This window comes from Mesoplodon bidens, assembly GCF_964165515.1.
Source record: "Mesoplodon bidens genome assembly, chromosome: 6".
In the NCBI taxonomy this organism is placed as follows: Eukaryota; Metazoa; Chordata; class Mammalia; order Artiodactyla; family Ziphiidae; genus Mesoplodon; species Mesoplodon bidens.
This window is the reverse complement of record NC_138162.1, coordinates 107,311,184-107,383,272: the sequence shown is the minus strand read 5'-3', so window position 1 is coordinate 107,383,272 and position 72,089 is coordinate 107,311,184. Positions and strand designations below refer to the sequence as shown.

Genomic DNA, 72,089 nt, shown 5'->3' with positions numbered 1-72,089 from the left:
CTGAAGCAGCAGAACAGCTAGGACCCAGGGTTTACAATTCATAGAGGGCAGGAGAAAGCAGGGCTCGGTCAATTCCTTCTCAGCTTCCCATCAGAGAGAGAGGCAACAAAGCCCACAGCTAGGGATTCTCACCTATTTTTATAACCCTCAAACATTTGTACAGCCCCTCCGAGCCAGGCACCGGGCAAGGCACTGTGGGCCATGCAAAGAATAAACTCCAGGGGCTTCCCTGGTGGTCCAGTGGTTAAGAATCCACGCTGCCACTGCAAGGGGCACAGGTTCGACCCTTGGTCAGGGAACTAAGATCCCTTATGCTGTGCAGGATATGTTAATTAGCTTGATTGTGGTGATTATTTCACAGTGCATAGGTATTTCAAAACATCCAGGGAATTCCCTGGAGGTTCAGTGGTTGGGACTCCGCGCCCTCACTACCAACGTCTCGGGTTCAATCTCTGGTCGGGGAACTATGATCCCACAAGCCACGTAGCACAGCCAAAATTTTTTAAAAAAGAATAAACTCCAGGCTCTGCCCTTCAAGAACTCATGGACCAGAAAGGGGATAAGGTCAGCACCTGAGGCTGGAACAGACAGAGAAAGAGAGTCAGAAAAGGCCTCATGGGGGAGCAAGGAGACCCACCCCAAACCAGCAACCACCTACTGCTGGTTGGACCACACTGCGCTGGAACAAACCACCACCCTCAGGAATTCGGCCTAGGCAGGGGAGCAAAGGAAGGAATGCACCCAAACACTTCCCCGCCAATGCTGTAGGTACAGTACCTACAGCACGTACGGTGCACAGAAATAGCACAGCGGAGCACTTGAGCTGGGTTTTTTAAACACAGGAAGGATTTCAACAGCGCAGAGAGGAGAGAACATCAGTGTTCTTGCCAGAGGGGGCAGTGGATGCCGAGGCAAAGGGGCAAGGATGCTCAGGGTACATCCAGCTGAGCTCAGCAGAAAGAGCAGCTATGGGAGGGCCTTGAAAACCAGGGTGCAGAGGATAGATGTAGTCAATTGATCCATCAGTCATTTTTTTAAAAATTGTGGTGAAAAGCACATAAAATTTATCATTGTAACCATCTTTAAGGGTACAGTTCAGTAGCGTTAAGTATATTCACATTGTTATGACATGGGTCTCCAGAATGTTTTCAGCCTGCAAACCTGAAACTCTGCACCCATTAAGCAACTCCCCTATTCTCCCCCCATTTCCACCCCGGGTAACTCCCATTCTACTTTCTGCCTCTATGAATTTGACTATTCTAGGTACCTTATACAAGTGGAATTATACAGTATTTGTCATTTTGTGACAGGCTTATTTCACTTAACAGTATCTTCAAGGTTCATCCATGTTATAACCTGTGACAGGATTTTCTTCTTTTTTAAGGCTGAATAATTCCATTGTGTGTATATACCACATTTGTTTATCCACTCATCTATCAATGGATAAAGGCAGGTTGCTTCCACCTTTTGGATCTTGAGAATATGGGTGTACAAATATCTCTTTGAGTCTTTGCTTTCAATCCTTTTGGATATATACCAAGAAGTGGGATTGCTGGATGATACGGTAGTTCTATTTTTATTTTTATTTATTTATTTATTTTTGCAGTACGCGGGCCTCTCACTGCTGTGGGCTCTCCCGTTGCGGAGCACAGGCTCTGGACACACAGGCTCAGTGGCCATGGCTCACGGGCCCAGCCGCTCCGCAGCATGTGGGATCTTCCCGGACTGGGGCACAAACCCGCGTCCCCTGCATTGGCAGGTGGACTCTCAACCACTGCGCCACCAGGGAAGCCCCCGTGGCCTCTTTTCTTGAGATAAGACTTGTTCAGGAGCATGGAGGGCTCAATCAGTGGGAGACACATTCATTCATTTGACAAATATTCTTTAAGTGACTGGCAGTGTTCTAGGTGTTGGAGATTTACTAGTTATTAAAATCAAACAGACATGATCCTCCCATCATGAAGCCTATATTCTTGTAGATGACAGAGTAAATGAGTTGGCCTTCTGACAATTTTCCTAGAAGCCCAAAGAATTCCTCAGGAGAAGTGTCCCAAGGCGAATTTGTGCCTCCAAAATGGAAGCTGCTCTGCCGAGTCTGTCGTGTTAACTCAAGATGGACCACGTGCAGACTTAACGAACCGTATTCAAGACAACAGCAAAGGAGGGCATTGCCTAGAATGAGTCCTTAAAATATCTAGGCACAAAAGGTACTTCTGGTTGACTTGCAGGGAAAACATTATTCTTTTCTCTCGATTCTCTTTTTCTTTTACTCAAAACTCATCAGCAAAAGTCTGTCTTCTTCGCTCAATACCAGTAATCCATGTCTACAGAGGAGGTTGCCAGCATACCCACGTTCACAGCAGCATTATCCACAACAGTCAAAAGATGGGGCAATCTAAATATCCATCAACATGAATGGATAAACAAAATGCGATATATACTCACATTGGAATGCTATTCAGCCTTAAAAAGGAAGGAAATACTGACACATGCTACAACATGGATGAACCTTGAAGACATTATGCTAAGTGAAATAAGCCTGTCACAAAAAGACAAATATTGCATGATTCCACTTACATGAGGTACTTAGAGTAGCCACATTCAGAGAGACAGAAAGTAGAACACTAGTTACCAGGAGCTGGGAGAAGGGAAAATGAGAGTTATAAGAATGGGTACAGGGCTTCCCTGGTGGCGCAGTGGTTGAGAGTCCGCCTGCCGATGCAGGGGACGCGGGTTCGTGCCCCAGGCCGGGAAGATCCCACATGCCGCGGAGCGGCTGGGCCCGTGAGCCATGGCCGCTGAGCCTGCGCGTCCGGAGCCTGTGCTCCGCAACGGGAGAGGCCACAGCAGTGAGAGGCCCGCGTACCGAAGGAAAAAAAAAAAAAAAAACAGAATGGGTACAGAGTTTCAGTTGGGGAAGATGAAAAATTTCTGGAGATAAATGGTGTTGATGGATATTGTGAACGTATGTACTACCACTGAACCATATACCTAAAATGGCTAAAATGATACATCTTATGTTATGTATATTTTATCACTATTCATACATATTTTTTTTAAAGGTTTCAGGCTTCCCTGGTGGCACAGTGGTTAAGAATCTGCCTGCCAATGCAGGGGACACGGGTTCGAGCCCTGGTCCGGGAAGATCCCACATGCCACGGAGCAACTAAGCCCGTGTGCCACAACTACTGAGCTTGTGCTCTGGAGCCCGCGAGCCACAAATACTGAGCCTGCGTGTCACAACTACTGAAGCCCGTGCACCTAGAGCCCGTGTTCCACAACAAGAGAGACCACCATGATGAGAAGCCTGCGCACCGCAACGAAGAGTAGACCCCACTCGCTGCAACTAGAGAAAGCCTGAGCTCAGCAACGTAGACCCATCGCAGCCAAAAATAAATAAGTAAAATAAATTTTTTTTAAATAAAATAAAAAATTTAAAAAAGGTTTCCATGCTGCCAGTAGGAAAGCTAGCAAACAAACCTCTTCTCCATCTTGAGGGACTTAGTCTCATCATCTTTAATAAGCGGGGCTGACTAGAGGTTTCTGGGTCTGCAGTCTGATGTTTCCATGGCAACCACAACAAGCAGATGCCTGGCGAGCAGGATTTCACCATCAAAGCAACAGGGTTCACCTTACTGGTCTCCCTCCCATCCGCTCCATTCTCTAAGTTGCTACACAGAGAGCTAAAAATCTGTCCGATGTGCCTCTCTGCCTCTCACGCCGTCACTCAGGTGCTCTGAAGCTCAGTTATTCCAGCATGCCATGCTGGAGTTTATTCCCACACGCTCTTCTCTCCATTCTAGAACACCTTGTCCTTCTCATGCCCCACTCCTCCAGCATGTTCCATTACTAGCTCTTCCCTCTCTTTCCAATTCTTCAGGGCTCAGCGGCCATGCCCCTTCCTCCAGGAAGCCTCCCTCTCCTGACTGCCCGGATGACATTACATCCTCTGTTACATGTTCCCGTGGCACCCTGCCTCCTCCCAGGGGAAGACATTCATGGAACAAACCACAGTGAGGGTGAGAAAAGTAGGCAGTAGGAGAGAGGAGAGTCATCCCAGATGCCTTTTATTAAAATTAGAGAGAAGCCTGTGAGCACTGGGGACTTTGGACTCAGAACCCATCAGACCGGAAACCCCAGATCTCCTTCTCAGGAGTTGTGTGACCGTAACCAAGTTACTTAACTGCTCCAAGTCTGTTTCCTCTTCTGTAAAGCTGAGATAAAATTTCCTAACTCTCCGGGGTGTTGAAAAGTTAAAAGGAAGTGGCATATCCCAACAGCTCTAGTCTTGGGTCATTCCCCGCCGGTCAAATGTCCTCAGCCCTCCTTATCTAATACCTAATTCCTGCCTGCACTCTGCTTCCTCCCCAGCTCAATTCCCAGACTGCAGCCAGGGCATCTTTCTAAACTGCACAAGTGATAACCCTCTGCTTGCTTGTAGTCATTCTCCATTGACTCCAGGATAAAATCTACACTCATAGTTGGTCCCCTGCTGTGCTCTCTGGCCTCATATTTCTCTACTGCCCCCTAAGGCCTGTGTTCTAGCCACACGGAGTTTCAGCTCAGGCTCTCTCCTGCCTGTGGGTCATCGCACCCATTTCTTCCTCAATGTGAGACACCATCCACAATCCCACGCTTTGCCTGACAACACTTACTTGTCCTCAGGTCACTTCTGTGAAGCCCCACCTGACCTCTACCACTTGCATGCACAGCCCCATAGAACTCTTATGATTTTCATCTTCCTGCCCCTTATTGCATTTTTTCTGTGCATTACAATTTTTTTTAAACTGGCTTTACCAGTTTTATTAATGTATAATTGACATACAATAAACTGCACACATTTAAGTATATAATTTGATTAGCTCTGACATGTACACACCCGTGAAAGAATCACCACACTCAAGATAATAAATTTAGGGACTTCCCTGGTGGTCCAGTGGTAAAGAATCCGCCTTACAATGCAGGGGACGCGGGTTCAATCCCTGGTCAGGGAACTAAGATCCCACATGCCACGGGGCAACTAAGCCTGCATGCCACAACTACTCAGCTTGCGCACCTCAACTAGAGAGTTTGCTTGCCATGAACTACAGAGCCTACGTGCCCTGGAGCCTGTGCACCACAACTAGAGAAGAGAAAACTCGCACGCCACAACTAGAGAGAAGCGATGAAGAGCCTGCACGCCTCAGTGAAGATCCCGTGTGCTGCAACTAAGACCCAATGCAGACAAAAAATAAATAATCTTTTTAAAAATGATAATAAATTTATCTATCAGCCCCTCAGATTTCTTTGTTGTCCTCTGATAATCTCTTCCTCCTGCCCTCTCCAACCCTTCTCTCATTTTCAGGCAACCGCCGATTGGCTCTGTCACCATATATTAGTTAGCATTTTCTAGAATTTTATATAAATGTAATCATACAGTATATGCTCTCTTTTCCCTGGCTTTTTTTTACCCAGTGTAATTATTTTGAGATTCATCCATGTAACAGCAGTAGTACATCCCTTTTTTATTGTTGAGTAGTATTCTACTGTATGCATATAATACAGTCTGTTTATCCATTTATCTGTTGATGGACATTTGTGTTGTTTCCTGTCTGTATGAGTGTATGCTTTCATTTCTCCTGGGTAAATATGTAGAAGTGCAATGGCTGTATTATATGGCAGCATATGTTCAACTTTTTTAACAAACTGTCAAACTGTTTTCCAAAAGGGGTTGTACCATTTTACACTCTCACCCGTAAAGTATGAGAGTTCCAATTGCTCTACATTCTTGTCAATACTTGGTAGGGTCAATCTTTTTAATCCTAGCCATTGGAATAGGTGTATGATGGTATCTTATTGTGGTTTTAAGCTGCATTTTCCTAATGATTAATGATGCTGAGCATCTTTTCACGTGCTTATTTGCCATCCACACATCTTGTTTGGTGAAGTCTCCAAGAAATTTTAAAAGAAAACAAATTGTAAAAACTAAACCTGTTAGGGAAATCTTTTCATGAACGTAATTTCTATTCTTTACTCCACTCTTTAAAGTGGAATATCTATCATTTTTCACCTTTAAAAATTGTGGTAAAATATACACAACATAAAATTTACCACCTTAACTGTTTTTAAGTGCACAGTTCAGTGGCATTAAGTACATTCACGCTGTTGTGCGACCATCACCACCATCCGTCTCCAGAACTTTTTTCATCATCCCCAAATTGAACCTCCCGACCCATTAAAAACTAACTCCTTGTTTCTCCCCACTCCTCCCAGCCCCTGGCAACCAACATTCTGCTTTCTGTCTCTAGGAACTTGACTACCCTGGGCACCTCAAATGAATCAGACAACACTTGTCCTTTTGTGACTGACTGACTTCACTTGGCGTAATGTCTTCAAGCTCATCCATGTTGTAGACGTAACAGCATGTCCCCCTTTCTAAGGCTGAATCATCTTTTTTGTGTGTATATACCACATTTTGTTTATCCATTCACTCATCACTGACCACTTGGGTTGCTTCCACTTTTTGACTATTGTGCATAATGCTGCTATGAACATGGGGATATAGATGTCTGAGTCCCTTACTAATTGCATGTTTAATGTTTAAATATAATTTTAATTAATTGCATTTTAATGGTTGTTTACTACATTGCCTGCAACAGTGCCTGACACATAGCAAGCATTTAATACGTATATATGAAATTGACAGCTAGACGAGCGAATGCATGAGTGAATCCCAAATTGGACATCAACTCAGACGGAGCTGTATCATTTGTCCTGTGGGTGCCAGTCACAGTGTCCTAATGTCAGGATGCTGCATCAGTTAAGAAACTGATCTCTTTGGATCCCATCCAAGAAGTGAGGAAAACACTTCCCCTGCTTTAACTTGTCACCCTTGCTTCTGCTTGATGTCCCACGGGAGGCTCAGCTGCCTGAGGTCTCCGGGTTAGTCACAAGATACTCACTCGGGGGAGGCATAGCTGAGGCTAGTCTTTCCTCTGAGACATCTGAGGAACCACTCACTACATTCTGTCCCATGGAATAATAATAACATTAAAAGCTAACATTTTTGTGTGCTTACCCTGGGTCGGTGCTTTAGAAGCATTATCTCATTTAATTGTTAAATACCCCTGAATTAGGCACTGTAAGACTCCTCACTTCACAAAACAAAAAGCGAAAGCACAGAGAAGTTCATTAACTTGCCCACGGTCACCCAGCTAGTAAATGGCAGAGCCAGAGTTTGAATCCAGGCACTCTTGACTCCAGAACCTACCAGGCAGAAGAAAAAGGCACAACCAACCACTCAGGCTGAGAGCAGTTTTCATTTAGTTAGGCTGAAGTTAAGCAGAGGCCTTCTAAAATGTTTCTGTCTAAGTCTGAATAATATTTATTGAATACATTTTGGAAAACACATTAAAAAATGTTGTCAGGGCTTCCCTGGTTGGCGCAGTGGTTGAGAGTCCACCTGCCGATGCAGGGGACACGGGTTCGTGCCCTGGTCCGGGAAGATCCCACATGCCGCGGAGCGGCTGGGCCCGTGAGCCATGGCCGCTGAGCCTGCACGTCCGGAGCCTGTGCTCTGCAACGGGAGAGGCCGCAACAGAGAGAGGCCCGCGTACCGCAAAAAGATAACCACTCAACATATTGGATGTTCCCTCCCCGTTTCTTCTCCTTACTTACTCACTTGAACTTAGCTGATATAATGAGTGTCTTCATTCTTTTAAGAAAGAGGCAACAATCCCCCCGTCTTGATACCTCTGCCATTGGCACCCATTCCTCCTGCTTAATTCTCTTCTATAGGTCTCCACTGTATTCCTGCCAAATGATGCAAAAAAAATGGGAACGTTAATTTATAGTAATAATGATGGCCTCTGACACTGAGTGCTGGCAAGCCCTGTGCTGAGGAAGCACTTCTGTATGTTACCTCATGTAGTTCTCACCGTAACAGAGCTGTACTAGGTGGGCACCATTATTAAGCTCATTTTACTGATGAGGAATCTGAGACTAAAAATTTAGCATGTGCCTCTTCTTCTTACCTTTTCATTCCTGAATAACTTGGTCCTAAAGCCATTGGGCGAAGCCTAGAAAAACAGGTGTCCACATGAGGGTTGGAGGGGTTTAGACTGGGGCCCCCACCTCACCCCAAGCAGGTGGAAAGGACGTCTGCATGAGGCTAGAAGGGCAGCTAAGTTTGATACCGAGCAGGACCCTGTGGCGCTCCTGGGCACAAAAGCCTTTCTAGTCCCCCATTTCTTTGATTACAGGAAATAGGCTTCACTCAGCCTCCATGATTTTCCCTGAGTTCCAACAGGCAGGTTCAAACAGCTGTTGATCAGGGAAGGGAGGGGTTGGGAGACAAGGGAGGAACAGTCAAGAGAAACAATAGTGCAGCCTCGGGGCAGGGTCCTGGTTCCCCATCAAGGGATACACATAACAATGTCTTTGAGCTGTTTTGCAGATACTGAAACCCCAGCTAAGTGGGAGAAGTGAACGGTTGACAATGGTATGCTGCCCACAAGCATGTAGACCCCAGACCCGGTTGGAACCAGAAGGTTGATGATGCCGACTCCCACTTACCTCCCCACCAACCAGTCAGAAGATTGTCCATGAGCTGATCATGCCCTCTTTGAACCATTACTGTAAATCTCCTCACTACCCCCTCCAGGTCAGGACACATGGTTTTGAGGGCTGTGGCCCCCCTTTGCCTGACAAGCAATAAAGCTATTCTTTTCTACTTCACCCAAAACTCCGAGATTCAACTTGGTGTTGGGGTTCAGAGGCTGGATTTGGCTTCAGGTTCAGGGGGTGACAGAGTGAGGTCTCAGACACTGAGGAGGGTGAGGAGAACCCACGGGGGTATTGAGGAGTGCCCCAGTGTGGGATGTCAAAACCCAAGCATGTGGAGGACAGAGTCCAAGCAGGAAGGAGGGGGTGTGACACAGAGTATCAGACCCTGAAAAGGGTGAGGAAGGCGACTGTGTGTGAGTGAGGTGCTGGAGCTCAAGGGGGTGAGGATGGCATCCATAGAGGGAAGAGGTACCTGTGGCAGTGGGAATCAGTTACATAAAAAGGGGGTGATCAGTAAGTAGCCATATTACAGATAATGTAAGCCAGATTTCTCCCTGTTGGAGAAAAGAGTTACAAATAAAGAAAGGGAGGAAACTAGAATGAATCTTTTGATGCCAGATTGGAACTGGAGGTATTGGTGTGAGCTCCTTCTTTTCACCAGTACATTTCAATATAGAAATAAATATATATGTAAGGATGCAAATATACAAATGTATCCTCGTGTATATCCCTAGCTCTGTCCACTGAGAAAGCACGGGAGTTGCAACACTCCAACTGTAACAAGCACACCTACCACCCTAATCTTGGTTTCTAAATCATTCTCTGCTAAAAAGAATTGGTGCTGCTAGGACAAATGGCTCAGAGTACAAAATGTGCCTAGAATATTCTTATACTATTCTTACAATAAGTAAGGAAATGCTTAAAGGTTGATGGGAACATTTCCAAAGGACATAAATGCAGATATATCTGGTAGCATCTCTGCCACCAGGAAACTCACATTTCAGATAAGGAGTTAAGATTCAGAAACATAAAACAGTGGCAGGTACTCATGATCATATATAAACACGCGAAATGATTCTGAATGCTATTTGAGCTCACAGAACAAGGCTGGACCTGTCAGGGAAGGACTGGAGATGGAGGTGGGGCTGCACTAAACCCTGAGGATGAGAAGGATTGACTGCAGTGGGAGAGAATATTCTAGGTGTGTGCCTGGGGAGGCGGGTATCCTGAGAGCTGGTATAAAGATATAAATGAGCCTGCTGAAGAGAGGGGCAGAGGTAATGCTAAGAAGGACGGTGGGCAGGAGACAGTGGCCTGGCCACAATGAAGAGGGGCCTCACAAGCCACTACACTCACTCAGAGCTGCCGCTAGGTTTCACTGGGTATTTCAGTGACATCAAGGGCTGACTGCTCAGCCTCCCATTATGTAAATCTCTGCGGAAAAAGCTTACCTCCAAGAATGAGCCTGTCATCAAAGCAGAGCCCACCTGGAGAAGGAAACGAAGGCGGGAGCCAGGTTCAGGAGGGTTGGGTTGACTACTGCTGTAGGAGAGAGGAAAGAAGGTGCACACTTATTTGCATTTATGGCCACATTCTGTGGCTCAGCCCTGACTGTCCCATTACTCAAGCTACTTCCTAAATCACAGTCCCACAAGGGGAAGCTTCACCTGTCCTGGCCATTGTCCAGGGCATATTCACACAGCCCGCCCTGCCCCTGTCATGGGAGTGTCATGACATCTCTCCCTGCCAAGTCCGCCACACCTCTGTGCCTTCCTCCTCCCCTCACTCTGGGCTCTTCCACCCTCCCCACCAGGCTCTTCCATGCTGCTTCAGCCGTGCCAGAGCACTGATCTCACCGGGAGGCTGCACCCACTCTCATGCCACAAAAATGACCATCCCACCCACCACTGCCTTGTCGTGGGAGGAGCTATTTAAGATTGCACCTAACCTAAGGGAAGCTAAACAGCCAGTTTTCTCACTCCCAGGATACAGGTGGAGAAACTGAGTCATGGAAACTCCTTGCCAAGGCCTCCTCAACTCCTCCGCGACTCAGCGAGGTCCAAATTCCACAAAGCCCAACGCACAAGCTGTGTGACTTCAGGCCAGTCACCCTGCCCTGTGCTTTATCATAGACACCGGGCCTGGCTGGTGCCAGAAGTTTGGCCCAGGGCTCATCAGTGACAGCTCTGGGATCCTGCCTCTCAGACCTATTATGTTGAATCCTGAACCCAGCATAGACTTGCGAATCAAGGAATTCTGGCCGAAGATAATCTGGATGGTTCTATATCCCTTTGAGAGAGAGAAAGTCACCAGCTGTGTGTGTCTGTCCATTCTAATGCAATCAGTGCCAGTAAACTCCCTCTGTTGTGCTAGGTAAGGATCCCCAACAAAGCCTAAACAAGTTGAGACCATAGTCCTAAGGGGTGTGCATCTCAGAAGCAGATGGTGGGTCAGGCCAGGCGCCTATCCCTTTTGACTCTTAAGACATCTATTCTGTTGAACTCTATTTGGCTCTGAGCTGTGTTTGTAAAATGTCCAGCAAAGCCTCCCAAGTTCACTTTCTTCTCCTTCCAGGAGGGAAAAGGACTAAGTTTATTAAGCAGAGCCATGCTGGGAACTGCTCCAGTTTCACATACATTATAAATCTTCACAACAGTGAGTTACTGTCCCACCTACAGATGAGGACTTGAAGGCCCAGAAGGGAAGGGCTACCTCAGCGGGTCACTCTGCAGGCACTGGACGGGCCGGGACCTTTCCAGCTCGCCTCGGACTCTTCCAGCCCTCGACCCCAGCAGGCCTGTGCCCCCATCATCGCATTCTCTCGGCCTGGAGCACCCACATCTCCACTGGCCAGATCGCCCCCATCTTTCAAGGCTCACCCCTCCTCCGCCCTGACCCTCGCAAACCCCGAGGTCAGACCCCCTTCAAGGGGCGTCTGCCCCTTGAGAGGGGGACCCGTCTCCCGGGGTCCTCATGGTGACCTTGTGCTCCAGTTCCACAGCCCACAAACCCGCACCACGCCCACGGGAGGTCCCGCTGTGGGTCACTGAGAGACCCCACCTCTCCGCCCCGCCAACCAGCGCCGGGGACACGACCCCGACGTCCCTCGCCTCCCGCACGGGGCAGCAGCCAAGGGAGGGACGGGCGGCGGCTGTGAGAACAGCCGGTCCGGGAAGAAGCCACATGCCCAGAGATGTGGTGTGACCGGAAACCTCCCGGCGCAGCGACGCGAGGAGCCAAAGCTCTGCGGGCGGCTGCACACCCGCCCCCGGCCTGGCGCCCCCGAGGGCCCTTCCCTCTCCCGCGCCCCCTCCTCCTGCGGCTCAGGCTCTGCCTCTTCCCCTACTGGACCAGAGAGGATTCACCAGGGACACTGTCCTCAGCGGGACGCGGCGACCCAGCCCGGACCAGGTCTCCGCCCCGGCCGCAGGAAGGCGCCCCCCCTCCCCCATACTCCCCTCTCCATCCAGGCCCTCAGCCCTCTTCCCACCCCGCCCCTCCCCTCCTTCCCTCCAACCCTGTCCCTCTCTCCCCTCCTCTCCTCCTCCCCTCCCTACCCCGCCCTCTCCCCTCTTCCTTCCGCCCCTCTCCCCCTCCTCTCCATCCTGTCCCTGTCCCCCTCTTCCCCCCCCAACCCCGCCCCACGACCAGTCCGCTCCCTTTCCGCCCCGCCCTCTCCGCGGCCCCGGCGTCCCGCGCACCCGCGGCGCAGTCTCCCGGGCTCCGCGCGTCACCGCTCGTCCCACCTCCCGCCCAGCCAATCAGTCCTCTCCTCCGCACCAGGCCTGCCCTCCCCGGGAAAACCTGTGGCCGGAGATGCAGAATCGAGTACGTCGTGTGCAATAACCTGGCGAGAGGGCAATTCCAAGTGCAGAAGAAACAGGAAGACGGCTGGGGGAAGGGGGAGTCCAGACATCAATCATTTAGCCGCAATCCGCGAGCTGAAGTTAGTCCAGTGTGTTTAGCAGCCTGTCACTTACAAAATGCTTTTCTACAAATGCTCTCTCTCGGTCCCCAAACCAACCCGGTGAGGCGGATGTTATCTCCTTCTCACAGCGGAGGAAAGGACAGGGTGGCGAGACCAAGTAACTGCTCCAAGGTCCCAGGCTGGGCGGCGGAGCCCGGCTCGGTCAGACGCGGATCCAGGCCGGACTCCACGTCCTCCTGCTCAGAAACTGAGGGCCAGTGGAGGAACAGGTGATTCTCTCAGTCTGCCCCGTTTGAGATCCACTTGCCTGGACGACTCTTCTAAGAGTTTCGATGGTACAGGCGTGGAAAAACGGGAAGATAGCGGGGATGAGAGGAGGAACTTAGGGCGGGACGTCTAGGTAGAGGAAGCCGAGAGAAAAGGGTAAACTCGAAGGGTTGACTTGGTATTTCTCCCGTTACTAGCCTGGCTAGTGTAAGGGGAGGGGCGGGGCGGGGTTGCATTTTAAAGAGAAAGTCTTGGGAGCTCTGCTGGAGCGACAGAAACCCTGGGCAAGCAAGCTTTACTCGCCAGTGCCCCCGAGTTAGCACAGCGCACGGCGCTCCTAGCATCCCAGCGCCGGGAGATGTTGCAGCGCCGCCAGGGCACACCCAAGGCCGAGCGAGGATGAGTCGGCTTCTTCGGGAGCCTCCTGCACCTGCTCGCTCTGCCTTACAGTTTGCTGCAGCTTCTTCCTCCGGGTATCTGCGGAGCTCACGTCCTCTGTTCCAAGGCCCGCTTCCCAGCGAGGCCTCCCGACCCCTTTCACTGTCTCCTTTTTCTCCCTCGCATGTATCAGGGTGTAAGCAGTGCTTCTCCATCCGGAATGTGCCGGTGGATCCACCTGGGAAACTTGTTACAACACAGATGCACATTCAGTTGGTCCAAGGTGGGTTCCCACGTTTCTAACCCGTTCCCACCTTGTGCCTCCGGACCTGTGGGCGACCCTTTACATAGGAAGGACCTAAAACACTAGACCATAGTTTTCATATTTATCTCGCTTTACATTCTTTCTCCCTGTACTAGAATGTAAGTTCCAGGAGGGTAAAGATTTGGTTTATTTTGTTGCCTGCTCTACCTAAGCACCTGGAACCTGACACACAGTGGGGGAACATGGTTATTTATTTATTGAAGGAAGGAAGGAGTGAATGAAATATAAGCCAAAAGAGAAAGCCAAGATGATAAATCCAGTGTCATACAAAGTGGAATTCAAGGTGAAAACTGTAAACGGAACAAAGGAAATGGGGAAAAAATACATTTTTTTGTATTTATTTTAAAAATGGGAGGAAATAACAGTCACAGACCCTTAGGTCTCGAGTAGTATGATATACTTATTTAAAGTAAAAACCATCCAAAGAACAAGGAAAATCGCAAATATCACGTTGAGTTTAGAAATTTTAACTCCTGTCTTGGTCACATCTCATAGGAAAATGGTGACATAGAAGAACTGAAAAAAAACATTAACTTGATATCAGAGCTCTGTATTTACTTTTTTATTGTGGCAAAATATACATAACATAAAGTTGAGCATTTTAGCCATTTTTATATGTACGGTTCGATGACATTAAGTATGTTCACATTGCTGTGCAACCATCACCACGATCCAGCCACAGAAATTTTTCATCTTCTCCAACTGCAACTGTGTACCCACTAAACCATAACTCCCGTTTCCCCCTTCCCCCCAGCCCCAGGCAACCCATAACCTAATTTCTGCCTCTGAATCTGACTACTCTACCTACCTCACTTAAGTGGAATCTACAATATTTGTCCTTCTGTGTCTGGCTTATTTCACTTAGCATAATGTTCTCAAGGCTCATCCATGTTGTAGCACGTGTCAGAATGTCCTTCCTAGTTAAAATTGAATAATATTCTATTTTATGTATATATCACATTTTGTTTATCTATTCATTTGTGGATGGACACTTGGGTTGTTTCCACCTTTTGGCTACCATGATAATGATGTTATGAATGTGGGTGTACAAATATCTGCTCAAGTCCCTGCTTTCAGTTCTTCTAGGTATATACCCAGAAGTGGAATTGCTGAGTCATATGGACCATTCCTTGTTTAATTTTTTGAGGACCCACCATACTGTTTCCCACAGCAGCTGTATCATTGCCCACATGCAATGTACAAGGATTTCAATTTGTCTATATCCTTGTCTAAATTTGTTATTTTCTTTCTTTCTTTTTTTTTTTTTATAATAGCCATACTTTTGGGTGTGAAGTGGTGTCTCATTGTGGTTTTGATTTGCATTTTCCTAATGATTAGTGATGCTGAGCATTTTTTCACATGCTTATTGGCCATTTGTATATCTTCTGTGGAGAAATGTCTATTCAAGTCCTTTGCCCATTTTTGAATTGTATTGTTTGGTTTTTTTTGTTGAGCTGTAGGAGTCTGTTACATGTTCTAGATATTAATTCCTTATCAGATATATGATTTGCAAATATTTTCTCCCATTTTGTAGGTTGCCTTTTCATTTTGTTGATACTGTCCTTTGAGGCACAGAAGTGTGTAATGTTGATGAAGTCCGATTTATCTAATTTTCCTTCAGTTATCTGTGCTTTTGGTGTCATACCCAAGAAATCCTTGGCAAATCCCATGTCCTGAAGCTTTTTCCCTATGTTTTCTTCTCAAGAGTTTTATAGTTCATTATTTTTAGGCTCTAATCTAAAAGTTTTTTGTACCCACATTTTTATTGAAGTATAGTTGATTTACACTGTTTCAGGTGTATAGCAAAGTGATTCAGTTATAGATACATATATATTTATTCTTTTTCAGATTCTTTTCCATTATAACTTATTACAACATATTGAATACTGTTCCCTGTCCTGTACAGTAGTAGGTCCTTGTTGTTTATCTATCTTATATTTAGTAATGTGTGTCTGTTAATCCCAAATTCCAAATTTATCCCTCCCCCCTTCCCCTTTGGTACCATAAGTTTGTTTTCTATGTCGAGTTTAATAGTTTTAAGAGCTTTCTATTTACTTTTACAGAGAATATATATTCTTTTTAAAAAGCTTTATGCATTTCAAAAGTAGAAAAAAAAGTACAGGTCACAATATCTAACAGCAATGCCATAAAAACTAGTAGTTAATACACTAGTAATTGTATATTTGAAAGTTGCTCAGAGACTAGATCTTAAAAGTTCTCATCACAAGAAAAGATTTGTAACTATCTGAGGTGAAGAATGTTAGCTAAAGGTACTGCAGTAATCATTTCACAATACATACATATATCAAATCACATTATACACCTAAAACTAATACGATGTTATATGTCAATTATATCTCAATTAAAAAAAATGAAAACAAAAAGCCTTGGAAGCTGATGCAAGTAATCGAGACTTGATTCTCTATAAGAGTTGCCTTACCTGCCTCTGTGTTTCCTGTGGAGTTCAACATATGCCCTCACACAGCTGATGGCAATTAATGCAGGTCAACTAAACAAGTTTCTCCTAAATACACACACACACACTTACACAAATAACCTTCCTGCCCACCCCCATCCCACCATCAAAACACACAAACAAAAAAAACTAGTCATTAGTCAGGAAAGGTTAACCATTTGGAAATCTTAAGAGCCCTCTCTTTAATTCTTGGGTCAAAGAGAAACTCAAGCTGCAATGATAGATTCTTTAGAAAATAGCACTGAGAACATTTACATTTGAAAAAGAAACTTAAGGGAATCAAAAGGAAGAAATTAAGGATGAGAAGGCAAAAATTAATATTTCAAAAATTAAAAAGCAGTGAACAAATCAAAAAATAAAGGTGTTTTTTTTCTAATTAAGAAAAATGCCTATAGGAGATGGCCAGGAACAGGGGACAAATGCAGGTGATGCCAAGGAGAAGACAGAAAAGGAGCCATAGTCATATTCACCTCTTTCCCACTGCCTGCGTGGCCTGAGGCCACCCCCTCAGAGTTCAAGTCTGACAGTCCTTTCACACCCTAGGTTTGTGCACATGGACCTATTACTCAACCCCCCTCTGAACTTCAGTGTGTTCATCTGAATAGTAGAGATATATTACAGGACTAAATACAGGGCTTGGCACATGGGGATGCATATTATTATGATGATGATTATTTTGTTAATGATGATATTGTTCATGAGAATAGTCGTATTTTGTTTCACCCTATGGGAGGTCCTAAAGAGGAGAACATGAGTAGTATCAACCTTAAAAAAAAAAAAAATTGACAAATTAGAAAAAGCAAAATGAAGTTCATTCGGGAAGAACGGGAATTGCCATGAAGGACAAGGAAGCCATGGTGACCCACGGGCAAGTCAAAAAAGACAAAGGGAAGGTCAGCTTTTATTAAGGTTACAGGAGGAAACTGGGGAGGATTGTTTTAAGCAAAAGTTTATCGGAGGAGAACGAGAGTTGAAGGCTGTGGCAGTGTCTCATCAGCTGCCCGTGATGGCTGGAGCGCTGTTGCTGGAGCAGGGAGGGATCTTCCTTCTTATTCTTAAAAACAGGAGATAAAATCCCCGGGTGGAAAATGCCCTCCCTTGTCAGAATAATTCTCATCTTTTGTCCTCCCTGCTGGTGACCTAGGCTGAGTGTGTGAGACCTCCCCTTTCCGAGCTGCCCGATTCCATTTTAAAGGAGGTCTCGTTTATTTATCTTCATGGTGGAAAAGCAAGTGCCAAGGGGCGGGGCGAGGGGAGGAGGGCTGTTCACCTGGGACAAAGGGAAGACAGGCATCCAGGGGGGCCACGGGTCATCCCGGTCCAGGAGGCCCATGCTGGTCAAGGCACGGCAAGGCTTCCCTTCCTCCATCACCCCACAGGCGAACGAGGGTGAAAATGAACATCTCACCACCGTCCATACCGGAAGGGGCCTGGACTAGTTGTCCCTGAGGCTTTTCCTAGTTCTGTTGGCCTATGGTCAGGGAACTCTTAGGCTGAGCAACATAGAAGAAAAGCCAGCTGGAGGGAAGTACGGCAGTTTTCCAGCTCAGGTGCTGAGCGCGATGGCGGTGGTGGTAGCAGGATGTCTATGGAGCCATGACCCAGGTATGGACCTCAAGATGTTTTTAGCTTCTTGCTTGCCTGTGCTGAGAGAGGTAGGAGCCGGCCAGTTGGGAGCAGACTAGGTTCCCCACACCCCCAGGAGGCCTGTGAAGGGAGAACGTGATGGGTGGTGGGCAGTCCCAAAGGACATGATACAAGGAACAGTGCCCAGTGGCCAGCCACCTCCAGTGTCATGGCCCTAGAGGCACTGACAGCAGACAGCCTCTAGGTACTGAGCTCAGCTCATTCATGAGGCAACCTCTCCCACTGGCTCTTATCTCTTGTGGGCAGGTGAGGAAACGGGGACAAATGCCAGATTCCTGATCAGAATAAAGGCTGGACAGAGATGCGTCCATCAGAACCACGTGAACAGAAGTCAACAGATGCAATGACTATCCATCATGTGGGTTGCCCACAAAATCAAGATGGCCAGGAAGCAGCTGGTATTTACAGCTGGGGCTCTCCCCTTGCCCTCACTTGGGCAGAGGCAGAGAAAGAACATTGCCCAACAGCACTTTGGGGAATTCCCCCTCACACACACGTTCCATGATAATCCGCTTCAGTTGTTATGATTTGGGCAAGTTGCCTCCAAGGATGGGCGTGTGACCCATGACTCCTGTGGAAAGGTGGCCATGGATTTAGGGGGGAGATCTTTTTTCCGAGATTACCTTTGTAAATCTGGATGTGGTCAGGGTGGGTGGAGGGTAATCTTAGCCACCCACAGGAGAGATTCTTCTGGACAATGAAGCAACACTGAGGACGGCAGAGCCATGCCCTCGTGCTTCAAATTACGCAAGTAGGTCAAGTCCCTCTCTTCCCCTTAAGCCAGAGATTGTCTGAAACTTTCAGCTGAAGTAGGCGTAACACACCTGTGTGGATTGAAGTGTGTCTCCCAGAAGGACGTGTCCAAGTCCCAACCTCTGGTACCTATGAGTGTGGCCTTATTTGGAATTAGGGTCTTTGCAGATGTGATCAGGCTAAGATGAGGCCCCATTAGATTAGGCTGAGGACGAAGACACACACAGGAGGTAACACCGCGTAGCGATGGAGGTAGAGATTGGAGTGATGCATCTACAAGCCAAGGAATGCCAGGAGCCACCGGAAGCTCAGAGAGAGGCGTGGAAATTCCCTCAAATTCTCTCCAGAACCCTGGGAGAATAAATTTCTGTTGTTTTGAGCCATCCGGTTGGTGGTGCTTTGTTACAGCAGCTCTAGGAACCTAATACAACCCCTTGCTGGTGGTGTTAGCCATGGAATCACCTACCCTTTCCTTCTGAGAAACACATGCAAGAGACTTTTAGGAGGCGCTATCGGTGGTACCCCCTATTTGACCTAAAGATGCAGTTTGGGGAGTTGTTTGCATCAGATCCCTGGCTTTTTGGCTCTCCTGCTCAACTCTCTCCCCAGCACCTATGCTGAAAGACATCTTAGTGCAGGCCCTCACCATATCTTGCCTAACGTGCTAAACATTGTCTGCCATCTTTTTCTCTCTTGGTTCATACTCCATACTGCCACTTTCCCCCAAAACCAACCGATTCCATCATTCCTCTTGTTAAAAACCTCCATTGGTTACCCAGGCCCTACAGAAAGCTCTATACCATGTGATCGGAGAATCTGAAGAATCTCATGTCAACTTATCTCTGTCCTGTCTATGCTCATTCCCTTGCCATGTGCCCCATCCCTTTGTTTTTTTAATGAAATGACCTGCATGTATTTGTTTGTGTTTTTTTCTCCTTTTTTTTTTTGTCTGTTTGTTTGTTGTTTGTTTTTTGGCCACGCCATTCGTTATGTGGAATCTTAGCTCCCCGAACAGGCATCGAACCCATACCCCCTGCATTGGAAACACAGAGTCTTAACCACTGGACCGCCAGGGAAGTCCCTGTGCCCCATACTTTGATGACACTAAGTGTGCACTAAGGGACTCTCTCCAGGGTTGTCACTCAGCAAATAGTATCTCTGGGAGAGGGGGGAGGTGGGCGGGGCAGACAGCATAAGGAGCCGGTCTGAGAAGGCAGTACAGGCAGCGGGCTGTTGGGAAAAGAGCCTCATCCTCAAGTCAGGAGGCCTGAGTCCCAGCCCTGATTTTGTCACGCCTTCGACGCACACCACAAGCATGGCACCCACAAGGTCTGTCCACCTGCAGACCAGATGTTTTCCAACTTCCCTTCCTGCTGCCCGACTCTGATTTTTCACATCTGCAGACTGAACACCAGGCCAGGTGCACGGCGAGTTAGGAAAAGAGCAAATGGCCACTGGGAGTTGGTTCCCTAGCAGCCGCCACCTCCCCTGTCTTGCCAACCCCCTCCACGCTTCTGCCTGTGCTGATTTGGTAACTGCTGTGTGACGCACAGGAAGAAGAGGAGGAGGAGGGAAGTTATGGGGAAATGGTGTTGGATGCTGAGCAATCAAACCACATGCGTGAAGCGGAAGCTGTGATTCCCAAGCCGGAACCACCGCCGGCCAGAGCCCCCAGTGTCTGGAGAATGACCCTTTGCTGACACGGAGGGGAGTCCCTCAGGGCCACGAACTGAGTGGTACTGTGTACACAGCTGACCCCTTGCCTCAAGGTGGGTCAGCTCTGCAGTGCGGTTTATATTCTAGAACCTTCGCCCTGGGGATTAAGCCAAACCTACACTTGACTTGAGACTGCATCCTGGCTGGGCCCCAGCCTCTCCCCCTCTCCATCCCGCATCCCTCTCTCCCTTAGGTTTTTTTCTGGAGAGCATTCTCTTAATAAATCACTTTCATAAAAATCTCTCTCTCAGGTCCTGCTTCTGGGGACTTGATCTAAAACAGTGTGCTTTTAATAAATAAAAGTCAAATACCATTGATGGGTAAAACATGAATGGGGGCAAAACCTATATGGGAATGTGGGAAGGAAACTCCAGTTTCATTTTAAAAAGGAAAAAAGAAAAGGCTATGTGAGTCCATTTGTAGGGGAAGGAAGCAGAGCTTCCTGTTTGTCCCTGGAGGGCAGTAAACGGAGTGGTTTCCCTGGTATTGAGACGCTATTTTGCCTGGTTCATTTCCTACATCACAGGGCAGCTGACAGCTTTCAAAATAAGGATCGGTCCCATGTTCTTGAAAAGCAGCAGTGTTGACTCATGCAAGAAAGCCTATCCTCTTTTGAAGGTATAGTAAAGGGGCCAGAAACTCCTTTTAATGAAACGCCAATAGCAAATGCGGTCCTTTTCCTTTTAGAGAACAGACTGATCTGTTGAATCCAATTCAAAAAGTTCATAGAGGCCAAAACTGGCCAAACTCACACAGCCCGCGGCGGCCAGTCGAGTTCCAACTGAGATCAGGCCTCATGAAAAGTTTTCCTGGGGGCTTGAGAGTCTGCCTGCCGATGCAGGGGACGCCGGTTCGTGCCCCGGGCTGGGAAGATCCCACGTGCCGGAGAGCGGCTGGGCCCGTGAGCCATGGCCACTGAGCCTGCGCGTCCGGAGCCTGTGCTCCGCAAGGGGAGAGGCCACAACAGTGAGAGGCCTGCGTACTGCAAAAAAAAAAAAAAAAAAAGTTTACCTGGACCCATGCACTGCTCTCAGGCAAACCAGTCAGATCTTCTAGCACGGTGGCTAAGGGCACAAGGTCTGGAACCAGAATGCATGTGTTTGATTCCTGGCTCTGACCCTTAGTGGCCTGACCTTAGCACCCCCATTGGTCAAATTCAGGGCTCATGTGTTATTAAATGCATTAATACAGGAGATGAACAGAAAACGGTGTTCAGCCCTCCATGAGATTCAATATGTGTTAACTTGTTATTATCATAATAAGCAGTGGCTCATTCATTTGAGGGCACCTGGGTCTCCACCACTAAGTAGTTCTACATATCTGAGCAAAGCACTTAAGCACTTCAAGCTCTTAAACACTAGGCTCTTCAGAGGATGCCCTCTGAAGTCCTTTCGGGACCTAAAATTGAGCTCAGCCTGGTTCCCTTTCCAGGTCCTGAACTGTATTTGTAAACCAGCACATTTTTCTCGCTGATCCATGTGAGATTCGTGATGGATGATTTTGTGCGTCCACTTGATTGGGCCACAGGGTGCCCGGATATTTGGTTAAACGTGACTCTGAGTGTGTCTGTGATGATCTGATAAACAGTACCACTGGGATCCTTACAAGAGGATCTGAGACCCAGGAAGAGGGGTACCACACAGACCCAGCAGGCCTTGAAGCTGGAGTGTGCCTCCCAGGCTCCGCCCTCTCCAGGCTGGCTGGGATGTGTCCCCTGACATCCGGGGAGACCTGGATGACCCAGCTTCCCTGGACCATACAATAAACAAGTGGCTGGGGCACTTCTAAGTGTTGTCAGCTGTGTCCTGGCTCAAGTTTTGTCAACAAAACGGATGGATTTATAACTAAGGTTAAAAACTGCTGAGATCTAGTTAAACAATTCTGTCCGTTTTCCCGAGAAAAATGAGAGACACTTCAGCAGTATTTACGGTGGCAATTGGAGGGCCACATATGGGTCATGCAGGGGACGTGCCCAGAGGGTGGACTCTTGAGAACAGCTGTCCATAAAGTGATCAACTTTTTAAGGTGAATGTATTCACAAAGTAACAGTAAGTGCCATTCATTGGGCCCTACTCCATGGTCTTTATGTGCATCAGCTCAGCTAGGCCTCCCAGTAAACCTACCAGGCACATATTATTATCCTCCTTCCTTGTTTTTCCACTGCAGTAAAATAGACATAACAAATTTTACCATTTCAACCATTTTTATTTTTATTATTATTTTTTTAAAATTTTTTTTGCGGTACGTGGGCCTCTCACCGCTGTGGCCTCTCCCGTTGCGGAGCACAGGCTCCGGACACGCAGGCTCCGCGGCCATGGCTCACGGGCCCAGCCGCTCCGCGGCATGTGGGATCCTCCCGGACCGGGGCACGAACCCGTGTCCCCTGCATCGGCAGGCGGACTCTCAACCACTGCGCCACCAGGGAAGCCCTCAACCATTTTTAAATGTACATTTTAAAGTGTACACATCACCATTTTTGAGTGTACCCATGTGGCATGACGTTCACATTCTATACACATTCTGTTCCCATTAAACAACAAATTCCCTTTTCTCCTGCCCGCAGCCCCTGGCAACCACCATCTACTTTCTGTCTCCATGAGTCTGACTACTCTAGGCCGTCATATCAGTGGAATCATACGGTATTTGTCCTTTCGTGGCTGGTTTATCCCACTTAACATAATGTCGACAAGGTTCATCCATGTTGTACCCCATCTCAGAATTTCCTTTCTTTTCCAGGCTGAACGATATTTTGTTATATGTATATATCACATTTTTTAATTCATTCATCTTTTGATGAATGCTTGGTTGGCTTCTGCCTTTTGGCTATAGGGAATAATGCCGCTGTGAACATGAATGTACAAATATCTCTTTGAGTCCCTTCTTGCAATTCTTTAGGACATATAACCAGAAGTGGAATCGATTGATATTATTCCCTTTTAAAGAAGAATAAATCGGGTGCAGAAAGCTTACTTACCTTGCCTATGTCTACGCAGCTAAGTGTCAGAACAAGGATTCTCCCCAAGCAGCCTGACTCCGGTATCCAAGCTCTTGGCCGCCACACTGCACTGCCTCTCACCCATGACTCTTACATTCTGATACAACCACACCTAGAAGGTTACAAAGCCTGGCTGTACTGACCAGAGGAAAGATGCCTGGGGCCTCCCATGCCCCCCATATTCTCTGACTCCACACCCCTACTACCATAGGCTTCCAGAACCCCAGACTGACATGACAAAATCTCTTCCAGGGGCTGGACATTCCAGGTTCTTCTCTACCCGTATCTGAGTGTAAGTTAAACTATTTGCGTTGACTGGTTCTTGTGTGATTATGAGCGTTCCCCAGGCAGTCCTTCAAACAGGATAGATGTGTGTTGATGACAGTGGTCCATCTCTTTGACTGTTGGCTAAGTTTTGGAACATCTGAGGGTCCAAACCCGGGCCCCCTTCTCTTCTTAAGCCACATTCTCTAGGGAGGGCACCTCATCCAGAGCAACAGTTGTACGTACCATCTATCATAGATGACTCCCAGATTTACATCTCCAGACCTGTATTTTCAACCACTTGTTGACTTCTTCACTGGATGTCCAATGGACATTTCAAATTCCAAACAGTCCCAAAAGAACTTCACCCCAATGTTCACAGTATCATTGTGTACAGTTGCCAAGATATGGAAGCAACATAAGTATCCATCAGATGAATGGATAAAGAAGATGTGATATATATATACATATATATATACACAATGGAATACTACTCAGCCATAGAAATGAATGAAATAATGCCATTTGCAACAACGTGGATGGACTTAGAGGGTATCATGCTAAGTGAAATAAGTCAGACAGAGAAAGACAAATACTATATGATATCACTTATATGTGGAATTTTAAAAATACAACAAATTAGTGAATATAACAAAAAAAGAAACAGACTCACAGACATAGAGAACAAACCAGGGGGGAGAGGGAAGGGGGGAGGGGTAAGATAGGGGTAGGGGAGTAAGAGGTACAAACTATTATGTATAAAATGAGCTACAAGGATATATTGTACAACATGGGGAGTATAGCCAATATTTTGTAATAATTATAAATGGAGTATAACCTTTAAATATTGTGAATCACTATATTGTACACCTGTAACTTACATAATATACATGTACATAATATACAACACATATTATATTATATATAATGTACAACATCAACTATACTTATAAATACTCACAAGCAAATACTTATAAATAAACTAAATAAATATTAAGCAAAAAAGAACTTCTCTTCCCACAGCCGCCTTATTTGCTCTTTGCCCAGACTTCTCCCCCAGTAAATGGGACCACCATGCACTCCGGCTCAAGCTGGAAACCTAGAAGTTATCTTTGATCCCTCCTTCCACTCAACACGCATGTTAAACCCATCAGTATGTCTTGCTGGCTCTGTCTCTAAAGTGCATCCCAAATGACTCCATTCTCCATCTCTATCACTATCTCCTTCCAGGACGACTACAATAACCTCCTAACTCATCTTCCTGCTTCCCATCTTTCCCATGAGTGATGCATTCTTCCCACAGCAGCTAGGGTGATGGCCTTCAGACTTAAATCGGTTCATTCCCTCCCCAGCTAGAACCTGCCATTGGGTCCCATGGCTCTTACAATAGACATCACCCCCCAGGGCAGAGCAGACCTTCTCCCTTGTCTTCAATCAAGCCATAGTAGGCTGACTAACCACCACCCAAAGATACGAGATCCTAAGCCCTGGAACTTGTCAATGTTACCTACTAAAGGGTCTTTGCAGATGTGGTTAAGAATTTTGAGATGAGGCGCTTGTCTTGGATTATCCAGTGGGCCCTAGAGGCTACCATGAGTGTCCTGATAAGAGAGAATCAGTAATAACTATACTGATTAGGTGCACACATGGGGGAGAGGGCCTGTGAATGCCTGGAACTTCCAGAAACTGGAAGAGGTAAGGAGGGCTCCTCTCCTGCCGCTAATGGAGGGCACACAGCCCTGCCAGCAACGTGATTTCAGACTCCAGAACTGGGAGACAATACGTTTCTGTGGTTTTAAGCCTTTAAACCTGTGGTGAGTTGTTACATCAGCCACAGGAAACTAATGCGCAAGCCAAACTCATGGTGCCTCTGGGCCTTTGCACGGCATGTGCAGACCCTCTCCATCTGACCTTTGTGTGGCCAGCTCTTTCCCGACTTCAGGTCTCAGCACAGCTTAGGTCTTAGTTCCTCCGAGAGACCTTCTCCAACTCCTACAGCCTTTCCTGATAGGCCCTCATCACTTGCTATTACATCACCCTATTTATTTTCTTTGTAGCACTAAATGTTATTTATTTAGCTTATATGGCAGTTATAACAAGACACATATATAATAAAAGACGATATACAATAAATTATATATCTTATTTATTTCTTCCTGCTCTAATTCATAAGAGCAAGGACTTTGTCTTATTCAAATGCTTAAATGCCAGGGCCCAGAACATGGCTGTGTTAGTTTCCTAGGGCTACCACAACAAAATATGACAGACTGGGGGGCTTAAACAGTGGATATATATTTTCTCACAGTTCTGGAGGCTGGAAGCCCAAGATCAAGGTGTTGGCAGGGTTGGTTTCTTCTGAGGCCTCTTTTCTTTCCTTGTAGATACCACCTTCCCCAGAGTCCTCACATGATCTTCCCTTTGTGTGTGTCTGTGCTCCGGTCCCTTCTTCTTATAAGGATACCAGTGATGTTGGATTAGGGCCTATCCACATGACCTCATTTTACCTTAATTATTTCTTTAAAGGGCCTATCTTCAAATACAGTCCATTTCTGAGGTACTGGAGGCTTCAACATACAGATTTTAAGAGGACAAAATTCAGCCCGTAACATAGAGTAGGCATGCTGCAACAAATGCACTGTTGCGTGAATGATAAAACTATAAGAATAGCAATGAAAAACAAATGAAGGAGATAAATTGGAAAATCGAAAAGAAAAGCTCAAAGGGACAGTAAACACATAAAACTATGTCTGATCTCACTAGAATCAAAGAAACACAAATTAAGACAACAAGGAGATACTATCATTTGCCTATCAAGACAGCCAAGGTTAAAAAGAATGGACAATAGCAAAATGGCTAAGATTAAGAAGAATAGACAATGGCCACCTGTAGGTGTGTGGACACAGGGAACTCACCCTTTGATGTCTTGCTGGTGAGGGTGTACTTGGAACACAGCTTCTGCAAAGCAGCTTAGCATGACGTACTTTGCAGTGTTCTGAAGGATGTGCAGACTTCCTTAAAGAAGCGATCTGAAAGGTACGTCTTAGTCAAGTGAAGGGAGAGAAGGGAGCAAACGAGGCAGAGACAACAGTTTGTTGAAGGCCTAGAAGTCAGGAAACACGGTGCCTTCAAAGACCTGGAAGAGTAGGGAGGGGAGGTGCCCGATTACGTTGTCCCTCATAGACCAAGATCAACACCAATGTCATCTTCCTCCCCAAATCACACCACTACCAACATCTATGTTCACATCTAGTGCATGACTCTGTTTTATTTTCCTGTTGCGCTTATTGTTATGTAAAATGGCCTTTTTAATACAATTTATTTAAACATCTGTTTGTTTATTTTTAAAATTTATTTACTTTTTTATTTTTTGAATTTTTGAATTTTATTTTATTTATTTTTTTATACAACAGGTTCTTATTAGTCATCAATTTTATACACAGCAGTGTATACATGTCAATCCCAATCTCTCAATTCATCCCACCTCCCCCACCACCACCACTTTCCCCTCTTGGTGTCCATACGTTTGTTCTCTGCATCTGTGTCTCTATTTCTGCCCTGTAAACCGGTTCATCTGTACCATTTTTCTAGGTTCCACATATATGCGTTAACATACGATATTTGTTTTTCTCTTTCTGACTTACTTCACTCTGTCTGACAATCTCTAGGTCCATCCACCTCTCAACAAAGGACCCAATTTTGTTCCTTTCTATGGCTAATATTCCATTGTATATATGTACCACATCTTCTTTATCCATTTGTCTGTCGATGGGCATTTAGGTTGCTTCCATGACCTGGTTATTGTAAATAGTGCTGCAATGAACATTGGGGTGCATGCGTCTTTTTGAATTATGGTTTTCTCGGGGTATATGCCCAGGAGTGGGATTGCACGATCATATGGTAGTTCTATTTCTAGTTTTTTAAGGAACTTCCCTACTGTTCTCCGTAGTGGCTGTATCAATTTACATTCCCACCAACAGTGCAAGAGTGTTCCCTTTTCTCCACACCCTCTCCAGCATTTGTTGTTTGTAGATTTTCTGATGATGCCCATCCTAACTGGTGTGAGGTGATACCTCATTGTAGTTTTGATTTGCATTTCTCTAATAATTAGTGATGTTGAACATTCTTTCATGTGTTTGTTGGCCATCTGTATGTCTTCTTTGGAGAAATGTCTGTTTAGGTCTTCTGCCCATTTTTTAATTAATTAATTTATTTATTTATTTTGTGGTATGCGGGCCTCTCACTGTTGTGGCCTCTCCCGTTGCGGAGCACAAGCTCCAGACGCGCAGGCTCAGCGGCCATGGCTCACGGGCCCAGCCGCTCCGCGGCATGTGGGATCTTCCTGGACCGGGGCACGAACCTGTGTCCCCTGACTTGGCAGGCGGACTCTCAACCACTGCGCCACCAGGGAAGCCCACGATGTGTTGGATTTGAAGTACTAGGAGATCTCCGCATGGAGAAGTCCCAGGAGGCAGTACATATAAAGATACTATCTACATAAAGTCAAACTGGGAGCCAAAACTTATAGTTGGGATGAGATCACCCAGGTATGGGTGTGAAGACTACCCAGGACTCGGACTTCCCCAGTGTCCAGTGGGTAACACTCCGGGCTCCCAATGCAGGGGGCCCAGGTTCAATCCCTGGTCAGGGAACTAGATCTCGTGTGCATGCCGCAACTAAGAGTCCAAATGTCACGACTATAAGATCCCGTATGCCGCAATGAAGATCCCGCGTGCTGCAACTAAGACCCAGCGCAGCCTAAATAAATAAATAAATATTTTTAAAAAAATAAAAAAGAGTACCCAAGACCTGTCCACCCATCCCCAACCTCTAGGGTCCTCAAGCAAGAAAGCTAGTCAGGGTCAGGGCGCTGCCAGAACCTGGGGGATGTTACAGGTTGCATGATGGAGAAACACCATGGAAGTTGAGCACTGTCCCCGCAGAAGGCTGATTCTGAGAGAAGGGTTTCACAAAGATTTTGTGAACTACAAACTTTATCATACAGCGTCTTCCCTAATGGCCCTTCCCCAATCCTGGTTCCTCCCTTCTCCACACTGTATCCACTTACATGTAAATGGGAACAGGGGAGGGGGGCTGCCTTAGAAGAAGAGGCAATTTTTCTCTTTGTTGAACAGTCTTTTCCAGGTTTATCATTTATCTGCTGACTTTGTTTATGGTATTTTTAATACACAAGTTTACATGTTTTCGATAATCAACTTTAAGTCATCAAATATTTTCCTTAGGATTTTTGAGGTTAAGTCTGGGGCTCCAGAGGTTCAACAGAGCCTTTTTCCTTTGTTTTTTATGAGTCAGTTCTGAAGATTATAAAAAAACTAAGAGCTCACAAAGACAAGATCAGCAATATCTAAGGAAAGGGCTCTTCGACACAAGCCAGGCTATGGTTTGCTGGTTCATTGATTTTTTAAAAATTCAGTATTGTATTTATTCTGGAGATAACTGTTGAGTATGCAGGTATTGATAGGATGCTGTGTCCTTTTTTTAATACTTCTCAGGGGGGAAAAGTCTTTCAGGCATCTGTAATCAGAATTACACAATGGGCTTATTTTAATTTTTTGGACTGTGCATGATGTATTGGATTATGTTTCCCCCTTTACACTGGGTGCTAGGATGCTCAGATCCAATTTTTTTTTCAGACTTCCTTTAATAAAAAGTATATCTTCACAAAGCATGTGTTTGGGGAATTAATATTTGCTCTGACTTTAAATTTTTCTCCTTTCTTTTCTTTCTCTTCCTTCCAATTTATCTTTAAATTTTTTTAAATTAATTAACTAATTTATTTATTTTTGGCTGCGTTGGGTCTTCGTTGCTGTGCAGGGGCTTTCTCTAGTTGTGGCGAGCGGGGGCTACTCTTCGTTGTGGTGCCTGGGCTTCTCATTGTGGTGGCTTCTCTTGTTGCAGAGCACAGGCTCTAGGCACGCGGGCTTCAGTAGTTGTGGCACATGGGCTCAGTAGTTGTGGCTCGCAGGTTCTAGAGCACAGGTTCAGTAGTTGTGGCACACAGGCTTAGTTGCTCCGCAGCATGTGGGATCTTCCCAGACCAGGGCTCGAACCAGTGTTCCCTGCATTGGCAGGTGGATTCTTAACCACTGCGCCACCAGGGAAGTCCCATCTTTTAATCTTATACTCATCTTTGATATGGTATATAGAGTCCTTTTTGAAAGGGGGTGGGAAAGAAAAGAATGAAGAAGAGAAAGAAATGGAAGAGAGAGAGAGAGAGACAATTCTCCCAGAACATGTACTTAGCAATCACATTAATTATTTACATTACCAAATTACATTTAACTTCAACATGGGATTCCTTCATGTAGAGTTCTCTGAAAATATTTACATTTTCATTTGCTTTATTAAACAACAATTCCCGATAGGCACAGTATCTCTTCAACAAGTCTGCTGTGTAAAGTGAAGTTTTTTTTTTTTTGGCCGTGCGGCATGCAGGATACTTAGCTCCTCAAACAGAGATCAAACCCCTGCCCCCTACAGTGGGAGCACAGAGTCTTAACCACTGGACCACCAGGGAAGTCCCATGTATAAAGTGAATTTTATCTGTATTTCAAAATAGAGAAAACCATCCATTTCCAGCAATATCTATATTGTGAAGAACTCAGCTATGGGCTGCACTTGGCTGTTATCTAGCCCAGTTCCCTTTGGTTGTTTCCCTTTGTTTATTCTAGATGGCCTTGTTGTTAAGTGTTTGATATGTGTCAGCCCCTTTTCCTTTACACGTATATTTCTTTTAATCATCACTATGAAGAGACTGAGACCCAGAGAACTTACATGATCACTCACGAAACCCAAGTCCATGGCAAAAAGACAAGAATTCCTGTCTCCACTGCCTGGGCTTTGGCTACCACATGACACTGAATCCTTCCTTCTCAAACAATTCCAATTGTATTCTCTGTGCTAATTAGCAAAAATAGGCAGTTTATACCTATGCAGTCTCTCTCTCTCTCTGTCACACACACACACATACAAGTGACTGTTAACTATGTTGTATATCTAACTTAACGTAAATCATTTCCAGATAAAAATTGAAAACTTAAGTCATGATCACCTTACACCCATTTAGGACGGCCACTGTCAAACAACAACAACAATAAAAACAGTTTTCACTTGGCAGTGAAAGTGCGGAGTCCTAACCACCAGACTGCCAGGGAATTCCCCGAGATGGGTGTTTTTCAAGTGGGTCAGATTGGCCTTTTAATCGCCAAAGCCAGTGTGAAGTTACGGAACCTGCCCAAGATGCTGAGGAATGTGTGGCCCAGTGGAGAAAGAAGAGGCAACAGTGAAAAGAGTCATTTTACTCCCAACACAGTCCCGGGAACCCCTGATGAGAAGGTCAGGAGGTGGGAGCCAGCTTGTAGGACGCATGTCAAGAAGGTCAGTGTGTGTGGGCTGCAGTGAGCACATGGGAGGGGAGCATTGCATCAAGGGAGCAAGGTAGGACCTGAGAGGTCATGGTCAAGTCTTCTACATTTTATCCAGAAGGAAATAAGAAGTCACTGCTGGGAGGAGGAGGGGCAGTGAGCAGAGCAATGACTGGTTGGAGCCTTGGACTAAGGTGGTAGTGGTGGAAGTTAGATTTGGGATGTATTTTGAATGCAGAGGCTAAGATTAGCTGATGGGTTGAATATGGGGGTGTTACAGAGACACGGGCAGAGAAGGAGGAAGAGGTGACCTAAGCCACTGAATGGACCACGTTGCCATTTAATCAGATGGAGGAAAATGCAGGAGAAATGAGTGGTCTGTGTCTGTGTGTGGAGGGGAAATGTATTTTGGACACAATACATTTGATATGCCTGATAGCTGTCCAAGTGGAAGTGGGAAGCAGACAGATGTATGAACCTGGAGTCCAGGGGCCAGATCGCAGCTACAGACATAACTTGGGAGTCTTCAGTAACTAGATGCCATGAGATGCTGGGTGCTCATGTCCAGGGAGCACTCTGGGGTGCGTGCGCTGGAATTAGGAGGCAAGAGAGGAGGGGTGTCCAGCAAGGAAGCCTGAGAAGCTGCTCCCGGGATGTAGGAGAGGAAAACACAAGAAGGCAAGATCTTGGAAGCCGAGAGATGAAAGTGTGTGATCCATGGCATCAAGGGCTGATCGGATGTTACAGGGGACAAGGACTGAGCAGGAACTATTGAATCTGGCACCATGGAGGTCATAGGTGACCTTGACAAAGGATGTTTTGCTGGGGTGATGGAGAAGCCTGACCGAGAGAGTTTAAGAGCAAAAGAGAGGAAGTGAAAAACGGTTCCACTTTTCCAAGGATGTGTGCTGTAAAGAAAGGCTGAAAGGAGATGTGGAGCTCTCCCCGCCTTTAAATAAGAGATATTTGAGCATCACAAAGAAAGCTCTCTGATGCTTAGTGATGCATTGTGGTGAATATTATAGCAGCATCTTCCAAGTTAGTAATTCTCTCCTTAATTCTAGTTTATCATTCATCCCATGTCTTTTTTCAGTGACTGTGTAATTCATTCAAGGTGTTTTTCTCTCATATCCGTTTGATTTTGTTTCATTTCTGCATATTTTATTTTAGAATTTTTAATGGCTGTTATTCCTTCATTTATCTCCTTGGGGATCCTAAACATAAGTAATTCAAGGTAAACTAATAAATACTTACATGGCCCTGTGTACCAGGCATTGTTCTAAGCATTTTAAGTCTATATAAAATCTCATGTAATTACAACAACCCTCTAAAGAAGATACCGTTATCACCCTATTGTACAGGTGAGGGGACCCAGGCACAGGAAGAGAAGTTAAGTAAATCGACCAAAGTCCACAAATAACATGTATCAAACCCAAGCTGTCTGGCTCCAGTCTGGTTTGTAATCATTATGCTACGCTGCCGCTTTAAAAACAAACAAACAAACAAAACCCTGCCGTTTACAGAGATTTGTACACCCACGTTCATAGCAGTGTTATCCAAAGGCGAAAAGGTGGAAGCAACCCAAGTGTCCATCAACAAACAATGGAATACTATTCAGTCTTGAAAAGGAAGGAAATTGACACATGCTACGTCATGGATAAACCTAGAAAACATTATGCTAAGTGAAATATGACAAATATTATCAAATTAATAGAGATAGAAAGTAGAATAGTGGTTGGTAGGGGGAGGGACAGGGAGGTGAGAATGGGAAGTTAGTGTTTGATGGGTACAGAGTTTCAGTTTGGGAAGATGGAAAAGTTCTGGAGACGGATGGTGGTGATGGTTGCACAGCAATGTGAATGCATTTAATGCCACTGAAATGTGCACTTAAAATTAATGAAATGTGCACTTAAAATTAATGTATATTTAACCGCAGTTTTTAAAAAACTGTCTTTCATTTGCATTCCCTCTGGAACCCATCATCTGAGGGCTGCTTGTGTTGGCCGCAGCACAGGGGCCTCCACGCCAGCGTAGTATGCGGAGTCTCCTCCACTGTGACCTTGGCGGTGCCCGTTCGGCTCCCTCGGCTGCAGCTCGGCTAGGCTGTGAGGCTGGCTCCTCCTCCCTCGGCCTCAGCTTCCTACCAGCCGGGGCTGATGATGCAGTGTCCGCAGGGGCTGTCCTCTGCGTTCTCTGCCCCGCAGACACCAGCTTTCCAGAGCTGGCTGACCTTGGCCCTGCACGCACCCCCTGTGAGGGCTGCGACTCCCCATCTCCAGCTCCACTGCCTGCTTTTGAACTAGAGCCCAGAAGTCCCTGCAGTTTCCACCTCTGCATGGGTCTCTCTATATTATCCTGTTTTGAGAGTGGATATAGCTTTCCCTTCTTTAAAAAAAAAATTATCCATTTGATATGCTTAGAAGAGGTTGGAAAGAGCTCCTTATAATATCACTTAAGCCAATAAATATTGCTTGTAAAGTGATTTTTAAAGGCATGTTTGCAACTCCATTCAACACTTGCAATTACCCCAGTATAACTTTTAAATCCGTGTTAACTTTCTTTGCCTGTTCCCATCATTTTTGGGATATGCAATCAAAACTACCATTGACTGAGGGTGTTTCCAGTTTTCCAATAAGGATTTGTTCTTAACATGAGGATAATATGAATAGTATGAGGATAATATGAATAGTATGAGGATGTGGGAATTTGGGGGATGGGGGATGGAACTGTTGGGTATCTTGGTTATGGTGGGGGTTACATAACTCTGTGCATTTGTCAAAACTCGAAGAACCGTATACTAAAATGTTTTACTTTATGTAAATGAAGCCTAATTTTTTTAATGGAGAAAAACAAGTTATCCGGTAAGTAGAGCTTTCTCTGAATTACAATTTTGACCCAGTTGTGAAATACAACATCTCTTTGAGTGCCCCCCAAATAATCCACTTAGTCTCTGGAGCAAGCAGGGCAGACTTCACTGGAGATTTTGTTTGGGAAAAAGAGATTTACATTCCACAGTCCCTCTCAGCTAGAGAATATCCCTCCTCTTCCTCCACCCCCTAGGGATCTGACCTCTACACTCACACCAAATTCCTCTGCCTGGATTATGAAGACCAGTTTAGTTTTCTGCCTTGTGCTCTCAAACTTACATACCAGGTGTGATTGCAAGGTTGGATGTAGTTTCACACATGCCTTTAAAAAATCGCTTTAGGGACTTCCCTGGCGGTCCAGTGGTTAGAGCTCCGTGCCCACATGCTGCGAGGTGCGGCCTCCCCCCCCCCAAAATCGCTTTACAAGTAATATGTATTGGTTTAATGGTGTTGAAGGTAAGCGCATCACTGCGCTCAGGAAAAGCGCCCCACCCCGCAAGGTGCGGAACGCGTCGGCCTTATGCAATAGGGGCTTGGAGGAGAGGGTCTCAGGGAGACCTTCCGAGGCAGCTTCCTCCTTCTCAGGGCCATTGATCTTAATGGAGCAAAAAGAGACTAGAGCAAAACCCTGCCCATTTGTATCTCTCCTTCACCTTTTTTTTTTTTTTTTTATGGTTCTCGGGCCTCTCACTGTTGTGGCCTCTCCCGTTGCGGAGCACAGGCTCCGGACGCACAGGCTCAGCAGCCATGGCTCACGGGCCCAGCCGCTCTGCAGCATGTGGGACCCCCCCCCAACGGGGGCACGAACCCGTGTCCTCTACATCGGCAGGCAGACTCTCAACCACTGCGCCACCAGGGAAGCCCCCACCTTCAACTTCTTTTTCTACTCCATCCTTCTCTTACCATTTAAATATGCTCAAACCTGTTCAGCTTAAAAAAAAAAAACCTCCCTCAAGTCCCTCTCCTCCAGTCATCATCCCATCTCTTTCTTCTCCTCCGTGGCCACATGTCCCCTAAAGGGCCGTCCCCATTCCTCCTGCTGCTCTGCAAAGCTCTCTAGTCCAGCCCCCAACGCCAGCCATCTTCCAGTGGGGCTGTGGATCCAATCAATGTCTCCATGTTGATGAAACAAGCAAATGCTCTGCAGTCCCTCATGTAAACTGACCTTGAAACAACCTTTGGCATCGCGGCTCTATAAGTACGCTCCTCTCTCGGTTCCCACTCCTGGCTTTCCTCCTCCTCCCTGGCTCTTCCTTTTCAACCTCTTTTTTAGCTTCTCCTCTGTCCAAATCTTTGTGTTGCCATTTTCTGGGTCTCTTTCTAGACCTTCCTTCTTCTCTTTTATTCTATCCCTCTAGACCGTAGCACCTACTCCATGGCTTCATCTACCATCCTTTTGCTGTTTAAGACCAAACTCTGTGTCCGCAGCCCAGCTCTTTCCTCTGAGTTCCAGACTCATCTGTCCAGTGACCTGGTGCACATGTCTGCTGGGTTATCTGACAAGCCCTCAATCTCATTCTGAACCACTAGACTTGCTGTCCCCAAGGAAATGGAACCATCACCTGGTAGCAACCTAAGAGTAACCCTTTTCCTCTTTGGGTGACATAGCCCAGCATTCATTCCATCCTATTGATTTTACTTCCCGGATATTCCTCAAATCCATTTTTCCCCCATCTTCACAACCACAGATTTTGTTTTAAGCCACTATAGGGACTTCCCTGGCGGTCCAGTGGTTAAGACTCCGTGCTTCCACTACACGGGGCGCAGGATGAATCCCTGGTTGGGGAACTAGGATCCCGCATACCGTGGGGGCATGGCTGGAAAAAAAAAAAAGAAGAAAAAGAAAAATGTCTCTGCTGTACAACAGAAACTTATACAACATTGTAAATCAACTATACTCCAATAAAAATCTTAAAAAATAAAATAAATGACCATCAGTAAAAAGAAAAAAAAAGAAAAATGCAGTGCCTGGGGTTCAGCAGTTTCATTAGTTCAGAGGAGTGGCTCTCCAGCCCTCTCAATGATTCTGTCACTTGTAATGAACTTTTTAATAGACGCAATGTGCATCAGACTATACCAGCATCCACTAGTCAGAGGTGACTAATGAATGCAGCAGCTATTAATCTGGCGTCCCAGAACAGTCCCTGGCACGGAGCACGTACACCATGAATATTCTCTGGTTAAAAGAATGCATGAAACAAAAGGGCCATAGGTGCCTTTGTGGACTGAAGAGCCCTTATTCTTACAGAGAATGATTTTTTAAATTCACATTCACCTTACATTTAAATGGCAAAAATCACCAAGGTTAAACCAAAGTTTGGAAAACACTGCATTTGTTGATAATGGAAATTCCTTTACGACTGTGCTCACTGCATTAATACCTGATTTTCCCACTAGAAAAAAAAAATCACATCCACCAAAGGATAAAAAGTTGACTCAGCAATGGGGGAGTGTGCATTACGGGAAGGACAGTTCACCTGGAGCTAAGGGTCACCAGGCTAGAGACTAAAACCCAAAGGGTTTCAGAAGTTGTTCTATGAGCAAAAACATAGGTGAGATCTGGGTCATTTATTGAACCTCAATTTTCTCTTCTGTAAAATCACAAGAGCAACAACACGAGCTGTTGTGAGGATGAAAGAATGTAAGAGCTCAAGATCCCATTTCTGGCCCTTGCTAAGTGCTCCCCCAAAGTTTTCCTATTTCCTTCCAACCTCCTATCCTTCCCTTGCCCCTTACTACTCACCCCAGTGATTTCTGTATGAAATCACATAGCTAACACGGCAATATTTCAGAAGCCAGTGATACTGACAGTTTCTTTCTTTCTTTCTTTTGGAGTATAGCTGCTTTACAATGTTGTGTTAGTTTCTGCTATACAACGAAGTGAATCAGCTCTATGCATACATATATCCCCTCCTTCTTGGACCTCCCTCCCATTTCCCCCAGCCCACCCATCTTTCTTCACACTGTTCTCAGCCTGAATCACAACCCACCCAAAATATAGATTCTTTGGCAGGAACATTATAACATGGATAAAGGCACAGATGATATGAAAATTAACTTTCAGAAATGGTTGAAATGGGTATGGGTTTCCTTTTTCAGATTTATTCATGAAGCAGAACTTGGTGATGCCCAAATGGATGGCTTGAAGCTTAAAATCTATCTTTGCACAAGGATTGTTAGTGCTGCCAAATATAACAAAGTATGCCACTCACTCTGACAATACTGCCCTGGGTTTGATCTGATTCTGTTATTTCCTAGATCTACCATTAGAACAGTTGACAAGTATTTTCAAGAAAATTTAATTATTGCAGAAGTCTAATGTTTTGGTTAGAAGCTGTGATTTTCAGGATATAAATGGACACTTCAGAATTATTTCAGAAAAACTAAGAAACCCCAGATGCTTGATTTAAAAAGAGCCCTGAAAGTGATTTTGCTTTAAATTGGCATCTCAATGTTGTAATTTATTAATGGTGTGATATGGGCGAATTATCTAAGACCTCTGAGCCCTGGTTCCTTCATCTATAAAATCACCTATTATAGGACTCTATTAAGTAACAGCAACCACAATGCAAAATCCTTACCAGATGCAGTTTTCCTCAACAGGCAGTGGAGATAACTTGTTAGAAACACTGATTTTTTTTTTTTTTTTTTTTTTTTTTTGTGGTAGGCGGGCCTCTCACTGTTGTGGCCTCTCCCCTTGCGGAGCACAGGCTCCGGACGCACAGGCTCAGCGGCCATGGCTCACGGGCCTAGCCGCTCTGCGGCATGTGGGATCTTCCCAGACCGGGGCACGAACCCGTGTCCCCTGCATCGGCAGGCGGACTCTCAACCACTGCGCCACCAGGGAAGCCCAGAAACACTGATTTTTAAAAGTCTTGTGAGGGGCTTCCCTGGTGGCGCAGTGGTTGAGAGTCCACCTGCCGATGCAGGGGACACGGGTTCGTTCCCCAGTCCAGGAGGATCCCACATGCCGCAAAACGGCTGGGCCCGTGAGCCATGGCCGCTGAGCCTGTGCGTCCGGAGCCTGTGCTCCGCAGTGGGAGAGGCCACAACAGTGAGAGGCCCGTGTACCGCAAAAAAAACAAAACAAACAAACAAAAAAAGTCTTGTGAAATTTTGCCATCTGCAGCAACATGGATGGACTTGGAGGGCATTATGCTAAGTGAAATAAGTCAGACAGAGAGAGACAAATACTGTACGATATCACTCATATGTGGAATCTAAATAATACAACAAATTAGTGAATATAACAGAAAAGAAAGAGACTCAGAGAGAGAACAAACTAGTGCGTACCAGTGGCAGGGGAGGGGCAATACAGGGGTAGGGGAGGAAGAGGTACAAACTATTATGTACAAAATAAGCTACAAGGATATATTGTACAACACGGGGAATGTAGACAATATTTTATAATAACTATAAATGGAGTACAACCTTTACCAAAAAAAGTCTCAAACTTGACACACCGTTTTCTGTAGGCCGAATTTTAGTCCCAACACCTCCAATGGCCAGCCATCTCATTTCAAGCCATCTAATGCAATCCCAAGCCATAAACAATTTACAAGGTGAAAAGTAATCAGTCCCACGTTTAACATTATGCAAGCCAACCCTGTGGTAGCTCTAATCCCATTTTTAAAACCAGTGATGACACAGAGCTGCTTTTGCATGTGACAGTTCTAACACAGAACTCACAAGGCTCCCTAGCTAGGATACAAGAGAAGATTCTAGGTTTAACCAGATGTTTAAATAATCAGTTTGACCCATGTTGCTTCAGATTTCAGGTTTCCACAAGCTCTGTTCTTTCCCTTGTGTTTTTTAAAACATTTTCCTCTTCTCTCTCCAAAATGAAGTTTTTCAAAAATCTGCTGCCTTTCTATGCAATTTCCCTAGAGTTCAATCCTTCCGAATTCTTAACTTATCTCCAAATACTTGCTATTCCACTTCAGGTAAATTCAATAAAACTAGCCTGAAACTAGCTGTGTGTGTGTGTTGAAAACAAAATTCAGCAATTTTCACTATGTTTAGCATGCATGCGGTGACAAGCGCCGTCAGTTCTGGGACATGGTGGAAAACAAACCAGATATAGGACTTAACTTAGAGGGCCTCAAGGTCTATGAGGGCGGAAGACATGGAAAAAGACAATCATATTTCAGGGTGAACTGTGCCACAATGGAGGTAAATGCCAACTGTTCTGGGAGGTTACAGGCGAGGCACTCAGTCCACTTGGGTGTGGAGTGTGTGTGACAGGCGTCAAAGAAGATTTCTCAGAGGAAATGAATGCTGAGCTGCCCTGAAAAATGAAGAGTGAGAGGGAGGGGTGGGGAAAGGGCTATCCTGGCAGAGGAAACCATATTCACAAAGGCCAGGAGTTAGAAGAGCATGAAGATCTGTTCAGTCTGACCTGTGTTGGGGGAGGGAGTGGAGAACAGCCACGGAAGACGTGAGGCTGAGACGGGCAGAGCCTGATGAAGAAGGTCCTGGCAGCAACCTTAGAGAACTTTAACTTTGCCCTCAAGACAACGGGGAACCATTTAAGGGTGACACCGTGGTCTGATCGGATTTGTATTTTATTTTTTTTAATTTTTTTTTACAACTTTATTGGAGTATAATTGCTTCACAATGGTGTATTAGTTTCTGCTTTATAACAAAGTGAATCAGTTATACATATACATCTGTTCCCATATCCCCTCCCTCTTGCGTCTCCCTCCCTCCCACCCTCCCTATCCCACCCCTCCAGGCGGTCACAAAGCACCAAGCTGATCTCCCTGTGCTATGCGGCTGCTTCCCACTAGCTGTCTACCTTACGTTTGGTAGTGTATATATGTCCATGCCTCTCTCTCGCTTTCTCACAGCTTACCCTTCCCCCTCCCCATATCCTCAAGTCCATTCTCAAGTAGGTCTGTGTCTTTATTCCTGTTTTACCCTTATGTTCTTCATGACATGTTTTTTCCTTAAATTCCATATATATGTGTTAGCATACGGTATTTGTCTTTCTCTTTCTGACTTACTTCACTCTGTATGACAGACTCTAGGTCTATCCACCTCATTACAAATAGCTCAATTTCATTTCTTTTTATGGCTGAGTAACATTCCATTGTATATATGTGCCACATCTTCTTTATCCATTCATCGGATGATGGACACTTAGGTTGTTTCCATCTCTGGGCTATTGTAAATAGAGCTGCAATGAACATTTTGGTACATGACTCTTTTTGACTTATGGTTTTCTCAGGGTATATGCCCAGTAGTGGGATTGCAAATGGGACCTAATGAAACTTCAAAGCTTTTGCACAGCAAAGGAGACCATAAACAAGACCAAAAGACAACCCTCAGAATGAGAGAAAATATTTGCCAATGAAGCAACTGACAAAGGATTAATCTCCAAAATTTATAAGCAGCTCATGCAGCTCAATAGCAATAAAACAAACAACCCAATCCAAAAATGGGCAGAAGACCTAAATAGACATTTCTCCAAAGAAGATATACAGATTGCCAACAAACACATGAAAGAATGCTCAACATCATTAATCATTAGAGAAATGCAAATCAAAACTACAATGAGATATCACCTCACACCAGTCAGAATGGCTTTGTATTTTAGAACAATTACTCTGGCTGCCATGGAGACCAGTCAGGAAGCTCTTGCAGTGACCCAACAAAGGGGGTTGGGGGGCGGCCTGGATTAAGGTAGGGGAAGGTGGGGAGGAGTAGGTGGGGCCGTTTTGAAGGTGGAATTAACAGGCCGTGGTGAATGACTGGAGAAGTGGGGAAGGAAAATAATTGGCAAGTTTCTGGTTTGGGCAACTGCAGGGATACTTGTGTGATTCCCAGACAACATAAGAGATGGGTACACAGCAGGAAAGATGGGCAAGATGAGCTTAGGACGTAAGAAGTTTAAAATGCCCGTGGTAGCTGGATACATAGGCCTGAAGTCCAGTAGAGATCTGCTTTGATTGCAGCTGTGGGCATCCTTCCCATGTACCTGTGGGTCAGTGAGTCCACATCTTGGCTGTGCAGCAGAATCGCTTTTGGAGCTCTTTTTAAAAAAAACCTGTGGTTTCTTTCCTTATTCAATATATCCACAGTTTTTCCATATTCATGCTAGTAGTAAAAGCAGAGGACGGGACATTAAGTGGAAGTCAAATTCAACGAGGTTGAGGAAGTAAAGACGTTTTTGTTTGTTGAGCATTTCAAAAAATGCTAGGAACTGCAGGGGTGTATCTTTTACTAAGTGGTAAGCAAATGATTTCTGATGTGATTTGTAATCCTTCTCCCCTCACCCCAAATTTCCAGCCTCATTTCACTTAGGCAAACTTCAAATTTGCATTTCAAAGTCTAAGAATTGGTCAGCAGCTTCACCATCCATTAGCTCTTATTCAAAACCCTTGGAAACAGCTCAAAAGCTCTTTCCGGTTATTTATAGGACTTGTCATTGTCCACTGACTTTTTTAAAAATTTTATTTAATTTACTTATTTTTGGCTGTGCTGGATCTTTGTTGCTGCGCGCGGGCTTTCTCTAGTTGCAGCGAGTGGGCGTTACTCTTCGTTGTGGTGCCCCGGCTTCTCATCGCGGTGGCTTCTCTTGTTGCAGAGCACAGGCTCTAGGCACGCAGGCTTCAGTAGTTGTGGCTCGCGGACTCAGTAGCTGTGGCTCACAGGCTCTAGAGCGCAGGCTCAGTAGTTGTGATGCATAGGCTTAGTTGCTCCACAGCATGTGGGATCTTCCCAGACCAGGGCTCGAACCCTTGTCCCCTGCATTGGCAGGCAGATTCCTAACCACTGCGCCACCAGGGAAGCCCTGTCCATTGACTTATGACTGAGCGCTTTCTGTCTTAGCTGGAGAAATGAGGCCTTTGTCGGAAACTATTTTTCCCTTGATTTGAATTTATAAACTGGCTAATTTCATGACCTTTATATTTGTGTTTCTAAGTGAGAAATAATAATAAATGAAGTAGATGACATGGTAATCTTTACAAATTTTTCTCCCCACTCCAAAGATTTCATTAAATTTTATAATTAATCTAGAAAAGTGATTATGACTTTGAACTTCATACCCCTCGTAGAGCAGAGGTACTATAAATCATCCCAGGGCTAAAACATGTGAAAGTTTAAATGTCAGGAATGGGGCTTACTAACTGATTAAAGATTTAAATCATTTGTGATTTGGAATCCTCACTCATCTGCACCCAGAATTTATAGCTTTTCGTCTGCATTCTGGTTTGTTATCTTGTCCATTTACCAAGAGACATAAAGGAGACGCTCAGAAAAACACACTCTCTTGTTCCACTAACAAATATAAAGTAATACTTATAAGATGTTCCTAATGCCTATTCATCATTCAGCCATTCTCAATCCTGCTTTTTAGACTGAACTGTAATTTACTGACAGCAATTATAGGATTAAAAAGTCCCAAGAGATCGTTTCGTTTAATCCAAGACGGCTGAAATCTCAAAAGCACTGACTAGGCTGGAAGGTGGCGGAGCCCGGTCTGGGCTTCGAGCCCGCTCAACAGCAAGGTACACTGGGGAGAGATGCCAAGAGCCATTAAAAGGCTCCAAGCGTCTCGGCTTTAGTTCCGGCTCCTTTTAGGTCAGGAGATACTGACGGAAAACAGTTCCCTCCTCCTTCAGCCTCCACCACCATCCTCATCTTCAGAGACCTAGTGTTCACGGCGCAAACGGAGCCCGTCACATGTGGATTTCCTCAACTGACTGCTCCTTCACCTCTTCACAGATCTCCACCTCTTCTCACCTACCTCTTTATTTCCTATTCTAAGTATTTGGGTTTTGAGTGATTCCAAAAGTCCCTCTCCCCCTTTCCAAGGTCAATCTCCCCTCTGAGTCCTTAGTATATCCTGCCTACTCCCTCCAGGACTTCATCTGGTTATTTATCGGCTCCCCCGCATTTTCAATATTTCCCTTTGCAGAGGCATGGACATATATACACTACCAAAAGTAAGGTAGCTAGCTAGTGGGAAGCAGCCGCATAGCACAGGGAGATCAGCTCGGTGCTTTGTGACCGCCTGGAGGGGTGGGATAGGGAGGGTGGGTGGGAGACGCAAGAGGGAGGGGATATGGGAACATATGTATATGTATAACTGATTCATTTTGTTATAAAGCAGAAACTAACACACCATTGTTAAGCAATTATACTCCAATAAAGATGTAAAAAAAAAAAAATTTCCCTTTGCACTTCCTCCTTAGCCTACAAACTCGCTCCTCCTCTCTCTCTATCCCAACCTAAGCAAACAATCCTACCATCCGCTCTCCTCTGGGAAATCTCCCCCTTCACTTTCTTCATCTCCCAATTGACCAAGAAAAGTCAACACTTCTTAGTTGCTATTCATTCGTTGACCCAATTCAGTTTAACCTGGGACCCCTCTTTTGCTCCGACAGAAATGCTCTTGCGAAGACCAGCAGTGATGCAACTGCCCAGTTCAAAAGGTACCCTTCAATTCACCCTCTTTAACCACTGAATTGGACAGGACTGGTTACCACCTCTTTTTGGGGAGGAGGGGTTCTCCTACCGCACTATTTACATCACTCACCTTTTCGAGCTTCTCTCCTGCTCGATCTTCAAATGCTGCCCCTCCCCACTACTTTGCCGACTTCTCTCATCTGCCCTCAAGGCCAAATCTTCAAATACAACGTGTTTCCATCTCCACTCCAGACTTTTCTCCTGAGTTCTAGTTCTGTTTAAGAAGTGTCTGCTGGTTATGTTGAAACCAGGTCAAATGTATTCAAAGCTGAAATCATCTTTCTCTCCCCCTACCACTCCATTCCTCCTCTGATCCTCACCTTCTCAGTTAATGGCATCGTCACATTAATGTCACACGCCTTCTTCCTTTCTCAACCATCTCCTTACCACTGACTCGGCTTTGTCTCCCGAATCTACCCCGGTCCACCTTTCCCATCCCTAGGGTTACAGCTGAGGGAAGGCTCCTATTCCTTCCTCAGAGAACTCACGGGTCTCCTGGCCTCTGGTTCTCTTTGCTTCCCTGTTTCATAACCATCTACAACTTAAGTCTTCAAGCGTTTCCCTGCTTTAAATAAACCCCTCAAAAGTAACCCAATGACTATCCAAATAAGTTCAACCACCGAGGGCATGTAAACTTCAGTTTGGTTCAACACTTCACTACATTTTCGGTGTCCTCTCTACCCACCGTGTTTTCCAGCCACAGTGAGCTTCGTTATTTCTGGAATGTATTTTCACGTGTGTCAGCCACAGGCATGCTTGTAATTCCCTTTTGCGTTTGCTGAACACTTAACTCATCCTACAACAGACCCCCTCCTCTGTGAGCCCTGACGCCCTCTGGCAGAACAAATGCTCTGACGGTCATGGCCCCACTGTGCCTCATACATGATAAATAATTACATCGCGTGGTGGCTGTCTCCTGAGTGTGGCAGCCTCAGGAGGGCAGGAATATCATCCACTCCTATGTGACTGGCGCACTGGCAGTCCCTCTAGGATTGGAGGAACTCAACTATGGAAAACGTGTGTGCAGACAGGTGAGGTCTCCTTTCCCCTTAACTCCCAGGCAACACACGGGACGTAAAATAACGTACTGACAGAAAGAGTTCTGTGAGAGCTTTAATGGCACAAAATGTTTGTAGCTACAAGTTATACATGGATTGTAAACTGTATATAATGATACAAAGTGCTAACTAAATAGATGAAGAATGCACAATCACTTTGGCTCAGTTAATTCCGATAATTTCAACAACTGGTTCACTTGAAAATTCATCTAAGTCTTCAGTTTTCATTTTTTAGAACAGTAGATGTTTTTACTGCCATCAAAGTAACTTGCTGCACTTTTCCATGTGCAAGTTTGTGCAGTTTTGCTCTTGATTATATTTACAAATATCTTAAGCCAGTTTTCATCAAACGTAAGAAAAATGAAGACTGCCTTTTCGTCCTCAAATTGTAAACAGGTGTAAAGCTTTCTAAACATTAATCTTAAAAATGTCAACTGTTAACTGTCGAATTCTCCTTTTCAATCACACAATCTGTTTCCATTCAACACAGATCTGGGTAGGAGCATAAACATTTACCCCAGATGTTAGGGTTATCAATAAATACTGCACGATTTCATCTTATGATTAAGTTCTACTGTGATCATGTATTCATGTTTTAAGTAATAGTCCAAAATTTCAGAGCTATTTTAAGAAAAAGGGCAGGACTAAATTTATTTTCAATGTTGGAAAAAAACCACAAATGTACCCCAATTCAGCCACACACCTGACAAGATCACTACTGAATTTCAAAAGAGAGTAATGTGTTGCCTGTAAAAAGCTGCTTTTCTTTAAGTATAATTTTACTTTTTCCTCCCATGATACCAACTGTAATACAAATTGTATATTAGAACGGTTTAGCTCTTCAGTTCTCCTAACTTTACCGGCCTTTCCAATTTTATTCAGACTTTTCAAAGTCAGCGGGCCAGCAGATTTACTTTCTTCCCAAAGAAATATGAAGACTTGAAATAAATAGGTTACAGAAGGCAAGTCAAGTGTTATCAGATTTGTGAATAAGATAGAAACAAGGAATAATTTTAAAATGTCCAAAATTATTTAGACAGCAAAATCTAGAAAGAAAAACAAAGTCAAAGAATTCAGAAGACTACTTGGATATCTCATCTTTCTTAAAGACAGCCAGCTACATTCTTGAAAAAAGACAGTCAGCAATTAATTTTTTTGTTTAATCTGTGTGTTATTTTCCACTATAACATATCAACTTTACAAAACTTCATGTGAGAGAGAAAAGACTCAGGTAGTTTCTGCAAACTAGCAAACCTGGTGGTCAGAGTGCTTTTATTCAAGTCAACCTGATGCTCCTTGTTTACTGAATAGATTGCTAGCCTTCAAATTAACAATGGTTCTCTAAATATTCAATGCCTATACCATAAACAGTAATTATTTATATATAAAACATATAATAGTATCCTTCAGAATCATGCTGTGTGTTCAGAAAGTCAATAAACCTACTTGAAATGACTGGTAAATCTGTTGCTTTCTAACAATTTGGTCCTAAAGCTTCACATGTGAGAAATGAACCAAAACGTGTATCATTAGAGGAAGCTGTTGAGTGTTCTGGAACTTCAGGAGTTGAACATAACTGAAAAGATGGCTACAGGAGAAGGAAATGGCTAGCGCCTGCACAATCACAGGAATCGCCTTGGGCAGGTTGTACAGTAAACATAAGAAAGGGAGAGAGCAGAAGAAAACCAATGGCATCTCTTCAGAACTCTGTCAACTGTTCCCACAACCCAAGTCTGGTTTTCAAAGTTGCCCAAGTGCTTGAAATAACTCTGAAACAGTTATCTTCAGAGTTTAAAGGCTTCAGAGTGTAAGTGATGCTTCCTAAAACAAGAAGCCTGTATTTATACCACAAATTGGAACTCATTCCAAAGCCTCTTAGGAAAAAAGAAAAAAAGAAAAAAAACCCCTCAAAGTCATGAAAAATTCACATGCAGCTAATAAACATAAAAATACCAAACACACACACAGAAGTCCCCAAAGCAATTTCATAGATTTCTAGGCCTGAGACATTCCTTACCAGAAATAAAGATTCTACACCATAGAAAAGACAGCATTATAACATACTAGTATTAAAATCTGCTGATGTATTCTAGTTCTTCTATTTTATACCTATCATTTATATAGCTTGCCTCCTACAAATTAAAAGGCGCCATTAAGAGGCTTAGACAAAAAGTGGCTCCAAAGCTGGTTTAAAATAATTTTTTATTGCCCAGGATATTTTTTTTCTGGTGTCCTATTTTGTTTGTTTTTATTTTTTAATAACTATAAATTCAAGCTTAGGGAAGCTTGCCTTTGTCTTGAAAAAAAAAACAACAACAAAGCTTTTATATCATTTGCTAACCTGGTCTTGCTGTAAGAGAAAGATGGGAGTTATTTTGCAAGAGTAAAATTTATACCATGAATGATGCAGGTCTACGTCTGGTGGTACTAAAAGGAGACAACAGTATTGTTGACAAAATTATAATCTGCTGGTGGCATTTGCAGAAAACAAGCCCTTGCAAATTTCTAAACAACAGTAAACTCTGTTAGGAAATTCTAAAGTGTTTTACAGGCCAAAAAGGGAATGAGGTTAGTAAAATGCCTCAACAGAGTTTGAATAAAATATTGGATTTGAGAGTTACTGGAACTTGGATATGTAAAAATAGGGTGTAGGTTGGGTCATGCTTACAATGGTCTCAAGTTCAAATAAACTACTGTGACAATACACCACTTCACAAGTCACACGCTTTCCCAGGGGCTCTTCTTTTCCCTCAGTAGGTGCTGGCAGAAGGTGTGCTGAGTCGTTTTCCAATGTAGATGCTGAAAGGAAACACAGTATATCATGCTGCATCTGTTTCAACAGCTCTATACCAACTTGCCCACAGGTTGAACTGTACTTACAAATGAAAATTTTCAGCCATTGTATAAGGCTCTAAAGGTCCATGTGTACAGTTCCCTAACACCCTGTAATCATCACTGACTTACTTAACGCTAGTCATCAGCCAGCTAAACTGGTTTTATATGATTATGTTTACTCATTGGGCAGGACTGGACATCACTGGGGCGATGATTAGACAAAACAAAGCCAGAGAGAACAGAGCCCTTCAAAGAGTAAAGCAGGGCCAACCTCCTGTGAGACGGTCTGCTGTGGTGGACAAAAAACTCTACTGGTATTTCAGACACAAAATACATTAATATACCAAATTACAAAGCTGCCAGTGCTTTAAAATGCTCTTACTAACAGTTTAACTCTTAAGGATTAGGGCCTTATATTACTTTCCCATGCCAAGCAAGTGTCTGACCCTTATATAACAGAAGCAGAAGGGAAGTTAAGGAAAAGATGGAACTAGCCCCATATCCCAATGTAATAAAACCAACTTTACTTTTTAGAATCCTTTTGTTTTCTACATTCATCTATAATAACAGTTACACTTACACCAGCAAGAGAAACAGTCTGAAGATTCATAAAAGGAAGAGATCCTCCAAGGTACAAAAGCCGACCAACCTCTTGAGGGCAAATCAACTACTGTGCAGTCAATGCTGCAGGGGAATGTGAACGCCTACCCCACGCAGCATTCTCACATACTCCCTGTTTTGCTGCGTGCCATCACTGTCCTCACCCTCACAAAAGCAGATCAGGCGCCCAGAAGACAGGAGGTGTGTGTGGGAAAGTCACGTATGTTTCCGAGTTCATTACCGTGAACATCTCTCCCATATGCTGAGCTCCTTAAAGGAAAGATAAGAGATGCTGTACTTCTTCTGCTCATTATATACAGAAAAGGACCCACTGGGCATGCTCAAAGAAAACAGCAGCTATGTCTTAAAAATATTTAACCACAAGTGTTTAACTCCTAAAATATTTCAAAAGTATATTTCCTCAATTGTTCAAATCAAGAAAAAAAGAAGAATTTAAAAGACATCCCTGGAGGAGTCAAGATGGCGGTGTGGGAAGATGCGGAGTTGGAGTCTCCCCACAACTAGGGCGCCTGCCGGCAGCTGGTGGGGGACTCTGATGCCCAAGGAGACAGGAGAAGCCCAAAGTGAACCGGCGGCTTGCGGGATCTTGGTTCACGAGCCTGGGGTCAGGCCAAAGCTCCTGTGGTGGGAGATCCAAGTCCAAACCACTGGACTAACACAGAACCTCAGACCCCAGGGAATATTCATCGGAGTGAGGTCTCATGGAGTTCCTCATCTCAGCACCAAGAACCAGCTCTACCCAATAGCCTACAAACTCCAGTGTTGGAAGCCTCAGGCCAAACAACCAGTAAGACAGGAACACAATCCCACTCATTAAAAAAAAAAAAAAAAAAAAAAATGGGATGGCAAAAAAAATATGTCACAGATGAAGGAGTAAGGTAAAAACCTACAAGACCAAATAAATGAAGAGGAAACAGACAATCTACCTGAAAAAGAATTCTGAGTAATGACAGTTAAGATAATCCAGAATCTCAGAAATAGAATGGAGGCATGGATTGAGAAAAATTCAAGAAATGTTTAACAAAGATCTAGAAGAACTAAAGAACAAACAAAAAGAGATGAACAACACAATAACTGAAAAGAAAAATACACTAGAAGCAATTAATAACAGAATAGCTGAGGCAGAAGAACGAATAAGAGAGCTGGAAGACAAAATGGTAGAAATAACTGCCGAGGAGCAGAATAAAGAAAAAAGAACGAAAAGAATTGAAGACAATCAGAGACCTCTGGGACAACACTAAACACACCAATGTCTGAATTACAGGGGTCCCAGAAGAAGAAAAGAAAAAGAGAGGGTCTGCGAAAATATTTGAAGAGATTTTAGTTGAAAACTTCCCTAACATGGGAAAGGAAATAGTCACCCAAGTCAAGGAAACACAGAGAGTCCCATACAGGATAAACCCTAGGAAAAACACACCAAGACACATATTAATCAAACTAACAAAAATTAAATCCAAAGAAAAAAATATTAAAAGCAGCAAGGGAAAAAAAAATAACATACAAAGGAATCCCCATAATGTTATCAGCTGATTTTTCAGCGGAAACTCTGCAGGCCAGAAGGTAGTGGCAGGATATACTTAAAACGATGAAAGAGAAAAACCTACAACAAGATTACTCTACCCAGCAAGGATCTCATTCAGATTGGATGGAGAAGTCAAAAGCTTTTCAGATAAGCAAAAGCTAAGAGGATTCAGCACCACCAAACCAGCTTCACAACAAATGCTAAAGAAACTTCTCTAAGCAGGAAACACACAAAAAAGAAAAAGACCCACAAAAACAAACCCAAAGCAATTAAGAAGATGGTAAGAGGAACATACATATCGATAATAACCTTGAATGTAAATGGATTAAATGGCCCAACCAAAAGACACAGACTGGCTGAATGGATACAAAAACAAGACCCATATATACGCTGTCTACAAGACCCACTTCAGACCTAAGGACACATACAGACTGAAAGTGAAGGGATGGAAAAAGATATTCCATGCAAATGGTAATCAAAAGAAAGCTGGAGTAGCAACACTCGTACCAGATAAAATAAGACTTTAAAATAAAGACTGTTACAAGAGATAAGGAGGGACACTACATAATGATCAAAGGATCAGTCCAAGAAGAAGATATAACAATTATAAATGTTTATGCACGCAACATAGGAGCACCTCAATACATAAGGCAAATGCTAACAACCATGAAAGGAGAAACTGACAGTAACACAATAATAGTAGGGGACTTTAACACCCCACTTACACCAACAGACAGATCATCCAAGCAGAAAATAAATACGGAAACACAAGCTTTAAATGACACAATAGACCAGACAGGTCTAAATGATATTTATATAACATTCCACCCAAAAGTGGCAGAATACACTTTCTTCTCAAGTGCACATGGAACATTCTCCAGGATAGATCACACCTTGGGTCACTAATCAAGCCTCAGAAAATTTAAGAAAATTGAAATCATATCAAGCATCTTTTCTGACCACAACGCTATGAGACTGGAAATCAATTACAGGGAAAAAACTGTAAAAAATACAAATACATGGAGGCTAAACAGTGTGCTAGTAAATAACCAAGAGACCACTGAAGAAATCAAAGAGAAAATAAAAAAATACATAGAAACAAATGACAATGAAAACACAACGACCCAAAACCTATGGGAAGCAGCAAAAGCAGTTCTAAGAGGGAAGTTTATAGCAATACAATCTCACGTCAAGAAACAAGAAAAATCTCAAATAAACAACCTAACACTACACTTAAAACAACTAGTGAAAGAAGAACAAAGAAAACCCGAAGTCTGTAGAAGGAAAAAAATCATAAAGATCAGAGCAGAAATAAATAGAAATGAAGAAAACAATAGCAAAGATCAATAAAACGAAAAGCTGGTTCTTTGAGAAGATGAATGAAATTGATAAACCCTTAGCCAGACTCATCAAGAAAAAAAGGGAGAAGACGCAAATCAATAAAATTAGAAATGAAAAAGGAGAAATCACAACTGACACTGCAGAAATACAAAGGATTATAAGAGACTACTACAAACAACTCTATGCCAATAAAATGGACAACCATAAAGAAATGGACAAATTCTTGGAAAGGTACAATTTTCTAAGTCTGAATCAGGAAGAATTAGAAAATATGAACAGACCTATCACAAGTAATGACATTGAAACCATAATTAAAAATCTTCCAACAAACAAAAGTCCAGGACCAGACGGCTTCACAGGCGAATTCTATCAAACATTTAGAGAAGAGCTAACACCGATCCTTCTCAACTCTTACAAAAAATTGCAGAGGGAGAAACACTCCCAAATTCATTCTACGAAGCAACCATCACCTTGATACCAAAACCAGAAAAAGATACCACAAAAAAAGAAAATTACAGACCAATATCACTGATGAACATACATGCAAAAATCCTGAACAAAATACTAGCAAACAGAATCCAACAGCACATTAAAAGGACCATACACCATGATCAAGTGGGATTTATCCCAGAAATGCAAGGATTCTTCAGTATATGCAAATCAATCAATGTGATACACCACATTAACAAGTTAAGGAATAAAAACCATATGATCATCTCAATAGATGCAGAAAAAGCTTTTGACAAAATTCAACACCCATTTATGATAGAAGCTCTTCAGAAAATGGGCAAAGAGGGAACCTACCTCAACATAATAAAGGCCATATATGACAAACCCACAGCAAGCATCATATTCAATAGTGAAAAACTGAAAGCATTTCCACTAAGATCAGAAACAAGAGAAGGATATCCCTCTCGCCACTCTTATTCAACATAGTTTTGGAAGTCCTAGCCACAGCAATCAAACAAGAAAAAGAAATAAAAGGAATACAAAATTGGAAAAGAAGTAAAGCTGTCACTGTTTGCTGATGACATGATACTATACACAGAAGATCCTAAGATGCCACCAGAAAACTACCAGAACTAATCAATGAATTTGGTAAGGCTGCAGAATACAAAATTAATGCACAGAAGTCTCTGACTTTCCTATACAACAACAACAAAAAATCAGAAAGAGAAATTAAGGCAACACTCCCATTTACCACTGCAACAAAAAGAATAAAATACTTAGGAATAAACCTGCCTAAGGAGGTGAAAGACTTGTACTCAGAAATCTATAAAACACTGATGAAAGAAATCAAAGATGACATAAACAGATGGAGAAATATACCATGTTCTTGGATTGGAAGAATCAATATTGTGAAAATGACTATACTACCCAAAGCAATCTACAGATTCAATGCAATCCCTATCAAACTACCAATGGCATTCTTCACAGAATTAGAACAAAAAAATCTTACAATTTGTATGGAAACACAAAAGACCCTGAATAGCCAAAGCAATCTTGAAAAAGAAAAATGGAGTTGGAGGAATGAGGCTCCCTAACTTCAAACTATACCACAAAGCTACAGTAATCAAGACAGTATGGTACTGGCACAAAAACAGAAATATAGATCAATGGTACAGGATAGAATGCCCAGAGATAAACCCACGCACGTATGGGCACCTTATTTACAACAAAGGAAGCAAGAACATACAATGGAGAAAAGGTAGCCTCTTCAGTGCTAGGAAAACTGGACAGCTACATGCAAAAGAATGAAATTAGAACCCTACCTAACACCATACACAAAAATAAACTCCAAATGGATTAAAGACCTAAATGTAAGACCAGACACTATAAAACTCTTAAGAGGAAAACATAGGAAAAACACTCTTAGACATAAACCACAGCAAGATTTTTTTTGACCCACCTCCTAGAGTAACAGAAATAAAAACAAAAATAAACAAATGGGACTTAAACTTAAAAGCTTCTGCACAGCAAAGGAAACCATAAACAAGACAAAAAGACAGCCCTCAAAATGGGAGAAAATATTTGCAAATGAAACAACAGACAAGGATTAATCTCTAAAACATACAAACAGCTCATGGAGCTCAATATCAAAAAAACAAACAAACCAGTTAAAAAATGGGTGGAAGACCTAAACAGACATTTCACCAAGGAAGACAAACAGATAGCCAAGAGGCACATGAAAAGATGCTCAACATCACTAATTATTAGAGAAATGCAAATCAAAACTACAATGAGGTATCACCTCACGCCAGTCAGAATAGCCATCATCAAAAAATTTACAAACAATAAATGCTGGAGAGGGTGTGGAGAAAAGGGAACCCTCCTGCACTGTTGGTGGGAATGTAAATTGATACAATCACTATGGAAAACAGTATGGAGGTTCCTTAAAAAAACGAAAAATAGAACTACCATATGACCCAGCAATCTCACTGCTGGACATATACCCTGAGAAAACCATAATTCAAAAAGAGACATGTACTACAATGTTCACTGCAGCACTATTTACAATAGCCAGGATATGGAACCAACCTAAATGTCCATCGACAGATGAATGGATAAAGAAGATGTGGCACATATATATACAATGGAATATTACTCAGTCATAAAAAGAAACGAAATTGAGTTATTTGTAATGAGGTGGATGGACCTGAGAGTCTGTCATACAGAGTGAAGTACGTCAGAAAGAGAAAAACAAATACCGTATGCTAATGCATGTATATGGAATGTAAAAAAAAAAAAGAAAATGTTACTGATGAACCTAGTTGCAGGGCAGGAATAAAGAGGGAGACATAGAAAATGGACTTGAGGACATGGGGTGGGAGGGCGAAGCTGGGGCAAAGTGAGAGTGGCGTCGACATCTATACACCACCGAATGTAAAATAGTTGGCTGGTGGGAAGTAGCAGCATAGCACAGGGAGACGGGATTGGTGCTCTGCGATGACCTAGAGGCGTGGGATAGGGAGGGTGGGAGGGAGGCTCAAGAGGGAGGGGATATGGGGACATACGTATGCATACGGCTGATGTGTTTTGCTGTGCAACCAAAACTAACACAGTACTGTGAAGCAATTATACTCCAATAAAGATCTATTAAAAAATAAAAGAAATCCCTGAAAATTTAATGAATTGCAGGTAAATGTGGGGTCAATTTTAGACGGAAAGAAAAATGCTGTCAATACAATGAGAAAACAGTAGTAACCCCACCCAGCTTTCCAGTTGCACTCAAGGACTACTCGATAAAATGGTATATTTTCCCATTTGGGAAAGAGAAATGCTCACATCAACGCCAACTTTATACACTAAAGATTGATTTACTTTAAAACTCAGCTTACCTTGAGTAATTTATAAACAACAACAACAAAACCCAAAAAGAAAAATCAAATATAGAAGAGCTCACTTTAAAATGAACATTTAGGGTAGTAAATCATATGAACAACTTATTTTCAAATAAGAAAAAACTCTACTCTTAAAAAATGCTTATTGGATAGGTATCCCCCGCTTTTCGAAAGTTTGCTTTTCATTACTTCGCTATGTAGGTTAGACCTATGTTAGTACCTGTTTTTGATAACTGAAAGAAACTCGACGAGGATTTTCACTTTCATAAAAAAAGGCAAAAAGTGAACAGTGTTCAGCAGTGGTTCTGCAGCGAGCTGTTACAGAGGAAACGCACTCCGAGCAGTGAGAGCGCCTCCTTCCCAGGAACCACACTCAGCACCTCAGCATCCAGCTCCCATAGCTTTGAACTGCATCTGTGAGCATCTGTGCTTTATCTCGATGTATGCTGTGCATCAGTTAGCAAGATGTGTCCTAAGGTAATTGCTTCTTCACTTTACACCATTTCAGCTTAAGGAAGGTTTCATAGACATGTTCTACTTTCAAAGAGCGGGGGAACCCTATATACCAAAAGTGAATCGACTTCAATAATTCTTCTAAGTTCACCCCACTTGCGCTGAAACATTAAAAGGACAACACAAACTGCTTTCACATATATTTCTTACAGCTGGAAATAAAATCTGTGAATAAATGAATGGACGAAACTTCAGGCACTGACCAGTACTTACCCTAGCCCCAAAGCCAAAACATGGGAAAGGAAGAGAGATGGAATGAACACCTTAAGAAATTCTGCAGAGAAAATCCCCCCTTTCTTCATGGCTCCACTTTTTCTCATGCTTAAGGAAACGGAACGTTTAGGGTGTCTGAAGTGGAACTCCCTGGGGGAAGAAATGCAGAGGCAGGTGTCAGAAATGCATTTGCTGAAAATATCTTGGGAATTAGCAAGCCCACACTACATGCACTGTGTCCACTGAAAAGAACCATGTACTGACTTACTTAGGTGGAATGTTTTCAGGTCTACTGGACCAGTCGGACACCCAGTCTACACTTTTCTTCAAAGCATCCACTTCTTTCTCTCCTTCTGCAACTTCTTCTTCTGACTGTAAAGGCGAATTCACATTTTTAAAAAGGAGAAAAGGAAGAATGATCCTTCCTACTACAGAAGACAAATCTAGACAGAAAATATACAAAAATCATAAGCTTGTGCGTCAATAAATTTTATGTAAGAAAGATGTCATTTTTCCAAAAAGGCTGACAAAATGATCTAAGATCAGAGTATTTAACATCTTAAAAAAAAACTTGGGAGGGAGACGCAAGGGATGTGGGAACAGATGTACATGTATGACTGATTCACTGTGTTATAAAGCAGAAACTAAAAAAAAACCAAAAAAACAAAACTTGAGTGAGTTTCACTGTTATGTCTAAACACAGAATATGAACCTGAGATTTGAATTATTCCTCAAGTAAAAAAAAGAATATGAATCTGAAAAAAGTATATTTGGGGATATAGTGTAACTAACTAAGTGTGGAAAACACTGATAATCGTTGAATCTGGGTGATACATGTATGAAGGGCCATTGTAATATCCTCTTTACTTTTGTATGCATTCAAAATTTTTCATAATTAGAAACAAAGGGGAACATCAAAAAGTATATGCTAACAAATACAAAGTAATGAGAAAATAAATAACTGGGAGTTGGGCTGAGGAAGTAAACAATTTATAATAACTTAAAATAACTAGTATTTATTAAGCATTTATCAAGAGACAAGCATCAGTCTAAGCACTTTACATGCATTAACCTTTACCTTACAACAATCCTGTAAAAAAAGGAACTATTACTATTCCATTCTACAGATGAGGAATCCGAGACATAAATTAAGTGACTGCCCAAGTTTCTATAAGCGGTAAGTAGCAGGGCCAGTATTCAAACGCAGGCAAATGGTCTCTATAGCCCCCACTCTTAGGCATTAGGTTTTACTCCCTAGAAGGAGATTTTTAGACAAATTGCTATCCAAACATTTTCAAAGGTTTATTCAAAACTATTTAAGCCAAAAGTTTTAAGAGTAATTTATTTAATACAGAGTAAGAGCTGGACATCTTCCACATCAAATAAATTAAAAAAAGTCCCTTTCCTTGCTAATGATAATAACCTAAAGTTTCAGGCTAAGAACAATCAAAATTTCCAATAGCTTCTCTTTCCACAGACCCCACAAGGACGAGAAATTCCTAAAAAATGACACAGCATTATTTATTCAGTTTTAAGGAATATAATGCTATGACCTCAAACCAAAGGGTCTCAAAGCTAAGAATTATTTTGATTTGTTATTTTGTTTGGATAGAATTAAAACTTTTATTCTCTTTTGTAGGTAGTTATGAAAATTCTCTGAAACAGCTGCTCCAGGAAGGTAGCTTCAGAGAATCTGTAGATATAGATGGTCCCTTTTGCTACCAAACAGAAAGTAAAATCCCTGTGGATTTTTGCTACCCTGGTACTATCATTCTTATTTAGTTCTGCTGGACTTGGCAAATACCACTGAATGACATAATGTAGGCTTTAGGGTTAAGCTTGTTCCACTGAGTATTGAGATTACTCAGAATCATGAGTTGGCTCTCTGGAGTAAATCTGAAAATACCTTAAATCAAAAACGATAAATTGTTACAATTTACTTATAGATCAGCCTGTGCCACACAACACCTCATTCAACACACTTGCAGGTCACTTCTGTTCAGTTTCCAACATTGGTCTTAAATAACGCTTCTAAAACTGCTCAAAGATTCAGGTTTAAATGTGTGAACTAGCTAGTATTTCATACTTCCCAAAAGAATGAAAATATAATAAGATTTTATTCTAATTTTTAAAGATGATGATCTTTGGGCTATTATTAAAAAGACAAAAACAAAAACAAAAAAAACAAAAACTTCCCAGATCAGTTTAGAATGCTTGCCTTAAGAATAAGGACTGTAAGCTCTCCTCATTCACTACTGCCCTGTGCTTCCTTTTATTAATCTTAAATTTGCCAGCTTTAGGCTCTAAATTGCCTTCTGATTCTTGGAATTTCAGAATATGGTAAAAATGCACTTAGTCTAATGAAGTAATATTCATGCCTTTATCCAAATCAATAACCCTCGCTCCACACCTATATCTATTCAGACAGAAGATTCTGATCATTTCAGCCTATTATCATGGGCAGTCCCTTATCTTCTAATCACTTACATTTTCCTTCTCTGGCCCACCTCAAGCTCTCTTAGGTCTCTAAATGTGGCTATTAAACTACATAGCACAGAACAGATAAACCACAGTTTTACAGGAGGGAAAAGGAAGACATTTTCAGTTTGTATCACCTTCCAATGACACCCGACCCTGTGCTGGCCTATTTGGTCCCAGAAACACACTGAAAAACGCCTCTGAGAGACAATCTACCATCTATTTTCTGCTACAAAACTGACTCTTGAGGACCATCATCCTAAAAGTCCAGTTTGAACAACTTTTTCCTAAATGCATTACACCTTAGGCTTCCTTGTACCACGACTCACCAGACATGTTTTAGTTCATTCTCACGACCTTGTGAGCTCTTCTGAAATCAATCCCATTCATCGACTTATTTTAGTAGAACAGGGGCCACAGGCCCAGACAGCCCCGGTTTCACTCCTGACTCTATCACTTACTTGCTTTTGATCTTAGGTAAGTAACTTAATTAAGACAATGCTTCATTTTTTCCAATTCATTCATGGGCATTATGTCACCTCTTTCACTGGACTGAGAACACTACAGTGGGAAAAAATTTAAAAAAAAAAATTTCACACCTGGAATATATCTAGTAAATATTAGCTCCTTTCCTTCCGCCTCCTAAAAAAGCTAAAAATGTCATATATTCCTCATATAGACGATCTAAAAAATTCAATAAGAGCAAGTACCATTAAGTCCTTTATTAACTGTTTTTAACTGTTTCCTAACCCTAAGCTTCCTTCTAATTCATGAAAAAAAAATCCACCTTCCCAAACCCTAAAGTAACTAATTTTTGAATTATCATTTCCTCAATTAAAAACAAGCAATGTAAAAGGCTTTTTGAAAGTTCAAGTATATTATTCCTATGGATTTCTCTCTTACTAGAAATCTTACTCTAAAGGATATAATGTTTTTCGTATAGGAGTTAGATTGCTTTTTCAAAAATGTAACCTGGTTTAAATGGACTGATCTGGACTTCCCTGGTGGCTCAGTGGTTAAGAATCTGCCTGCCAATGCAGGGGACACGGGTTTGAGCCCTGGCCCGGGAAGATCCCACATGCCGCGGAGCAACTAAGCCCGTGCGCCGCAACTACTGAGCCTGAGTTCTAGAGCCCACAAGCGACAACTACTGAGCCCATGTGCCACAACTACTGAAGCCCGCATGCCTAGAGCCCATACGGGCTCCACAACAAGAGAAACCACTGCAATGAGAAGCCCGCGCACCGCAACGAAGAGTAGCCCCCGCTCGCCACAACTAGAGAAAGCCCAAGCGCAGCAACGAAGACCCAACACAGCCAAAAATAAATAAATAAAATAAATTTATTTAAAAAAAAAATTGCACTCTGACACTTGCAGGTGATCTGACACATCAATAAAGTCAATGAACATTCTAAATCATTAATGACAATTATTTATTTATCCCAAGTTTTACAATAAAAACCTTTGTAAGCTTCCAATACTATATCCATCTATATTTCCAACAATGTCAACTCCTAGTGAAACTATATTTAACTTCTTTACCTTAAGGAATCCTGCATAATTTAGGTGAATTTTGCCTCTAGCTTGATTTGATTTCAGACGCAAAAAAGTTTTCACACCTGGTTCTACAACCACCTTCTGTTTCATTTATTCTGTGACCTTAAATAAGACATGTGCCTCAGTTTTCTATTTATAAACTCAAGAAACTAGCCTGGAATATTGGAATGACACATTACAGACAAGAATTTCCCAATTCTTTTAGGACCCAAAATTCTTAGCTGTAAAGGAGCACGACGACGACCACAGCAGCATAAATTCCAACATCAGAAACTGAATAACTTAAAATGGCTTCGAAGTATTTTTCTAAAATTTTTATTGGAGTATAGTTGATTTAAAATGTTGTGAATGTTGTTAGTTTCAGGTGTACAGCAAAATGAATCGGTTAGTTATACATAAACATTTATCCACTTTTTTAGATTCTTTTCCCATATAGGTCATTGTAGAGTACTGAGCAGAGTTCCCTGTGCTCTACAGTAGGTCCTTATTAGTTATCTATTTTATATATAGTTCTGTGTATATGTCAATCCCAATCTCCCAATTTATCCCTCCCTCCCTTTCCCCCCTGGTAACCATAAGTTTGTTTTCTATATTTGTGACCCTATTTCTGTTTTGTAAATAAGTTCATTTATACCATATTTTTAGATTCCACAAATAAACAATATCATATGGTATTTGTCTTTCTCTGACTTACTTCACTCAGTATGACAATGTCTAGGTCCATCTACGTTGCTACAAATGACATTATTTCGTTCTCTTTTATGGCTGAGTAATATTCCATTGTTCAAACTATTTTTAAAAGTCTTCATATTCTTTACTACATTTCAGCAAAACAGACTTAGAGATTTGCATTTTTCCTAATTATCTAATGCAAATCAGAAAAATAAACAAACATACACACACACCTGAGAGCTATGGTCCCTGCTGGTGTGCATTTCCACATCAAACATGATCTGCCCATCTTCTTGTGGGGAAGGGCTAGAAGAGAAAGACACATTTATAGCCATTAGTTTTAATTCTCATTTTGTCAAATAAATTAGCTTCTACTGGAAATTAGAAAATTAAAAGTTATAGTGGTATGTTTTGAAAAAGCAGCAAATCAGAAAGTATACCATAACCCCAGGTAAGAAAAAATGAAATTGAGCACCCTTACTCCCAAATGTTCTAGAATTTTTCAGTGGTGATAAATTCCTTTGCAATGATAAATCTGCAACGGAAATACTACCTAAAGATACAAGACTGTCACATTTTCTTATTTTTACTCTTTTTCCAATAAAAGTAAAATGATCTTCAAATTCAGAAACTCTAGTTTGGGGTTCTTTTTCTCAAAGTTCTTTCATCGTTAAACAATTCACCAGCTATTCTCAAAGTGTGAAAGCAGCTCTTAACGACTCTTTCAAAGGGTCTTTGAGGTTAAAATTGTTTTCATAATACTATCAGGATTTATTTGCCTTTTTCATTCTCATTTTGCCATGTGTGTACAGTGAAAATTTCCAAAGGCTAAATTATGTGTAATAGCACAACAGAAAGAATGTAAAAGCAGGTGAGAATCCAGCTGTTTTCTATTAAGCCAGATATTAAAGAGATTTGCATAAATGTAAGACAATGCCACTATTCTTACTTATTTTTTTGGTTATGGAAAACAGGTAATTTTTGTTTAAAAAAGTTACTTATGTTAACATGTAATAGGCTTCTTGTTGAATGAATGAATACATATCTTTTTTATGTTCTCAGTTTTAATTTATAATATAGTAAATATCAAAATATATAACCCACATAAACAAAAGATCTTTGGGGTCCCCAATAGTTATTACAAGTGTAAAGGAGTACTGAGACCAAACAGTTTGAGAACCACTATTTTACTTATTTTTGAAATACTGACTTTGAGATATTTCAGAGTGAATTTTATAAACTTATAGCAAGTGATAACCTTTAACAAGTACAAGATATATTCCCAGAACTATAAAAATTTACAGATACATTTTTAGACAAAGATACATGGTCACAAGCTGTACTTGATACAAGAGATGAATACAATGTGCTAAGTGCTATTCTTAGCTTTATCAATGATTCCTTGTGTAACCACAGCGAGTCACTAGATCTTTCACTACACACCCCACCTCCCCAAATGTAAACTCAAGTGGGCCTGAAGGATGCTCCAGGCTTAACTTGCTCAAAGGAATAGATATTAACTATCAACGCTGTCAAGAGCATGTGTACAATGGTAATATATACAGATGCTGGTGAGACTGACTGGAAAGTTAAGTAAGATCACCAGTCTCTGACTATTATAACTGATGTAGGAGATTCTTAAATGGGGGAAGGAAAAGTGAAAAACTGGTTCCATACCAAACCACCGTATTATTGTATTTAGAAAATTTTTGTCTTGAACGAGAAATCTCAGGCTATAGCACAGGAACGACGTAGAACGAGGGACTCTTGTTGTCCTCAGTGTACTGTTATTATGCTCGTAACACTGCTGGATTCACAGCCAGAGATCAAGTTAAGGACCAGCCTTACAGAGCCATGACCAGGTCAAGGCAGCAGAATGACCAAGTCAAAAAGCCAAGAGAAGCACAGCTCTACTTTGCACTCTTCTTACCACGGGCACCAAGCTCACTTAGACAAACACTCAACGTTTCACTGGCAGACTGATCCATTTGCGATGCATTATTATCCTGGCTCATGTTAGGGTCAGCTGGGGAGCTTTTAAAATTTTCTCATGTCGGGCTTCCCTGGTGGCGCAGTGGTTGAGAACCTGCCTGCTAATGCAGGGCACATGGGTTCGAGCCCTGGTCTGGGAGGATCCCACATGCTGCGGAGCAAGTGGGCCCGTGAGCCACAACTACTGAGCCTGCGCGTCTGGAGCCTATGCTCCGCAACAAGAGAGGCCGCAACAGTGAGAGGCCCGCGCACCGCGATGAAGAGTGGCCCCCGCTTGCCACAACTAGAGAAAGCCCTCGCACAGAAACGAAGACCCAACACAGCAAAAATAAATTAAAAAATTAATAAAAACTCCTACCCCAACATCTTAAAAAAATTTTTTTTTTCTCATGTCTTGACAACAGAACAAGATTCTCTAGGGATGGGGTCTGTGCACTGGTATTTTTAAAAGCTCGCTGTGGGAATATAGTGTGTAGGTTGGAAACTCCTATAATAGGCTGGAGCACAAAGCAAAACACATGGGGGTCTCTTCTAACAACCACCACAGTGACAAAAATATACCGACGGAATAATTTTTAAATATGTACGAAAATATACATAAATTAGCTTGGGGACGAATAGCCAACAATCCTAAAACATTCCCGCCTACAAGAAGCACTGCTTAACAGCCTCAAATCTAGAGATGCTGGTAATTCAGATGACATGAACTGTGAAGACATCCTTAAATGTTCAAGTGTTAGATATCCCAGGAGAGCATTACTGAGCTAGAGTTGTAGGCCTCCCCTGAGACGTGACCAGTGACCCAGAGCCTGAAGATGTGTAAGCGGAGAACAGAAAAGTGCCCAAGTGCACCCGCCACATCTCGATTTACATGTTCAGAAACCTAACTGAAACACGATCACGGGAAGATGAATTCGTATTCGATCACAAGTATAACTGCAATCAGAAATGACGTAAGATGACCAGAAGGCCGGGCAGGTGATCTTATCTCTGCTCCATGACAGCACCAAGTGAACAGCAGGTTAAGGGACTCACCAGTACTTGAACATATAATAAAAGGCTTATCAACAAGCCCATAAGCAGCAGAGAACTTCAGAAAACCCATCGGTGAGGCTCACAACATAAATGTAACATAATATAAACGTGATTCTCAAAAACAGACTAATGTCGTAGCTCCCAGAATTGGTGGCAAGCTGCTCAGAGAAGAGCCATCTGCTCTGCTTCTGCTCATGACAGGAGCCATCCCGGCTCTTCAGAAGCACAGGGACACGTGAGGGATGTGACTGGGAGGTGGGCGTGCCAGAGAGCCGTCAGACCAGTCCTCCGTGGCCTTGGTGACATCAGTGGATCGTAAGTCATGGAGGCACTTCGAACATGATTTAACTCTTGATTCTCCTTTTCTACTTTTTCTGATGAGAAATAATATGTACCACACACACAATTTTTACCAAGTATAAAAATCTGGAAGAAGAAAAATGGCCATCATTCCATCCCCTAGAGATAATCACTGTTTACATTTTTAGATGTCCCCTTAGTCTATTTCCTGTGTATCTGCATTTTCTACATGGCCAATAACAGTGAACTCTTAATTAGCCAGAAGATCATCCAGTACCCCAGAATGCTAATACTATGGCTGTCACTGGTCTAAGAACGTTCAATATACCACTATGTCATGTAATACCTAGTCCCTCTGGAAAAAAGAGAAGCTTGTACTGAAGAATAAACTAACAACTCAGTTTCACTCTCCTCATACGTGTCTGTATTCTTAGCTCTTTCACCACATGCAGTCCTTAATTGAAGAATGTCTCCCCAAGGCAAACAGAGAAAAACGAGGTCTGAAACAAAACTTCCTCAGAGCTCTAAGGAAACAAATGGCCGCCTTCAAAATTAACTATCTTTACAGACCTTAGTTGGTGCTTCCACCGTGCAAATACTGCTATACAACAAGCTGAATCAACCTGTACTTCCTGCGACTCAAACATTTCCTGAATGTCTACGATATACCAGCATCATGACTGTCAAGGGTACAGAGGAGATGAAACAGGATCCCTGCCTTTTAAAGCCTCACAATCTAGAAGGGAGGGCAGAGATTACAGAGGTAAACTGTATTTGAGGCAGAAAGAGAGCTGTGAAAGGACAAAGGAAAATGGGAGAAACTTAGATTAATTCTGTAAGTAAACACTTACACCGCTGACGTTTAAACAAGTAAACATCTGAAAACGACACAATCTAAGGAAACGGATTTAAGCTGAGGAAAAAGTGGGCACTCCTGTCCTCGTCAATGGGCTATGTGATTTAAATACACATGCTGCAAGAAGTCGGGAGTTGTAAATTTTGTCAAAGGAAGATGTAAGCGATTCATTTTTTCTAGTGGGAGGTAACCTTGCAACCCATCCGTTTCCAGAATTCCACCAAAACGTGGATCGATCTCACTTACCTGTCGCAGTGAGAACTGCCTCGTGAACTGCTCTGTCCGGATTCATGTTGAGCATCCAAAAGAATCTTCTCCATGTCTCCATTGTGGATAGAGGAGGAGGAGGGTACGTGCTCTAGACCCCCGTTTTTCCCGTTGCCATTATCACTGCCATTGCTGCTGTCCATGGGGAGCTCCACCCAGGAACCTGTTGGACGAGTCAGATAACCGCAGTCAACCACAGCAGGACAGGAGTCTCTCGAGTGCACACAGCGTGTGAACATGGTGAATTCAGATAAGAATTCTGGCTCGCCTCAAACCAAATGCCAAAGCATTCTGAAGAAAATAAACAAGGAGCAATAAAAGTCTGAAAATCTATATAGTTCTGCTCCTGAAGGAGCTCGTGCAATCAACTGATTTAGAAGAAGCTGGACTTCTAAAATGGGTATCTTAGAAGATGTGTCTTTCAGCCAGTTTTCTCTCTGGTTAAAACTTAATTTACATACAATACATACTTGACTGAAAATTTTTAGGTTGCTTTTCAAAAAATAAACAGCTACTTTATTACCAGACAGGGTACTTACGTTTAATATTTTAATTACATATGTATTCTTTCCACAGTCTGCCTCAGCTATTTAGTTGTATCTTCTCCACCTGTATTTAGAAACTTCATAAAGGTCATCTAAGTATGTTAACAACGGTGCCTTAATTAGCACAAACAATTGAGACCTTCCTGGAGAGGGAACTTAAATCCAGTCATCAACATTTCAATTTGTGTGCAAGTCTGCGGCATAAAATGAATGCAGCTGGCTCTTACCTAAATCAGGTGAGAACGCTTAAAAACCCTAAAAAAAAAAGCTTTATCCCTGTCCCACACATTACCTTCTTCCCTTGCTTTATGCCTCACTCTTTCTGCTTCTCCTTTCTCTATGCACTAAACATACCTTGCAAGCTTGCCTTTTCTCTCTTCTCTCCCACCAGTTCCCACTTTCTAGGGTTTTCATGAAGCCTCGTTGGTTTGGGGCAGAAAACCAGGCATCTGCTACAGGGCAACACTGACGCTGCCTCAGGTGAACAGTCAAAGGGGGTGGAGCCACAGGAAAGGATGGGGCCCTGGTAATTTGGACTGGTCTTGAAAATATTGGCTCCGTGAGTTTGCTGACTACATGAAGGTCCTTGAATTCTAATAAGCATTGACAACAGTCGCCAATAAAACAACTTCATAACAAAAAGAGAGTGGTGTATTTTTTTTCTGATTTCCATTGCTTACAACAAATTTTGTTTTAGAAAACATAACCAAGCAGGTTGGTGGAGCCATTTCTCTAAACTCCAAGCACAAGTGTTAGAGAGAGCTCTGTGGCAGAACAGTCTTCCATCCGTAAATCAGAATAAGAGGCTCAAACCCTAAAATGCACTCTACATGAGATGACCGCTAATCCAGGCCCAGAAGTGAACTCAACATCACCCGTCTACAAAGGAAAAGCTGAAAGGTAGCCCTGGTTGGAAATCTGACTCTCCCACTTGCTATGACTTCCTGAGCTTCAGTTTCCTCATTTGTAAAACAGAGATGATTACACAGTACCTTCCCCCCAGGGTTGCTGTGAGCATTAAACAGAGCAACACAGGTAAAGTGCCTAGTAAACAGGAGATACTCATCAATACACTACTTAAAAGAGCTGATATTTGTAATGTACTTAGAACAGCGTTTGCTCCATAGAAGTGAAGGTACCCTTTCCCTCCTTCCCCTCCACGGTGGTCCCAGTGGCTGTCAGAGTCCCATCATCACCCCCGATTCTTCGGGACTGTACTGCCAAACAACACGACTCCATGACATCTCCATGGTCTCATTCTGTGCACACACAAAAATGGACACAGACTAGGCAGTACTCAAAATGGATGAAGAAATTCAACTAGCAAAGCTAGTAAGACAGATCTAACACTGAAGGTCATTTACCTAAATACGTGTGGAGCGCCTCTGGAATGCATAAGAAATATACCACGAGCATCCCTAGATTTAGAGCTCTACAAAATATTTTAACTGAAAAGAGCGACAGAGAGAGAGGTATATGATGAACAAACTGTTTTTTTCCTACTCCCACTCTTTCTAGGACTGTCCAATTTATTCTACACCAATGGGACCAGTTCTTGTACAGAAGCCCAGTGTGAAAAAAAATAAAAGGCTGGAGGTGCTCTGGCAGAAGCAGAACTAAGGAACCAGGAGTTCTAGATGGGTCTCCGTGGAAGCCAGTCTTCTCTAAAATACAATTAACGTTCACTTGAAGCAGCTGATCAGAGAGAAAAAAGGCTGTAACGATATCAGGTTTTCAAAACCTTGCTTTTTTGAAGGACTTCCACACCCATATCTAAATTCTACCTTCTACATTAAATATATGTAAGTAATCATAATGTAGGAACTTGAGGAGACTCACCCAGAAAAGCTTAGTGAAAAGGACCTGTAGTTGCCTTAACACTCTGTAACGTAACGGAAGGCATCTCTACTCAAGGCAGACAATAACTATCGGGCATGTATTAGCATAGTGGCTCGGAGCACAGACTGAAGCCAGACTCTCCTCCTCCTACCTTCTATCACGTCCAGTTGTCCCAGACTCCCCTTCATCACATCAAATTGTCACAGCCTAGACAGGTCACTTAACCTCTCTGTGTTCCAGTAACCTCTCTATGTTCCAGTTTTCTCATCTGTAAAATAGGGATAATAACTGTGTCTACCTGAAGGTGATCAGAAGGTACAAACTTCCAGTCAGGAGAGAAATAAGTCCTGGGGATGTAATGTACAGCATGGTGACTATAGTTAATAGCTGTATTGTATATTTGAAAGAAAAGAGAGTAGATCTTAAAAGTTCTCATCATAAGAAAAAAAAATTTTTCGTCACTCTGTGTGGTGATGAATGTTAACTAGATTTACTGTGGTGGTCATTTCAAAATGAATGAATAAATAAATAAAATCATTATTTTATACACCTGAAACTAATATAGTGTTATATGTCACTTACACCTCAATTTTAAAAAAACACACACCGAATGGTTGCCTGCATATAGTGGAAAAAAAAAACACACCACATCTACCTCATAGGGCTGTTGGGAGGATGACAGGAATAAAACACAACGAAAAGTTCCGAGTACGTAACAAGTGCTAGGTGTTAGTTACTATTATAATTATACTCAGTATCTTTTAAAAACATTTCTTACCACAAAATTAATGCATTCCTTGAAAATGTAAACATCAGTACGTGAAGGAAAAAACCTGATACCTCTCCTCCCAACCTCTCATTCCTACTCCTAAAGGAAACTACTTTTAACAGTTTCATATGTAGACTTCCAGAGAATACTTTTGTTTTCTGTGTTTTGCTTTTATTATTACAAATAAAAACAATGGAATTGTACTGTATATGTTTTTCGGTAAATAGTGTTTCTTACCTAACAACCTGTTGATGTCTTTCAATGTCAATATATATTGCCTTACCTTATTCTTTGGAACTGCACTGCATCCCATCATAAAGATATACCATGCTTTAAACCATTATCCAAATGGCAATGGTTAATCATCACCCAAATGACTGTTTCTAATATTTTGTTATTACAACCAGGACTTCCATGAACATTCTGCTGGGTAATCTGGCAATACCCATTAAAAGCCTTAAAATGGCAGATTTCCTTTAACTCTTAATTCTGTTCCAGTAATATCATCTATGGAAATAATCAGTTCTGCAGAGAAAGTTAGGACATAGATATCCATTAAATGTTTACATACTTAAAGCAATTATACTTCAGTAAAGAAAAAAAAATTTAGATCTGAAAAAAATGTTTATCTTTTGAGTAAAGTGGAAAAAAATCAAACTTATCTTTCTCAGTAGATGAACTACACACACCTTTTTCTCATCTCTTAGTTCATTCCTGATTTATAACCTCCGAATTTCTTGACGTTCTAACACTACCAATCCTCACAAAGTCCCTTTTTAGTTGGAAAGGAAATAAGACATGAGGACTGTGCTGTCCAAGCAATGCAATGCAGAAAAAAAATCTCAGAGTGAATTCCCTTCCTAATAAATAAGCTTTAAAATTAAAAACTGGAGGCTCTACTATATTAAAAGACTACTTACAAACTAACAATGGTTCTCTTACGCCAGGTGGTACATATACACACTTCAGGAGCTATTTTCTAGTTTAAGTCTGAGAACTGCTAAGAGGATTCAGAGATGCACGCTTCTACATTCTGTAATACAGTTCCTTGTGAAGGCTGGTCCAGTAATTGTGATTTGCATTCATGACTGTATGCTGTATTTACTCTTTATAATTTTATAATCACCAGTTTAACCCTCTTGCAAGGACAGTGAGCGAACGGGGGAAGGGAGAAAAGGAAAAAGAATATTTCTCATTCTTTCCCCAACTTTTCAATTCCATGTGTAACTCATCCTAACCGGGGCTAACACATTTCATCATGTCTTATTTTCTTTCCTCAAAACATGTATTTTATTTCAAGTACCTGATGCTGGGATCCAGACTGAGAACATTCACTAACATTTTTCTAAAAAAACACAGTATTATAAGGCATTGGAGTTTCACGTGTCATAGCCTTAAAAGCCTTCTTGCCATACTGAGGAAGCAAGTGCATCATAGCTGTAGATATTTAAAAAGATAAAAAAGGCTGTACTAAAAAAAAAAAAAAAAAAAAAAAAAGAAGAAAAAGGCTGCACTTCCTATGTGAAACAATAACAAGAGTTTTATTACTACCATAATTTTCCTCATATTACCTACTGAATTTTATGACATAAATGTCCAATATTCTTAAGTAACTTGATAGTTTTCTCTAGAATAAAACTATCAACTGGAAAATAGCCTTTTAACTTTGGAAGTAGTTCAGATATTTGTCCACTAATTTGTAATGAAAGCGAACAGTCCCCCTACAAGGATAAACTTAAAAAAAAAAATCAGAGAACGGTTTCATTATTCCAAATATTTCAATAATTTTCTATTAAAACTTTGATCCCTGAACTAAAGATAATATCCCAAGCCAGAGATAATCTGAACAATGAGTTCATCTCCTGTTTTTCAGAGTTGTGCAACTTTATGCAACAAACAACTTCAACTTATCAGCAATTCGGATAGTATTAGATGCCTGAATAAGTTGTTTTGCTCAGTGCCCAAAAACCACTTGAAGGAATCAATAAGGCTTCTTGTTTTGTTCAGTCCAGTATTGTATAATGAGCTAAAAAATAGTAAAAGGCGAGAGGAGTGTAATGAAACATGGCACTTATCTGAAAGCTTTTCAGTAACATTTAAAAGCAGCTCACCCTAGCTCAAATAAAATACTTTCTATCTAGCAGATTTCCCAAAGCAACATTTTGATATCGCACACAGGTTGAGCATTCTTGCACTTCTGTAAGAGCTAATACAAACGTAGCAGTACCTGATTGGCCAAGGACATCAAAGACCTCAGAGGTCTGTCAGGACACGGAGGAAAACCATCACATAGAGCTCAACCCCATTTTTCTGTTACATGGTCAAAGGAAAAGAAAAATTCCTTTGCTTTCTGTGAAGTCGGGTACACGTACTAACCAAACAGCTAACTTGTAAGTATCACAGGAAAACTGGAGTACAATTAAGAAACAGTACATTAAAAAGAGATCGATAGGCAGGTCACCTCTATACATTAGGTGGCATAACACTGAGAGAATAAGAAACACATAATCAGGGGATTGTGGGCCAATGAAAAGAAGTGTCCTGAAAGCAACACTAGATCGGGTGAAAGTAAAACCTCAGCTCTTGGACCTAGCCTGCCGTGAACTTGGACAACACACTTTACTCTAGACCTGTTTGTTTTTTCTATTGAAGTAGAGTTAATTTACAATGTTGTGCTAATTCCTGCTGCAGAGCAAAGTGACTCAGTTATACATATATACCCATTCTTTTTTTCTGTATCTTTTCCATTATGGTTTATCCCAGGAGATTGGATATAGTTCCCTGTGCTATACAGTAGAACCTTGTTTTTTATCCATTCTAAATAGACCTGTTTCTCTACCAGTAAGTAAAATTGGACAGTTATCGCTAAAGTTTCTTCCCGTTCTAAAATCACACGGTTCTAAATATAGGTAATTAATTTAAAAATGAATATTAATATGTGAAGCAAAGAACATTAAAACACACAGAAATTAATCTTAATTTACTGTGGGAAATATCTAAATCTTACATTCTAGAACATAAGACACTTAAAAAGTTTTTAAAAGTCAACATTTAAAGAATCACCTAATCAAAAGATGGAGCAAAAAGAATAAGCAATGAAAACATCTTGTGAGGACAGGAACTCTCTTCCCTAAAATAGTTGTTAGGCCACGCTGGAACACCTCCCTCTGATGAAAGATCTTAGAGTGCCTTTAAGTGTCATTTAAGCATCCAACTGATTTTCAAACGACTTCATCTGGCCATACGCTAAATGTCCCAACCACCTCTTTCAAAAGGTAAATTACAGGAAGGTTAAGGCAAGAACCTTTCCAAGACCTCCAGCGAGCTTTAAAGACAACAGGGAATCACCTTAGAACAAGATGTCTAAGCACCAGAATGTTAGCAAAAGCAACTGTAGTTGGTCGTAATTCGATACTGCCATTAACTTTCAACAGCCCCAGTGTACCAATGTATTTTTAATCCCGTTTCTGAAAATTCATTGCCCCAGACTCCGTGATCTGTGTAATCTTGGATGGTTCAAGAAGCTGTTCGTAAGCAGGTTTACAGGACACACAACCCCAGTGTTAAAAAAAAAAAAAAAATTACTTGAGCAACTCTGAAACATCTTTAAAAAAAAGTAGTATAGCCTCCTCACCCCCCCCCGTCACGTGATACAAGTAACCACTAAATTACCAAATAATTCTCCTGGCCAGCTTGTGCTGACAAAGGAACGCAACGAGAGGGCTCACATTTTGAGCCCTGGGGGAAGGCCGACCCAGTGAGGTGGGGTCAGCCGGGCTTGGCCCAAGGCCTGCCGCACACTTGACCTCCCGCCCGTCCCTCGCCCGCCCCCTCCTCTCAGTCCGCCGCCCGCGTCCATCCCCTGGCGTCCCCGCCGCACGTCCCCATCCCTGCCCACGTCCACTTGGCGGCCCGCTCCGCCCCCCTCCCTCCCCGCGCCCCAAGGCCCGCCCCTCCACGCCCCGATTGGCTCCGCTCAGGGGCCCACCACAGGTGGGATCCGCTCGACCCCCTCGTCTTCCCACCCACCTACCCTTCCCAACGGCGAACCCAAGCAGCCCCCCACCCAAGACCCCAGGAGGGAGCTGAGCCAGGTCTGGAGGAAGACAGGAGCAACTCCTCCTGACAGGTGATGGGAGCTGTCAGTCACCCGCACATCCTAAGCCTTGACCAATGGTCTGCCTCCTCCTCCCGCTCCCCGCGCGGAGCTGGCGGCTGCGGCCCGAGCAGCTCCTCCTCCCCCATCCCCTTTACCGAGCCCGCCGGCCCAGCACTCACTGTTGAGGCCTGCTGGTGGGGGCAGAGACTGTTCACCTTCCTCCCAGTTGTTGTTGTTGTTGTGCGGGGGCGGTGGCTGCTCTACTAAGTGAGACGACATTGTCGGGCGGCTGGAAGAGCTGCGACCGCAGCAGGACCGTCTCTGGTTCTTGGGCAGCAACACAACAAGCCGAGTCCCCCGCCCCCTTTTCTGCGCCTGCGCAGTCCCTCCCCTGGCCCTGACGTCAGGACCCGCCCCGGCCACGTGATGACAACACAACAAGCGACGGGGCGGGCCGGGGGCGTTCCCAGGCGAGCTACAGACGTGGAGACGCGGGAGTCACGCTGACGCGCGCGCCAGGAATGAATTCCTGCGTGTCATTTGTACCGGCCGGATGGAGTGAGGTATGCGGCTGGAAGTGGGGTAGAGGATGGGGAGACGTGTGTAATGAGGAAGTGCAAGGCCCTCAGGTGCTGGCACGCAGGTCTCCCACACCTACAGGACCAACGTTATTTATCCAATACGTGAGCATTTCTTTTTTAATATCTGTAAGGACTCAGGCTGTAATAGGTATCGTGGTGACACAAAATAAGCAAAAGTCCCCGTGCCTCCCCGTCATAAATCTAAAATAAAGCTGGTGGAACACTGACACGCCAGTGGGCAATGTAAGGCAGGCCAGACTTTTTCGCTATTAAACAATTTTTAAAAAAAAATTAATTACAAACAATACGCAATCATTCTTAAAAAAAAAGGAAAGGAAAATTTCAGGAAAACATAGAGAAGAAAATAATCAACCACATCCCATCACTTAACCCATTTCTGGGACTTGACATGGCAAGCCATGTGTCGTTTACGTGAGTGACAGTAAACTATGTTCCTAAACGTTCCACCTCCTTCCTCTCTCCATGTCTTGATCGTTTCCTTGGTTTCATTTATGTGTGACATCTATTTTTCTCATTTGTCTTTTAACCTTGTTTCACTTTGCTGAAGTTAAAATTTTCAGGCAATGAGATCTATTGTTTGTATATGGCTTGGGAATACCCTCACACCTCGATTTGGAA

At 42.9% G+C, this 72,089-nt stretch overlaps 1 protein-coding gene across 2 annotated transcripts; it reads right to left on the bottom strand.

Moving 5' to 3' along the window:
* Window positions 1-44,116: 44,116 nt before the first annotated feature.
* BNIP3L (BCL2 interacting protein 3 like) lies at window positions 44,117-71,233 on the bottom strand. Of its 2 annotated transcripts, none has more exons than XM_081237000.1 (6): window positions 71,049-71,233; window positions 63,597-63,780; window positions 59,401-59,473; window positions 54,729-54,832; window positions 54,461-54,610; window positions 44,117-46,873 (listed from the first exon to the last, which is right to left on the bottom strand). In XM_081237000.1, the coding sequence occupies exons 1-6, from the start codon at window positions 71,146-71,148 to the stop codon at window positions 46,825-46,827; spliced, it is 660 nt and encodes a 219-aa protein (XP_081093126.1). In that variant the 5' UTR covers window positions 71,149-71,233; the 3' UTR covers window positions 44,117-46,824. The 2 variants fall into 2 exon arrangements, with proteins under 2 accessions (XP_081093126.1, XP_081093127.1); XM_081237001.1 differs by having other exon boundaries at window positions 54,511-54,610.
* Window positions 71,234-72,089: the final 856 nt, after the last annotated feature.

Bases quoted from the DNA above. Each gene is read 5' to 3' on its own strand.
- BNIP3L (XM_081237000.1), bottom strand. From the start codon at position 71,148: ATGTCGTCTCACTTAGTAGAGCAGCCACCGCCCCCGCACAACAACAAC. The intron at 54,611-54,728 runs GTAAGTCAGTAC...TTCTTCCCCCAG, and splicing joins CCTGAAAACATTCCACCTAA to GGAGTTCCACTTCAGACACC. The intron at 46,874-54,460 runs GTAAGTACTGGT...GTTTCCTTTCAG, and splicing joins GTTTTGGCTTTGGGGCTAGG to CATCTACATTGGAAAACGAC.